This window comes from Arachis stenosperma, chromosome 6 (genome assembly GCF_014773155.1).
Source record: "Arachis stenosperma cultivar V10309 chromosome 6, arast.V10309.gnm1.PFL2, whole genome shotgun sequence".
Lineage (NCBI taxonomy): Eukaryota > Viridiplantae > Streptophyta > Magnoliopsida > Fabales > Fabaceae > Arachis > Arachis stenosperma.
The window spans coordinates 137,353,079-137,425,167 of record NC_080382.1 but is presented as its reverse complement, the minus strand read 5'-3'; the positions used below and the strand labels follow the sequence as shown (position 1 = coordinate 137,425,167).

Genomic DNA, 72,089 nt, shown 5'->3' with positions numbered 1-72,089 from the left:
CAAAACCCCCTCCCTGCAACTCAAACGGCGTCGTTGTGTTTGGCCAATACTCCCCCATTCTTGAATGATTGAAAAGGTTTAGGGTTTGCACCTTCTGGCTATCTGAGAGGACCTGCAACGGTGGGCATGGCGAGTGCAAATTCTGGTGCCTCATGGAGTCGTGAGAGAAGATGCGGTGGGGCTAATGAGAGTTGGGGCAGTGGAATGAGTGCCGATGGAAGCATTCTGGAAGGAGCGTCGAGAAGGATGAAGAAGAAGTTTGTTTCTCCAGTGTGCAATTGCGGATCATACGCCATTTTGTTCGAATCTGGGACTTCAAAAAACCCTAGGAGGCTTTTCTTTGGTTATTCCCACTTTAAGGTAAATTTTTCAGATATCGTTTTTTGTTTGGGTTGCTGTGTTATTTTGGTTTGTTGTTGGAGCTGAACAGTATGCATGTTTGATGTAGAAGAACAGAGGACATTGCAAATACTTTGCCTGGCTAGATGAGTATGTTGCCTCATTTTGTATTGATGAGGTGGTACAAGATGCAGTATCGGACCCAACGAAAAAGATGGAAGAAAGAATTGCAGAGATAGAGAAGAAGATGGATGAGGTCAAAACTGATGAAGTTAACAGTGGTGCTCTTAGCAGATGGAAAGTGTTTGGGTTGATCTTGTTGGGCATTGTAATAGGAAAGGGATGTTGTATTGTAACAGCTGCACAATGTTAATATGCCTTTGACATTGTAAATTTAGTGTTTAGTAATGGGTTCAATGTCTGGATATAGTGAAAGAATTGAATGTGAAAGTGTAATGAACTATGTTTCTGGAATAATAGAGTTTGTTTAGTCAGTTATGAGTATTTTCTGCATTTCCTGATTTGTGTGTAATTGATTGACAGAATCATGGTAAACCAAATTGAAAACATTGTAAAAATGCAACCTCTTCACAAGGGTTCAGCATTGTCATTTCACAAATCCAAGTTACAGCTTGGTAACACAGATGGTACAGCAGACAAACTTAACAAAATAAACCACAAACACTCTGTGAGTCCAAGTAGTTTCCCAAAAAAACATGTCCCTAAACATATGCAGTTTTCAGAATTCTGGTGCAGCAGCCAAAAAAACATAAACAGCAAAGCAAAAACATGTCCCTAAACATTGCAAATTCCTAGTTAACTAAGTCTGCTTTGGTGGCCTGAAATTTGGGGTTGGAATGGACTTCAATAAGTCTGAAGAGGTTCCTCCACTTGATGCAGCAACTGTTTCCTTGGTGATGGCCTCAATATTTTCTGCTGCAGAAAGTGGTTGGTGGCTTGTTTGTGGAGACAGAGGACCTGGTGGCCTAAAGGTCTTCAGCTTGGGCCTGAGTCTGGCACTTGGCTGGGCTGGTGGTGCAGGGTTGTGCTGGGATGGTGGTGCAGGAGTGGGCTGGGCTGTTGGTGCAGGCCTTTTCTGGGCTGGTGGGGCAGGACTAGGCTGGGCTGGTTGTGCAGAAAATACTTGTGCAGGACTTGGCTGGGCTGCTTCACCTTGAGTTTCCTATTCAACAACAACCCAAATAATCCAGTTAGTAGGCAAAAAAACATGAGTTAACATCTTAGACTGCATAGTATACTCTAACATATACCACTGGAGGGGCAGATTGAGAAATTGGAATTTCCTCTTGTGGAGCATGTGGCCTCTTGGGCACCTTTTTCTTTTGCTTCTTTAGCTTAGCCTATTCCAGGAGTACAACAATAAAATAGCATTCATTTCAGCAACAAACATACACAAAACCAATGACATCCAGTAAACCTAAACAACGAAAAGCATAGCAAACACAAATCCAGATGTCTAACCTTAATTTCCTCTAAAGTAGGGTTCGGCCTCTGATGCATGGGTTTGTCCTGAGATTGGCCAGAGGTACCACCCTGAACAATGAGTTAAGAGTTCAGCTATCTTTGGTAGTATTCGATGGCTGCAGAAAGAAAACAAAGTTCTGAAAAAAAATTATTTCATACCTTGATAGTTCTCCTCCGTTTAGGTTGCCAGTTAGGATTTTTAGGTGCTCCCTTACATGTTTTGAAGTAGTGGCCAGCCTCTCCGCATTTGCTACAGGTAACCTGGAAGGTCCTTCTAACCTTGCTGCCATCAGATGGATCTAGAGGGGTAGCTGATTCCTTTCTCCTCTTAACTGGTCTACCAACAGGTCTCACTATTTTTGGTGGATCTGCCTTCAGTTGGTCAGTTGGTTCCCAAAACTCCTCACTGGGTACCGGGTTGATACAGATGTCATATGTCTTCCTTATTGCATCCATAGTGAGAAATGGAGAGACGAAGTCTTCAGCTGCCTTTACCCTCACTCTGGATATGGCTGCAACAGCATGAACACAAGGTACACCTACATTACAGAATTTAGCAATTATAGCAGCTGTCATATATCAATAACATGGCCAAAAACAATTGAAACTGTTTAACATGCTTTCAACTTACCTGTGAGCTGCCATAAGTTACATGTGCATGTTTGATTTTTCAGGTTAACCCCCAGCTTGTGTGTATTCCTGGATACCTCAAACACAACCCTGTCATTGTCACCACACCATTGAGTATTCCACTTGTGACTTTCTGGCTTAATCCACTTGTCCAATTTCATTTGTTGTACTGGAGCCAGCTTTCCTTTATATGCCCCTAGGATCCTCTTGTGTCTAGCCATTTTGTTCATAACTTGGACCCTTAACTCCTCACACAGTGTCAGGATTGGTTTCTCCCTAGCCTCCACTATCACTGCATTCCAAGACTCACACATATTGTTTGTCACAGCAGCGTTCTTAGGGTAGTGACTGAAAAAAGCCCTACACCAGACCTTAGGGTCAAACTTACTCATGTACTCCCAAGCTCCATTACTCACACTTTTCAATCTATCCATAGCAGCCTTGAACTGAACTGGAGTTGTGCTCCTAGCTGCTTCCCAAACACAACCCTTAACTTGTTTGTCCCTAAACCTCTTTTCACAGTTTTTCCACATATGGAGCACACAGTTCCTATGATAAGCATTTGGCATCACCTCTTGGACTGCCCGAACAAGACCCTGCAGTTGAGCATTTCACACATTAAATCTAACAGAAAGGTGAAAAATGCATGATGCTATATAGTAATTATGAAACTTACTTTCTGCTGATCAGACATCAAATGCCATCCAAATAGCATGCTTGACCCGAAATTCTCCTGAAGGCAGGTCAGGAACCATTTCCAATTATCAGTGTTCTCAACCCTGGTTACACCAAATGCGATCACGAAGACATGATTATTTACATCCTGGGTCACTGCAGAAAGCAATTGGCCTCCATAGTAACCCTTCAGAAAACACCCATCCAAACCTATCAGAGGCCTGCACCCATTCTTGAAGCCTTTTTTGCAAGCATCAAAGCTGATATACAATCTTTGAAACAAGTTTGGCCCTTGTGGCTGGGGTAAGGTGTTCATGTGTGCTGTGCTCCCGGGATTGCTTTTGTGTATCTCATTCAGATAGTCCCTAAGCTTCCCAAATTGAGCCCCTTCACTGCCCAACACAGTCTCCCTAGCCTGCTTGATTGCTCGTGTAATCATTTTCCGATTTAGTTGAACGTTATAGTCTTCTTTCATATGCTGCATTGCCTCCTTAGGTGTCAACTTTGGTTGCGTCTTTAGTCTTAGCCCCAATTTCTCAGCTACCCATTTTTTATCTGCAAGGTTGCTGCCATAATCACGGCCACATGTGTGCTGATTGTGGAATGTCTTCACCTCAAAAGACTTGGTTACCGAGTTCTTCGACACAAAAATCAGCCAAGGACAATCGTCCTCAGCACAGGCTGCTCTGACTCTCCCCGGCTCATTTTTTAGGTACATGCAATCCCTTCCATCTTGCACAAAGACATCCTTAAGTGCCCTTTTAAATTGCTCCATAGTTTCAAACTGCATCCCTAGTCTAAACTGCACCTCTCCAAATGTTTTGCCCTCATTAAAATCTGGCCCAGAAGGGCCCCTCTCATCATCAGATGACACTGGAGTCACAAAACCCTCAGACTCATACTCATAAACAATATCATCACCATCAAGGCATTCCTCACCAGCCTGACTTGCAACCCCCTTTTGCCCCACATTTCCCTCACTAGCTGGGCCTTCCATATTACCCAGATCCGGCCCAACACAACCTCTACTACCTGGGCCTTGGCCCAACCATTCCTCTCCACTGCTAGGCCCACTCTCCCTTTCTGTGTTCAGGACATGCTTCATCCTCCTCTTACCCGTGTATCTCCTGGAGGCCCTTCTCTTTGCCATGGTGTTAGGTGAGCAAGACTTCCCAATTTTCTTCTTTTTACTTTCTACCTCAACAGCCTCCTCAGAATTGTCAGTTTCATACCCAGGAGGAGGGGGCTTGTAAAGTTCATCTTCAGCACTCTCGTATGAATCGTAGGAGGAGGAAGAAGATTTTGAAGAATCTGTTACTGACAAATTCCGTTTTGACGGTTTGTCTTGTATTGATTTTAGGGGATTTTATAACCTTTTACCCACATTTATCCATTGAAATAGCATGGTTTTATAACTTCTCCTTTAATTGTGCTTAAGAGTGAAAACATGCTTTTTAGGTCTTAAAATAGCTAAATTTAATTCTCCTTGATTCCATTAGATGCCTTGATATGTTTGCTAAGTGATTTCAGATTTAGAAGGCAAAGATTGGATCAAGGGAATGAAGAAAGAAGCATGAAAAGTTGGAGAACTCATGAAGAAATGAAAGAACCGGAAAACTGTCAAGCCGACCTCTTCGCACTTAAACGACCATAACTTGAGCTACAGAGGTCCAAATGATGCGGTTCCAGTTGGGTTAGAAAGCTAACATCCGGGGCTTCGAAACGATATAAGATTTGTCATAGTTGCTACACGTATGGTGGCGCGCACGCGCATAGTACGCGCACGCGCCGTTGCTGCCACCTAGTCCACTTGAAGCAAAACGTGGCCAGCGATTTTAGAAGCCTTGTGGGCCCAATCCAACTCATTTCTGATGCTATTTAACCCAAGGAGTGAAGAGGGAAACACATGTTAGTTACCAATTAGTTTTAGTTTAGTTCTAGAAGTTAGTTTCTAGAGAGAGAAGCTCTCACTTCTCTCTAGAATTAGGATTAGGATTAGGATTTGTTCTTAGATCTAGGTTTTAATCTTTGCTTTCTTCTACTTCTACCTTTCAATTCTTTGTTGTTAGATTCATCTTCTTCTACTCTTTTGTTGTAATTTCCTTTATGTTGTTCTTACATTTTGTTGTAGATCTAGTATTGTTCCCTCTACATTCTTTCAATTCAATAAGAGGTAATTCATAATAATTGTTCTTCTTTGCTTTTCCATTGTTAATCTCTTGCCTTTGTAGTTAGATCTCTCTTTAATTCTTGCAATTTATGTTGTTTACTTTTATTGCACTCTATGTGTTTGTTAAAATGTCTCTTTTAGTTTTAGTGTAGATTTTGTTCCTCTTGGCCTAGGTAGAGTAATTAGTGACACTTGAGTTATCCAATTCCTTTGTTGATTGATAATTGGAGAGATTGCTAATTGGTTTGGAGTGCACTAAAGCTAGTCTTTCCTTGGGAGTTGGCTAGAACTTGTGGCTCAAGTCAATTCATCCATTTGACTTTCCTTTATTTAGTAAGGGTTAACTAAGTGGTAGCAATGAACAATTCTCATCACAATTGAGAAGGATAACTAGGATAGAACTTCTAGTTCTCATACCTTGCCAAGAGCCTTTTATAGTTGTTAGTTTATTTTCATTGCCATTTATTTTCATGTCTCTTATCCAAAACCCCAAAACAACTCAAACCAATAACAAGACACTTTATTGTAATTCCTAGGGAGAACGACCCGAGGTCCAATACTTCGGTTTATAAATTTAGGGGTTTGTTTTAGTGACAAACAACTTTTTGTATGAAAGGATTAGCGATTGGTTTAGAGACTATACTTGCAACGAGAATTCATTTGTGAAATTCTAAACCGTCAAAAATCCAATCGTCAAAATGGCGCCGTTGCCGGGGAATTGCAATGGTGTTGTGTTATTGGTTATTGTATATATGTGAATATTGTAAATATGTTTGCTTTTTTGCTTCTTTGTTAGTTTTTAGTTTGTTCTCTTTAATTGTTACTATTTTTTTGTTTTTGCCCTCTCTTGCTATCATGAATTCTCATTTTGGCTATGAGTGTGATTACAACTATGTTGTAGGTGATGAGAACTTCAATGAAGAGATGCATCAAGGATGGGACAGTCAAAGGTGGGAGGAGCCATATGCATATGATCAATCTTCATGGCAACAACCTCCACCAATGCACTATGAAGAAGAGCCATATTGTTGATCTCCTTCAGATTATTTCCATAGTGAAGTCGCACATATTGTTGATCTCCTTATCACCATAGAGCACATGCAGCTCATCCTCGAATTCAATAACAGTTGGGTCGTGCCAGTAGATTTCTCTGTATGTCAAGTACCCTAAACCCTTGAAAAGTTCTTCCAAATCCTTCTTGTTTACGAAATCAATATCCATTGGAGGAAACTTCTCTACCTTCCTTTCTAAGTAATGTAGCTTACCATTAGTTCTAACAAGCTTTCCGCCATGGTAAAACACAGGGATCACAAACACAGACATCTGCAACATTTAGAAACAGTTTCACCGTAATGCACAATAATGCCACCATCATTATCATCACTATAACCACTACATACAAATTTAATTACCCGGATTACTGACTACGTTTATCAACCCCTAGCATTATCAAACCCTAACTAAAAACAGTGTTTCTTCTTAACCACTTTATCCATTAATCATACTAATCATCTCGAACGTAAAGCTCCTCACATCACATTCCCCACATAGAAGTGCATGGAAAACAACTACAATCTTAACTAACACAATGTGAAAAATCGAAAATCTGAACTAACTTTTCAATGCCGTCTAACACAGTGAACGTCTATGCCCTACACACGTTCGTCACAGATTTGATTCTCCCACACTTCCGTTCTAGCGTGGTGCAGAGGTTCTGGAGGAAACAAGGTTGGAAGATGGAGTGTTAGGGCTTTTTAGTGAATGAATGAAAATAAGAGGGAGAATACAGTAAATGTACTTCGAAGGAATGGGGGAGTATTGGCCAAACACAACGACGCCGTTTGAGTTGTAGGGAGGGGGTTTTGAGTCCCTGCAACAAATCTTGGTTACACGTGGCACATTCACTTGACACCTCAGCATCCACCTGACACGTCAACCGGGTAACCTGGAAGCAACCGGTCACAGGGGTCGATTCGTTCAATTATGTGGTTGGTCGAGAATCGGGTTGAGATTTCTGGATGATAAAGGTGCGATATGTCCCACTTTAAAATGTTCAGGGGTCGGAAAGGGTATTTACCCTAAATTTTTTTATAACATCACATTTTCGTAACCTAACTTACATAATTTAAAAGGCTACATTCTTGAATAAAAGTTTTTTTTTATTCATATATTGTATTGCTGAAAACTCTTGCACTTTAATAACCTATTTTAAAACGGTGTTCTCTGGTGGCCTGGAATCCCGTGACTAAGGGTGATTAGCAACACCATTAATAGTAAAGTTATCGAATGAATAAATGGTGGTTTTTGTTTTCATATAATGCCAACAATGTCTTAGTAGTCAATAGTGTGTGACACTTTGCTGAGCTGATTGGAACTTGGAAGAGACTATTATAATCTAACCCGTAATAAGTATTTATGTTATGTTAAATGTGTGGTAACTTGTGCTAAGTTACTGTGAGGACAATGTTGTAATTTTATATACAGAAAGCCAGTTTTGTTGTTTGGGGCTTAATTGAGGCAAAAACGAAGAAATGAATTGTCAATGGATACCAGATCCAAATAAAACAAAATTGAACTTATTTTGTGGACACATGATTTTTTTTTGTCAGATAAATTAACTCACCATATTATGAGACATGCTAATATGTCATCTCAATGTTTTACTTAGTTCTTTGAATTGTTAATCACTCCTGTTTACTGATCCAATAATTTTATTGTGCTCCATTACTGAAATTACTGTGTTTAGCTAGCCTGGTCAAAAACTTCATCCCCTATATATATTCAAACGTGACATGTGTCATAACTGGATTGGTTGTATCTGCTTGGCCATTTTAGCCACCAACAAATAAGTGCCACCAAAAGCGACACCATTTTAAAATCACAATTTCTTTTAAAACTTAATTTTATTTTTTGTTTAATGATAGAATTTTATGGATGATTACTAGACAAATAAGAAATCAAAACCACATTTCCGATCAAGTTGATAACATGTATATTGAAACTTGGGTTTAATTTTGATACCCTAATTGTAAAACGTTTTATACAGTCGTACAATAACAATAATTTTTTTAGATAACTATTTACATAATCAATATAAAAGATAGTTATTTTTGTTAATGTGACGCTATGTGATTGGATGCATGTGCAAAACGATTTACAATAACAGTGCATCAAAATTAAATTCTTGAAATTTAAGCTAAAGATAAAAGTAAAATAGAATTGTGCTAGATATAGTAGCAAACTTTGCCCCCATGACTTACATTGCCCCACCACCACCACTACCACCAGATTAAACAATAAAGACACGATTGCATAAACTATTTCATGGTGGTTTAACGTGGAAGCTAACTGGGTATTTTAATTTTTTTGAAAAGTTAGGTATTGCGTGATGATAATAAGAGCAAAAAGGTTAACTCAGAATAAACAAATAATATAATAAATTGAAAAAAAAAAGCTTTATTTGCTAGTCACCTTTAAACTCTCATAGAGCCAGAGGCCTGACCCATAAAGCATGTAATTACGTTACCAACTTTAGTTTTGGGGTCGGTGCTTGTCCCAATCAAACTCCAATACTTGAACATAAGAACTTACACACTAAGAAAACCCATTATTTTTTTAATTAAAATTTTAGTTATTATTGTTATTGCTTCAAACACTTTAGTTGCATCGTGTGTGCGCTATTTGCCTTTCATGCATGCATTATTTCATTATTGATATGCATAAGCCACATCCTTTAATGCTTTTCCAAAAGTAAAATAAAGATTGTTAATCTATCTGCTTGGCTTTGTTGGGTTTGGAATTCAATTTTTTGGACCACATCATCTCATTGGCAGGCTGCTAAATTTTAGAGGCACAACGCTTTCAGAGATTTGTACTCTTTGTATGTTGCTTTACCACGTATGCTTTCACTTTGTGGTCTTTCATTTTTCATGATTCAGGTCTTCATTATCATATAGTTTATAGAGTTTAATTTTAGTACAATATAAAACGTTTTATATAGTTGTGTAATCACATTTATGTTTTTGAATAATTATTTTATACAGTCAATGTAAAAAGTAATTTTTTTTGGTAATATTTCGTCACGTAATTTAATATATGTATAACATTATTTTTATTTTAATAGTGCATCAAAAATTAATTTCATAGTTAATAAGGCTTTTGCCACACAGCATTGGAATAGGTATTGAGATTTAAATTTAAGTTGTTATTTTATTACTTGTTTAGGGTTTAGTCACGTAGTTGATGATAATTTTATCCATTTTATTTCAACTAATCCTAGAGGGACAATAATTATTTAATGTAAATTATCTTAATTTTTTCTTACTATTAAACTTTTAGTAGCAGTTTAGACTAGATGTCAGTGATCAAATCTCCTATTGAATCCAAAGGTGTATATTCAACTCTCATCTTCCTCTTTTTATTATCCTTTTCTTTTAAAAAAAAACTAATATTATTGACCATGATAAATAAAACTTTTAGGATTGAGGGATGCAAAAGTTGAGCTCTCATCATCTAGATACTTCTACACGCACGTATATAAAAATATTAATTTATTTTTTGGTGCAGCAAATAGTAGGAGTGAACGCAGATCGGATTGGATATGATCAAAATTTCGATCCGATCAGCACTAAAATTATTAGATCGGATCCAATATTTGCATATTTTAAGCTTGGATACAATCCGATTCCATATTTAAGAATCGGATATTGGATATATCTGCAAAACACAAAAATATTTTTAAAATTTTATTTTTATTAAAAAGATACCAATAAAATTTATTTTTTCTATTCTTTTAAATATGTTTACTTTTAAAATAATATTAAACATATTTTTTAAATAATAAATTAAAATAATACAACATATATAATAATTATTAGTTAAAATAAAACATAAAAAATATTTACTTTTTTTTATTTTTGTGAATATGCAAATATCTATACAAAATCTGCAATCTAATCTGATTAGTGTGTAGATCAAATCCGATCTGATCTGATAACCTTACAAATCAAATTCATATCCGTAATTTTTTAATCGAATTCAAATAAATACTGCAGATATACGGATTGGATCATCCATAGACAACCTAGCAAACAGAGGAAGGACCGATTTTTTTCCCATTGTCTTCAGTTCCCTTAATTTTGGATTAGATCTTATTAATAGGGGTAGTGACTTTAGATTGCATGGCTTTTAATATGCTATTTAAGTATTTATCATCAAAGTTTTCCAGTGATTAAAGTTGGCGGAAGCACTTCTATGCTACTGGAACTCAATTTGGCCACGCCAATTACTAATAACTTCATAGTTCATTCGTAACATTTCAAATAAATAACGATATCGATGAATAATAATAATAATAATAATAATAATAATAATAATAATAATAATAATAGACAATTGCTGAAGAAATAGATTGGCTGGAAGAAGCTCAAGTGTGATCATTCACCGATAAAAATGAAGAAACTCGTCACATTTTCTTTTTGGCACATTATTATCGTATTAAGATTAATAAATAATAACAATGATAAATAAATAACAAAAAGCAAAAATATTTCATAAATAAAAAATAACAATTGAATTAGTTATTATATATTTGTATTAGTTATATATATTATTTCATATATTTTTTAACAAATTTAATAATTTTAATAATTAAATTTATTATAGTAGAATAATTAAATATTTTAACAATAATAGATATGTATTTTTATATAATAACTAATTAATAACTGCTTTTTTATATTTATATAAAAACCATATAGCTAAATACATAAAAAATAAAAATAGGGATAAAAAATTAAGTATAATTTTTTAGGCGAAAGCTAGTGCACTCCAGATAAAGTAGGAGTGCAGCACTCTTTAAAAATTAACCTACTATCAAAAGTTATCAGGTAAATTTAATTTATTTATTATTGTTATTATTTTTTTTATCATGGGCTGAACAAACAAACCAGTACTAACAAAAAAACTAATTCCTCTGTTACTCTATTATTGTCGATGTGATGTCTTCAAATATTTTCACTGTTTTGTTTGCTGGCAGATGCTTTCACTATCGTTTTAGCTAGCTATAGATTTTGACGTTCTTGAACCCACCCTATTCCACTTCTACCATAAATGACCATCAAAGTCCAAAGTCCGAAAAATTGCTGCCATAGAAAAGGAAGACGCATGTCTGTCGCCACTGCTGGTTAGCTAACTCCAAACGCAAAACGGATTCTGTAGAAGAACTCCGGTTTCCATGAAGGCGCATGATTCTCAGATGACGACGCAGTCAAAGCACAAAATACATGGCAGTTACAACAAGTCCATTATCTTTTATTTCAAATTAACCTCAACGTGTACGTAATAGAATGAAAAATTAAAATACAATTATATTTAAACAATTATTTGTATTATTTTTTTATTAATTTATTCAAAAAATAATTAAATTTTGAAGCTAATTGGTATAAAATATTACAGATATAAAACTAAAAAAAATTTTTATTTGTATAAAAATGAGCCTAATAAATAATTATTCTATTTAATATATAATTAAGAGTATTTCTTTCTTTGCCAACGAATTATAGTTCAAATGACATAATCTCTTTATATTCACCTAAGAATTGGTAAAAAAAAAAATACTTCTTTCCTTTATTAATTTTTTTAAACATTAATTATTTATTTTACATGCGATATAAAAATAAATGAATATAATATTTATTGAGTAGAAGCAATTACACAAAATATTTTGTTGTCATAGTATTTGAACGAAAGAAAAAAAAATGTTATTTTAAGAAAAAATAATAATATATTTTTAATAATATTCTTAATACAAAATAATAAATTTTAAATATTTTTTAAATAATATATATTAACTAAAATAATATAATTATTTCAAATAATATATTATAAATATAGTAAAATAACATATTTCAATAAAAAAAATTGTTAATAAAAACTTATATAAATATTCTTTTTACATGAATTTTTGTTTCGCACAAAATAAAATTATTATATATTTGTTTGCTTTTTACGTTGTATAAATATTTTTTTTAATTAAATTTATATAGTACTAAATCTTTTATGATTCTGTTCATGTTTAATGTTTTAATTTTATTTCACACAAAATAAAATTGTGTATATATATATATAATACAAAATTTTTTATCATTGTATTTGTATTTAATATTATAATTTTATTTCACATAAAACAAAATTTATTTAAATTTTAATATTATATATATATAACACAAATTTTTTTTATCATTATGTTTATATTTAATATTATATTTTATTTCACACAAAATAAAATTTATTTAAATTTTAATATTATATACATAATATATATTTAATATTATTTTTTTTAAGATTCTAATATATCTTTTTTTTGGATTTAGTACATGAATTTTTAACTTATTTTTTATGTATTATTTATTTTAATTCTAAAATCTAATAACTTTTTTTTTCTACAGACATATTGTTTTTGATATTTATATACTAATTTTTTATTTTGAACTTCATCCCAATATCTAAGACTTGCCAAAAAAATCTAAAATTTGTAAAAAAAATAATTAACCTGATTAACAGGTTATCTTTTTAAATTCAGACCATTCAAATAAAATGTAATAAATGAAGAGTTTAGATTTAACGAATTCACAAGATGTGCAGTACTCCATACTTAGTAAGGAGCGTTTAAGGATGAGCCAATTTTTTATCATATATTCTTAAAATAAAATAAAAATACATTATGCGATGAAATACCACACTTTTGCAATTTGCAAATGCTATTCAGCTGAAGGGCAATTCAGTGATTTCAACAGTCTAAAGCTTTCGCTAAGTTCATGTCATGTGCCATGCAATTTTATTTTCTTTTATTTATTTATAATTTTTAAAATTCTATCCCAGTGGCCACCATTGCCACGTATTAATTTTCTTATTTATACCCATCAAGCTGCTTCTCTTACTCCCTTTTCTTCCCCTTCTCTTCCCACCACCCCTTCTTAGCTTCTTTCCCTCTCTCCGGCTATATGGACCCCAAATCTTGTGGCGTTATGTCAGCACCGTCGTTATTAGCCGGCGACTACTGTGACTTCCGCCGTGCTCCCACGGAGCTCGATCTGGAAGTCGAAGAATTCATGAAGACTTGGATGGCGGACGCACCGAACGAGGAACACGCCGACGACAACGACTTGAAACCTTGTATGACGGATCCGTTCATCGGCAGCGGCGGCGGTGACGGTGGCGTTCCCTCCGCCTCCGCCTCCGCCGCTTTCCGAAACCCGGTTAGTGCTCTTTCACTCTCACACACTTCACACTTTAGGAACCGCTCTGGATCTTAGCTCTCTCACAATGGAAAGTACGTTGTATTTGGATCTCATTCTTATGCCACGTCATCAAACGGTTACAGTATTGATGATGTGGCAGTCCTTTGTTTTCTTGTGATTTTGGTTCATGCATCTAGGTTTTCATTTACCTAATCAACCACTCCATAAATCAGTGCATGCCATTTTGACTCTATTAATTCATTTTAACCTATTTGATTAAATTATTATTTAATAATTTTTAATTAATAACTTCGTATAGAAACATCTACATGTGACTTTTGATCGGTGAATATTGTATCATCTAAGTTGAAATATCAGTTGGTGAAAAAAAATGAACACAAGCTTCTCATGTGATACAAGTATACAACAAATAAAGGTAGAGTGGTAATTTCTGACTGCTTTGGACTTTCGACAAAGCTTCACGGCATGCTTCCTTTGAAAAGGTGTTAATACTTAGTACTAAATAGGAACCTTGCAAGTGAAGTAACAAGTTCTTATTGTAACTTATATATGAATGAGAAAAGTATAATGGAATTAATTAATTAATTAATTGGAATATGTTAATAAGAATCAGGTTTAGAAATATAATTTTGTTGATTAATGAATTTTCATTAGAGTACAGATGTTGAACTCAAGGTATAATTGCACGAAAAATAAAAGTGGACAAACTTGGTTAGAAGACAAATAAAAAAAAATATAAATTTTACTCAACTTTCTCTTAAACAAAGAGTAAATTATTCTCTATGATAAATTTAATAGCTATTAAATAAAATAAATTATATTATCAAGATGATTAATATTAATTCTTAATTTAACTTAAATTTTGACAACCAAATTAATTAATTATAGTAAAACTATATGAACTTTATACCTACAAAATTACAAAATTTTTATATCCACTCCATTAACAATTATGAAATTTACCCTTAGTGAATTAATACTTTATCTATTTTTTTGTTATTTTAAATTTATGATTCGGCCTTTTGATTTTTCTTTTCAATTGTTCTTTTTAGTTTTTTTAGTTTTTTTTGTATCATTAGATCTAATTAATATGTGTATGGTTTAAAAAAAAATAAAAAAAATAATAAAACAAGATCTCTTTTGTAACTCTTATCATGTACAAATAAAATTTACTATATTTAATTAGTTTAATTAGTTATCAAAACTTAAGTTAAATTAAGAGTTAATATTAACCATAATGATATAATTCATTTCATTTAATAATTATTAGAAACTTACTCTTTATTTTTAAAAAAATTAGATAAAATTCAAAAAAAAAGTTGAGTGGTGAAATAAAGGACAGGCCACCCCATCAGCAGAAAATTATCAAAGTTGATTTTTTTTAGTGGACAAAGTTATTGATTGTTACTCAGAAAATTGTTCTATTTTTTTTTTCAAAATCACGCCAAATTTATTATAATATTTTATTTTTTCTAATTATGGCTCTCATTTATTTTACTCTAAGTATATAGATTAAGAGTTGATGATATATAGAATTTTATGTAATGAAGTTCAATATATATTTTAATTTGTTCAACAATTAAACATAAACAAATTTTTCATTAAAAAATAAATATGAAAAAATTTTGAACTGATGGTTTCTTTTTTTCACACAAGAGTTGCAAAAATATACTAACTGTTTTTTTTTTTTTTTCAATTTCGTTCTCTTAAAGCCAATTCACCCCTGTAGTTTAACTTTATTAGTTTACATAGAAATTTTTGTGTTCCCTTATTAAGGTTTCATCATTTCATACTGATTAAAATATATTATTAAACAAAAATATTATCGAGATATTAAAAGGTAACTATCAAATTACTTATCATATTTATATATAAATATATATTTTATAAAAATAACTGATTTCGTAACTTATATATATATATAACACTGTTGATCTTTTAATTATCAAAAAATAGTGAAAGATATATTATTAAAGAATATCTGAAAATTAATAAAAAATGGTCCACCGGCCGGAATAGTTTTCATATCAACTAAAATTAATAAGCAGTACTTAATTATTTGTTTGTTTTAATTTTTAAAACAAATATATGTATAATAAAGTTGTTTTAAAGTTGTCAAATTCATGTTTTGATGAGAGAATTTTCATCAAGAATACGAACATAATCATTGTTACTTCCACCGTATCAAAGTGTTATACAGAATTCCTTGAAAATTTTCATCATCCATTTCATAGATCCAATCTAGAGGGAAAAAAGAAGGGGAAGAAATCCAACATAATTTTTTTATCAGATAACCAATTTCATTTTTTGTTATCATAATACGAGTAATATAATAATAGATGTAAACATAATCCTTTCACATGTTATTGATGGTTTTAACTTGAATTTCCACTCTCAAAAAAAAAAAAAAAATCCTAGCTGCTCTTTCTTATCAATTAAGTAAAAAAAAAAAAAGAAAAGCAGCAATTTTTAAATGAATTCTAAAGCTGGTAACAAACAGATAAAAGACATGGAATCTTCCACGTTAGCATAATTAAACTGATTTCTTTATTATTATAAGGTCCTAATTAATAATATTACTGCACATGCCCATAATCTAAGTGGCCCCTTATGTAGGCTTTTTGCTAGTGGCCTGATAACTTTTCATCTTTTATATATAGGTATTAATAATATGCACCTTTTGCATGTCATTAACCAAAATATCTGCGAGTAGTTAAAATATATAGGACTACAAAATTGTTGTGTATGTCCATGAATTCTAAGAGCTTTATTTCTTTCATCAGGTTATTACTTATTTAGGCACTTAACTTAATTAGTTGAATTTAAGAATACATATATATTTGCAGGATGTGGTGGTGACTACATTTTCGACCTGTACTAGTGGAGTGACAGATAATAATAATAACAATATTAATTATAATAATAGTACTCAACAGCAGCAGCAGCAGCTTGTGTGCTCTCAGAACCTCACTCGCAACCATTCAACTATTGATTCTCAATCATCCATTTGTGGTACAGCTACTGGTAATAATAATATTATTATTATAATACTCAAAGTCATGTATATTATATGGTTTTGATTAGTTAGTTATGGGCAGTTGGAAGCCCAGTGTCTGCTAATAAACCAAACGGCGGCAGAGGAAGTGAAGCCAAAGGAGGGACCACGTGCGGTTCCTCATCACATGAGGCGTCCGATGAGGATGATGAGGCAGGTCCATGTGAAGAAAGCACAAACCCTATTGATATGAAGCGCCTCAGAAGGTATCACACTACTTATTATTCTACTCAACCAAAGGAAAATATGAGGTGCAATTTTACATGCTTCTAATTTCAGGAAGGTTTCTAATCGCGAGTCTGCTAGGAGGTCTAGAAGAAGGAAGCAAGCTTATTTGACTGACCTTGAGTCTCAGGTAATTAAACATATAACTTGTTTATAGAAAAGGTAAAAACTCGTTGTTTTTGTTAAAATTGTTAATTGAAAATCGTTACACATATTAAATCATCTCATTATTTTTAACTGACAATTTTATATGAAAATAACTGCATATGAATTTCTACCCTTAAAAATAGAATACCTTATATTCATATATTAGTTGGTTGCTACTTGCTAGGGCATATATGACCCCCACAAATACTGTGTGATTTTAATTTCTAAGGATAGTTTACTTCATTATTTATTAATTATTAAGGTTGACTTTACCACTAAAAATAATTTTAGATTATGATAATTTTGAAATTTGTTTATGTGATCAGGTTGAACAGCTGAGGTTGGAAAATGCAACCCTGTACAAACAGCTTACAGATGCTAGCCAACACTTTCGTGATGCTGATACAAATAACCGAGTTCTTAAATCAGATGTCGAAGCTTTGAGAGCTAAGGTATATATCAGGTTCTTTTCTGTGTGTGGATCATGTTTGTCATAGTTTTGGGTTAATACTCAAATTAATTCTTGAAAAATGAATTTTTTTAAATTTGTTCTTAAAATTTTTTTTTAATTAAATTGATTTTTTAAAAATTATGAATTATTCATTTTTTTCAGTAATTTTATTAACAATTTTTATCAATAATTAATGATATAAAATATATACATAATATTTAATATGTTTAATTAGACAATAATTAAATATATTTATGAAAATTTATTAATTTAGTCTTTTTTTCTAATTACATAAATTATATTTTTAATATGATTTAACGACTAAATAGATAGATTTTCATAAACATATTTAGACATTATATAATTAATTATTGATAAAAATTATTAATAAAATTACGAAAAATAAATATTATTAATTCATAATTTTTAAAGGATCAATTTGATTAAAAAAAATTAAAAATAAATTTAAAAAATATTCTATTTTTAATAGACTAATTTACCTATTAATCCTAATCGTTTATTATGAGGTATAGAGTAAACGCAAAATGATGAATAATTCCTGTATCGTTAGGTTTTAGCGATACCATTATTAATGAACTTTAATTTCGACACGTTGAATGCATGCATATATAAGTGCAGCTCTTTTATTTGCAAATCATTCATTTAATTCAAAATAGAAATGTTAAGTACTTAGTTATTTATACACAAAGATGTTATTTCTATTTTAAAACTAATTATTAAAATTAGTTATTATATATTTTTATATAAATATATATAGTTTAATTTATTTTTAATGTATATATTTTAATATATATTTTTTATTAATAATCGATCTTAATATATATCTAATATAGTTAATTTATATATAGTCTAACAAACTAAGTGATGAAATTTGATTGTCTGGCCAATGAGTTATAGTTCAAATGGCATAATCTCTCCATACTCAATTAAGAAGTTACGGGTTCGAATCTACTATTTTGGTAAAGGAAAAAAAAAAAATTGATTGTTCTGGATCGACTCAACAAATAGCAACTAAGTTGGGTCGACTAGACATATCCTACGATTTTATCGGTTCAGATAAGTCCGGATTTATCTTGGTTAACCAAACAGCAAGATAAATGTCGCCAACTCGGTTCGATTAAGATGAATCCGGGCCAACCTCGGGCATCCCAAACCTATCTTGATCACAAATGATTTTGGGTAGAGAATAATGAACAAATAAAAGAAAGTATTTAACCACAAATAAAGAATTTTGTATGTATAAATTTTAGGTGAAATTAGCGGAGGACATGGTTGCTCGAAGCTCTTTCACTAATCTGAACAACCAGCTAATCCAGAATCAGCGGGGTCAGATGAACAGCAACAATAATTTGCGGCGCGTGGCACATGTTTCGCCAACCATTACTGTCCATGGAAATGACTCCTCATATGGAAGCTGCATCACTAGTGTTGATGGACAAAACTCAGCCCATCTTGGAGGACTTGCCAGAAACTTGGACATAACTAATAATAATAATAATAACAACTATAGTGATTATAATGCAGTCATAAGCGATGCTGTAAGCTCTGTCACTAACTTATGGCCATGATGAGTTTGTGCTTAATAAATGTTTCTAGACAAAAGTATAGATATACTAGAACCGTAGAACCAAGGGGATGGAAACAATATAAAAAGTTGTGTTTGTCCCTCGTTATTTCTAGCTTAAGACCAGAATATTTTACTTTTGTCTATATATATATGAGTTTAATTTTGATGCATATATATCTTTTTCTAATTAGTTTTGTGTTGAGATAATTAATTAGCAAATAGAACTTTAAGAGTTTCGACCAGATATACTCTCTTGTAGTAATGAAACTAGTTACATCCAAATTAATGTTTGCCTTTGTTCAATATAGTTCCTCTTATTTTAGTTTTCTTTGTTGTGGGGTATTTAATTCATCAGCAAAAGAACCTAAAGTGAATACTTTTAGAAAAAATTATATTTTACTTGTAGATGTGAAATGATAGAAAATTATAGTTGACCTTTTTACTCATGCATGATCATTTTGTTTATCTTTTCGGTTCTTTTAAGTATCTTTCTGGTTTCGATACTTGAAATTATGCTCTGATCCTATACATTGTGTTTAGAGAAGTGAGTATTAAGAGTAATTCTATTGATAATTTTAATCTTTTTCCCTTCGATACGAAATACTGAAAAATAAGAATTACTTGAAAGTTCTAAAATTCTCATATTTATTTAAGCAAGGTGAGTATGAATTAGAATCAATGTTGCAGAAATTGTATTTACTCTAAATTTTGGAATTCATCACAAAGTATTAGCTTAGATTTCTTTTTCAAAGAGGGTATTATGATCAGCTATAAACGAAAAAAATGGTTATGCTTTTGTTTTTCTTAAGAAAAAACTGCCATCTTATTTAGGAAAACTATATTGAAATAGTACAAATCACAAGTTGAAACCATGAAATTCAGTGTTATTTGAATAAAATTTATTGTAAAACTGAGATTTTGAAAAAATTATTTTGTATTAATTTTAAAAATTTACTGTCATTTGAATTAATATTAGTTAGAATCATTAATTTTTGGTCTATTAGTTTAAATAATTTACTTATATTTTACCAAATCTTTTAATTTATTTGTTGATTTATTTCTTTTATAATTTATATTTTTATTATTAACTTATGTTTTTTAATAATTATTTTTATCGTCTTTATATAAGTGATGGTGATTTTTTATTATTAATTTGTCCATACTCGATTGGAAGGTCTTCTAATAAGGATTAATAGACCTCTCTCTGTAATACCACATAACTACATAAGAATCAGTCAAACATAGAATAACTAGAAAATAGTGAATGTAATAGGAGAGGTTAGGATGAAGTAAAAGTTGTGTACATGGCTAATGAATTATTGGACCAACTTAATTTACAAACCATTAATCTCTATCATATTCGTAATATTCACTAGGATAAATGGAGAAAAACAATACGAGACTCTTGGTTGACATCCAAACTGACCATATATTTTTATTCCACGAATAATTATGTATTTATGTTTATAGTTTGCAGGCCAACAATACCTTTTTTCCCTCACAATTCTTACCAAAGTTGAAATAAAATCGAGAAGAATAAATCACTAAAAGTATTTTCTAAAAGATACCCTCAAGAAAAGTTTACAAGTATATTATTTGATTTTAATTTTGTATGTAACGTACACTTTTCATTTGAATATTCATGTAAGAAACAAAAATATAAATCCATTCACATGTGGTTATAAACTTTTAACAGTACAGCTCCCGGTATATATGTATATATATATATAACTATAAGTTCCTTGTTTATAAATTCTTAAGGCCCCAGGAAAATGAAATTGTATACATATGATTCCCGATGAAAAGGTGTTTTGAAAAAGAAATAAATGAGCCTCAATTAATAATAGGCCTACCCATATTTAATTGACCATCAGGTCCTCTCTGCTCAACTGAAAATCTAAGGAAATCATCAGGCACAGGAATATTCAACTCAGAACAAACAAGCTGAACAACTTTTCCAGTGACACCACCGAATGACATCTTGTTCAATGTCACAGCAATTGCAAATCTATTTGTAACATCACAAAACCCTGTGGAACCACCCATTCCAGAGTGACCAAACGCTATTGATGAACCATCCTTGGAACTAAACCTCTTAAATCCTAGGCCAAAACCACCACCTGGCAAAGTTAAATTCTCATAATCTCCTTTTCCCAAGAATTCGTCGATAATTTTCGGATTCCTGAAAAGCTGACCAGTAATATTGGTCCTTGGAGTACTATCCATTCTGCTACTACTTATACTACTGCTAATACTATCTCTGCTAATACCTTGGCTTTCATTGTCCTGGAAACTGTCATGGGTAGGGACTTTTTCATATGTAGGGGCGTTACTTGTAGTTAAAGCTACATCTCTCCTCCCCATACAACTGCGCTTTTTATGGGGCTTCTCAGAAGAGAATTTGGGGATGTGGGGGTGGCTTCCAAGTGGTGGCTTGGAAGCAGAAGAATGAGGCGGTGGTATCCTGCCACCATCAGCTAAGGCAGCATAGTAACGTGCAAGTGCCCGGGCAGTTAAATGTCCATTAGCAGCTGGTATGATGGCACGGCGAGCATTCAGTGTATTGAAAAGAGGAGGCAAGGTGGTTACAAGTTGAGCAATTTGCTGTGGCTGGAAGGTAGACGGAAGCTCAGGACGAGAAGTGATAGCAGAGATCTTGCTTAAATCATCAGTATCTACAGTCAGAGCGGCAAGACGTGATTCCACCCCTGAAAATAGCAGCAATGAAGCATGGTTACTTATTACATTTTTTAAGAAATCAAAATTGAACTGATGCAAAATTCAATTTCATCCCTCAGAAAGTAATTTATTCATCAAAACTTGCCTGGGGGAATCCCTACATATAGCTCTCCTTCAATATGGAGGGGGCGAACTATTGCTTCTTCAAGGATCTCCTGAAATTTCTTGCCAGATGCATGCTGTTTTATCCAAGTGAATCATCAGAACATGATAGAAATCCTAATAGTAAAGGGTTTCCACTTGCAATTGGTTTAGCCAGTTTCGGAGGAATAATAACATAAAAATGACTGCAACAATGCCACACAATCCTATTTCATCTAAAACACACGCTGCACGTTGTCATCAAATGTTAAAGAGATATTCTATTAGCACTCCACCTAGTTTCAAGATTCAAACTTTGTTAGGCCTACTGAACCATTATTTTTATATATGGTTTTCAAAGTATCATCATTATGGATAATATTCCATCTCATTTTTTTATCAACAAAACAGTAATCCTTTTTTACCCTCAGTTATTCAGAAAGTTCAATGAAGTTGAAATTAATTAGAGGATGCATTAGAACCAAAACAAAAAGAGGAAAATTCATCTGAAAAGGCAAGCACTCATACCTCAATGATTCCACCACACAACCACCCAAATGACAAATAGTGATAGAACTGCTGCTTGCCTGGTTCTGTCTCAGGCACTGACCTAGAAATCTGATTTAAACATTCATCCCAATCAATCATTAGTAGAGGGTTTTCCCGCGTGATGTCTGCCATAGCATTGTGCAAACCAGAGATATGGTTAAGCACATGATGAACCTGAAACAGAAGATTTAAACTATTAAAATACTAGCTTCAGAGCATCATTCAAGAGAAAATATCGGTATTTGACCTTAATCGCATCTTTCCCGTTTGATCCAAATGCAGGCCAAACATTCGCAACATTCTCTTGAAGGTTCAGTTTTCTGCAAAATAATAAGCATATACTTATTTAAGGTTTAGAAAGCTCTAGACACATACACCCACACCCACCCACACACACATATATAAATTCCTCGTCTGGCATTTGAACATATATCACGTGGCATGTAGAGAAATGAATACCAACTCTTGTAACTCAGCATATAAAGAAGTTATATATATTCCTCTTTTCTGGCATTTGAACATATATCACGCATGTAGCAAAATGAAATACCAACTCTTGTAACTCAGCATATAAAAAAGTAAGTTAAATGATGTGGGGATACTTGTGATATGTTAAACCACATAAATAATGTTGCAACAGATTATGAAGTCTAAATGAATGTATTAAGTAAAAGTTTTTCCTCTCATCTTCATAAAGTAAGGATGTGTTTCTTGGTTCCAAATATGCATAAAAGGTCCTTGATAGGCATGACAAGACATTCCCATTCCAAAAAACCAGCTTACCATACATATGCTCCAAACTACATAGACAACACTAACACGAAGAGTAAACACGAGAACTCATCATATGATAGGCAACACATTGTAGGGTGATCAAGTATATTGTTCCATACCAGAAAGCAAATGAAAGTTAATATGGATGACAGTATAGAATCGAAAAGGTTGGAAGACCATTTCATGGAAAATCCAAGACAGGACTGTACATAAGGAAAATCTATGTTGGGATTAACAATTCAAACAGTGTTCATTTACTAGTCAAAAGCATGTAACTCAGTGCAGTCTAGCTGCTTATCCTCAATATATACCGTGTTATGGGTGAACCCTAATTACCCAAGATACAAGCATGGGAATGCAAACTCTATGGTCATAGCATATAGCATACTTAAACATACCCATTGTCAACCAGCCAATGTACCATTCCTGCTGTTATACCCTTTGTAACAGAGAACACTGGAAAAAGGGTATCAGGCTTAACTGGCCGAGGGTCATATTTGCCAAGCACTCCAGCAGCAGTGTCAATAATGACTTCTCCATCTTTGTAAGCACAGACCTGTAAATACAGTAAAGAATTTCTTGAGTTCTTTGACTCTCAACATCCAAAGCAACAACAGCGACAATGATATAGACATAAATAAATGAGTAAAAATAACATCTCTTAGGTGAACAGAAATAAATGGGAAGATGGCACAATTAGCTCAACAATAATATGTACTATATCAGTAGTGGATGTCTGTGTAAAGAATATTCAACTAAATCCACACACATTGATCTCAATGTATAAATGCTGAAATAGTCTTATTCATCAGTTCGTACTATACATACAGCGAACATTTTATTTTATAAATCAAGAATTTCTAAAACAAAGTTGTTCCAAATGAAAAGAAGGCTGAAGATACATCAACTTAGAGACTTGTCCCTTACATCAACCGATATAGAAAAATCAAAGTATGCAAACATGGTTTGGTGAGAGTCAATTGGACTTAAGTGTGCATAATGCCATGGCTTATTCTATCATGGGATAAGAGTCAACTTTATTTAGTAAAACAGATCAAACTTTTGATTATAGAGTCTTTCATACCAATAACATGTCAAGATTACCCAAGGTTGAAGATATCTACACTATCTATCAATTCATGAAAGAAACTTTCCATATTTTTACTTCTATCCTCAGTCTTACTAGGTAACCAAACTGGGCAAGGATCCAACATTTTGTTCTAAAAAGTACTTACTAATTATTTGATACATGATTCATGACTCTAGCAAAGAACAACTTTCAGCCATAAAGAAAGGAAACAGAAACATGTCAGACCGGACAAATGCAATCTCAATCTTTAGCAAACAACGGTATTAAAAAATAGCAACATATACCTGGATTCCGAGTATTTTATCATTATTTGCCAGCTCAATTAAAAGTTTCCTTAGCTTGGCTTCTACATCAGAGTGCACTGGTGAATCAAAAATCCATCTGTCATTTACTGATGGTCCTCTATTGATGTACCTGTTAAGGGCACCTCAGTTCAGCTACAAATCATACTAGCAAACCGGAGAATATTAATCATTTAAGAATTTTTTACAAGACTCACCCACTCAGTACTGATTCTGCAAATGGCCTCATGATGTCCATATATACTATTTTTACATTCATGGTGGAAGAAAGCCCTGCATCCATGTTAGGTAAGTAAAATAGGTTGCGGAGAACAAATTAGCATTACAGTGACCTAACAATGAGACAAACAGACCTCTTAGAAGATTTAGAACCCTTCCAAATATTACAATATCACCGGGAAATGCATCAACCTGAAAACATTATACACACATACACTCACACACTTAAGTACAATTTTCAAAACAGAAGGGGAAATGAAAGGTTATAGCTGAACTCACAGGATTAAAGCGTTTCATTTCGTTTTGATCAAGTTTCATTTTCTCCTGTATAACTTTCATGTTTTTGGCTCTTTGATCATTAAGAGACTTGACGGTTTTCTTAATAACAGAGAAATACACCAGAATTAGATAGAAGTTAGACAACCAAACACCAGAGAGTTCAATTTAAATTACATTTTCAAGAGCTCAAGGGACACTTACATAGGATTCATTTGCAGGTGTCGTTGAACGGAAAAATATAGTTGTTACCTCCATTGCCTGCTCAGGTATGTCAAGACGCAACTTAAGCCCCATTTCGGCAAAGGCAGACAGAAGAGCCACATGGTCCCCCTGACAAAAATATAATTTAGAAAGATTGACTTGAGCCACCATTTATGGTGAGAATTATTTATGTGTCTCTACTCAACAGTATAAACTTTTGAGAGATGGTCCATGGCATTAATGTACTTAAATAACTTCGCAAATATCCATATAACCATGAAAAAACACAAAAAGCCTACCTCAACAGCTGCCAGAAACATCTTTGCAAGTGCTTGCTTAATCGTGTTTGATAGTTTTTTTGTAAGCCCAAAGTCAAGTAAAATGGGACGATGTGGAGCTTCCTTGCTCACTAGAAAATTTCCTATAAAGGTTCAAGAGAACCAAAATATTGCACGATAACATGGAATAATCAGTACAAGAAGTTCATTTAGCCTTTACTAGAGTTATAAGCCATATGAAAAAAAATTAAAAAGTATTTTAAATGTGTTCATCACAGAAACATGCACATACATAGCAGGAAAATATATACCTGGATGAGGATCACCGTTGAAAAACCCATCAACATATATTTGGTGAGCATAGGCACGAGTAATCTCCTCAACAATCTTTTGTTTATCTACTCCAAAATACTCTAATGCCTGTAGATCGTTCAATCGAATGCCGTCCATGTACTCTAAAACAAGCACTTTCTCTGTAGACTATCATTGGCAGCAGCAAGTTCATATAAATAGGGTAAATTACACAAGAAAATAAAATGATAGAAGATTATAAAGGGAACACATTTCAGTTTGAACACCCAGAAATAAAAATAGCACCAATTGAAATCATTACTATTAGAAGATGCATGAATATGATGAAAACACTTGCTGGAAATTTGCACCAGAAGCAATTTAAAAGGGAAGCCTGGTGCATAAGCATCTCAAATTAAGGTGGATCCAGGGAAGGACTGCAACTGTAATGTACGCAACCTAATTTGATAAATGCATCAATGGCTTATTCCACGCCTTGAAACCTTGACCTTGAGGTCACACAGAGACAACTCAACCGTTGCTCCAAGGCTCTCATGGAGACAGAAAAAAAGGTTTAGTTACTTCCATGGGGGACTTCATATGAAATATCCAAAATCTGTAAATCTGTATTTCCAGGTCTGAAGCTCAATTGTTAATGGCAATATGTAACCATGTTAATGCATTCAAGCTTTAAGAAGATATCATATGAAAAGAATTACTTGTTTAGTTACTTTTTAACCATTTGCATCACCCCCATTACATATAGATACTTCAATTTATAAAGGAAAGATACCTGAATTACATCAGGGATCAAAACATCCACCCGGTTGGCACTCCTATTTCCATCATATTGGTTTCTGCAACCAAGATTTTTAGCCACTGTTCTGGTGTTTTCTGCAACAACACAAATGTCAGCTGGAAATGAACCAAAGGAAATAGTGTAGAGTGTTATCATAACATAAAAACCAAAAACAAACAAGGGAAGAAATTTTAATGGAGGCTGCAATTATGGCTGGTTTATATATTTGAATATGCTACTCGTTTTTCAAAGTATTCATCAAATGGTTGCAGGGATATGTATACATAAAACTAATGTAATTATGGTCCAATTAGTACAAGTAATAAATAGAAAATGTTAAACTACCCTCTTAAGACTCCTCCTCAACTTTGATTATACATGTTGATCTAGAAATTGTGAAAATACAGTCCATTCTGTTGGCATCAGTAAGTGTATTGGTAATGATAGCAGCAACATTACAATATGGTGACTAGTGATAGTGTAGCCTTTAAATCTGTACTCAAGCACATGTAAATTAGCTTCTGGCATTTCATCCTCTCATGAAATACTGGATTTCAGGCATTGATTGCCTCACTCGATTGTTAAGTATGTGGAAATTCCCACCGTTGCCCAACAGCAACTAGAGAAAATTCTCACTATTCCAATGTTTAACTTGATCTTGCTGCCACATCTTTCCTCTTGTTCCAAAAATCAAGTTTCCACTTCCACCACAGGAAACACAATGACTAAAGGGTTGGCACTTGGTTCTCATCGTACGAGAAATCATGCCCAATCTATAGCACAATGATCCTTTGTCATATAATGTTGATTATCTCTCTATAAGTTCCTTGTCCACTATCCTGCATTGCTGGAAAAGTGACTCAGCATAGCAGCAGGACAGTCATTATCCTGGAGAGCTTGATTTGAATATTGGATGACCACAATGACACGTCATTGAAATGATGCTTAACAGAAATTACTCAGCAAGCAATTCACGCACCAAGAACAAAACCTTGTCCAATAAGAATGCAGTAAAGTAATTTTCAAGCACAAATTTATATCCAGCAAGTCAAAGTTTAGAAAAGTTCTTAACATACCAGCTTCATGATTAAAGTCAAGTTCTTTAGGTGCTTCTTTGCACCATTCATCAATCATAGGATTAAAGTTGTACTGTGGCTCAGCCCATGCTATCCAGTCGACAATTGACTTCGCATTTTTCAAATCCTGAAAAGAAATGGCAGGTCCAGAAATCATTTGAAAGCCTCTATGTGACATTTTACATCTATACGCTAAAGCATAAAAGGAAACCTCCAATATGACTCTCTTTACTCCATCATGTTGAACTTTAACAACCACTTCCTGACCACTGAGCAGGGTTGCACGGTGGACTTGCGCTATCTGCATAAAATGAATGACTTAGATTAGACAAGACTATCACACTCACAGAGAATTGTTCATCAACAATCATTATATATTAGATTATATAATAATCCTTTACTAACAAAATCTCATTCGGCTTACCGATGCTGTTGCCAATGGTTCATTGACAAAATTAGCAAATAGCTCATCCATTGATTTCCCCAACTCTTTCTGTATTGTGCCATAGACCTTACAAATATAATTATAAACTATGAGAAGTCTATAGAGATAACGACTCAAGGGGGAAAAAAAAAGATTAAGTACCATTTTAGATTAGAAGATGACAACTCTTAATCTCTCGTTCATGGATTGTGAGGTCCAGGCTGACAGTTAATTTTCATGGGGGGAAATGTGAATTTCATTGTTTAAGAGTCCTAAAAAGTGAACTTGTATAGCAAGAGAATTGATAAATGAATATTGTTTTGAACACCTTAATGGATGGAAATGGTTTCCAACACCCCAAAGTATAAGGGAAGTTTTTTTTTCTCCTAAAGCTTCGTTTTAATGATTAGTTCATAACAAAATAACTTTTTGAAAAGATAAATCTTATAGAAACCTCTTCCAATGGGCGAGGAGGAAGAGAGTCCTGTAACTGCTTCAAAAGGCGTATATAAGCTGCAGGAAGAACATCTGCTCGTGTTGACATATATTGGCCAAGTTTCACCCACAAGCCTTCCATCTCTATTATCAAACTTAAAACTCGCTTAGCATTACGCTCATGAGCCTTCTCCCACAAAACAGATTGTTTAGATTTGCTTGTCCATTTCTCTCGCTGTTGTACGGACTGCATAGACGAAAAAGAACAATTAATTAAGTTACATATACTTATTTATTTATATTTATATATATAAAATACAGTCTGAGTAATGAAAGAAAGTTCACCTTATAATCTAGGTATATTACTAAGGCCATTGTAAATACTCTAACACGTCTCTTGTATATGCTTCCCCACCCCATTCTCGCAGCTGGGCTTGAACATGAACTCAAAAGTTAATTTTAAGTCCAAAAACACAAAATACTGGTGGAAAAATATCATAAAATAAGCACTTCCAAAATCAGGAATTTAGAGAGTAAGATAATAACACAAATTAGAAAAGCAATGCGAAATCCCGAACGAAGAATGAGTGGAAAAAGAGTTACAGTTTAATTTATGGCATTATTACAAGCCTATGGTTATACAGGTATATGTTTTAGACATAGGAAGGGGGGAAGTGGGGAACAGGCCCTAATTAATTTCAGGACAGCATTGTACTGTACAGTCAGAGTAATTAGGCAATGATTAGAAGTAAGGAAGGAATCAATAGGCACAAATAGATGGAGGGGAAGCTAGTTAGACAGTTAAGAGCTGTCGAGGGAGAGCTGGAGGGCTCTCAAAATAAAACTCCCTATTCTGAAACATTGACACGGTATGGCATATGAAGTACTACAAGTTGATTATTGAGGAAAGAATTCAAGAAAAGTACAAGAGGAGCATGTAAAGTTGTGCAACACTGGTTACCAGTAATCATACCGAAAAAGAACATTGCTGAATTTAGATTATCTCAGTATAAACATATACACATAACTCTAGCAGAAAAGTCCACATGTAACAGTAAATCCCAAAATATTGAATTCCCACCAAACAGCCTACAATATGGCAATACAAATTTAACATAATTAAAATCTCAAGAGACAAGATCCCAGCAATCACGTGCATTCGAAGCATATGCTGAATGATCTTATTTTTGCAACACCAAAGCAGGATGAACCAACACCAACAAAACATAAGCATAATATGTTATCAAGTTGGAGGTTGATGAGATTAATTTACACTGTTTTTCTTTAAAAGGATTGGAAAGAAAATGAAACATCAAAAAGGGAAAATGGTCATAGTAAAAAAAGGTAAACACAGCTACTGCGATAAGTAAAACATATATAATGCCACAAGTGACAACTTAACAGAACAGTGAAGCAGAGCAGTGCAAACTCATTCTCGCAGTTCCACATTCTCTGAACAATGAAGTCCATGAAACCCCATAAAAAGGCCATATTAATTGTAGGTAGTAACATAACTTCTTAAACGGTAGCTAACTAAACTTCGCCGAATCATAATCCACATGTAGCAACAGCAGGAGCAATATAAATCGCAAACAGTAATCACAGTTGATTTTTCCAGCTACTGCCCTTAGTATAAAAATGTACAAATTTCCATTAAACACTCAACACCTCTATTGAACAATTAACTCCAAGGCTGTTCTTGTTACAAGACGATCATTTCCCAAACCCAAAATCTCAGCTTCCATCATAAAATTTTATAACCACCTTCGGCAACAAGCAATTTATAACCTCGCACCACAAATTACAGAAACATCTTGTGAAAGTGAAAATAAAATGATGATACCAAATATGCATTAATCTCTGAAATACAACGTAACACCGACACTTTACGCGTGAATTATGTAAAACTATAATGAGTAACGCAGCCGTTCGAATTGAATATCATAATTCCCATCAAATTGAGTATGAAAACAAAAACTCCAATTCAAAGAGGGAAAAAAAAGAGTCCATAGGACGAAATCATTAGCAGCTACCATGAATCGAAGAAAATCTCACCAGTGAACACGGAAACGCGAAGAAACAGTGTAAGGAGAGAGACTTGACAGATTATGGCTGGGGAAGGGAAGAAACCAGAGAAGAGGGACCTGAAGCTGAGAAAAGGTAACTGCTTGAACGAGAAGTGGTACGAAAAGGAAAAAGCAACAGAAATTCACTTTTTAATTTTGATATTAGATTTATAGTAGTATTTTTTAATAATGTGTAAAATACTATGTTTTTTTTTTTCAGAGGAAGATTACAAATTTGATTATGTGATTTGTGAAGGGTTCTTTTTTTATTTTTAAAACATAAAAGTTGACTCTTCGATTTGAAAACTTTAATCTTTTAAAATTTTTAAAATACAAAATTGATCTCTCAATTTTTGAACTTTTATTTTTAAAATTTTTAAAATATAAAAATATCTTTCGATTTATGAATTTTTACAAAATCGACCTTTTAATTTGTGAACTTTCGAAATTTAAATTCGACTCTTCTTAAATCAGATTATTAGTTTTTTTTCCTTCCCAATTTAGTGGCTCCGATTTATATTTTGGAATTAAAAAAAATTGACTCCACATTAATTAGAAACATACAAATTCATAACTACAAACAATACCTTCAAAAAATCCATATCTAAAAACAATGAGCTATAAAAATTACATATTAATTAAATACATAAATTTATATTTTACTAAATAAAATAAGAGAGAAATATATATATATATATATATATATATATATATATATTATTTTGTATATGTCTCTCCTGTAATTTTAATAATAAATGTAATCGATAATAAATAACTAATAAATATTTTTTGCTTTTTGCTTTATTTATTTTATTTTTTATTTGTTTCTTATTGGATTGAATTATATTTAATTTTCTTTTTATTGGTAATATCAATTCAAATATATATTAAGCTCACCTCACCTAATGAGAGAAAGTTTTATTGTTGTTATATATATAATCATGACATACTTTTAATAATATTAATGACTTTAAAAAGTTGACATCAATAATATATTTTGAAAGGCTACGTAAAATTAAGTCTTAGGGTGATGTGACCAACATTAAATTAAATTAAGAATACAAAGAATTAGGCTACTAGGGGTGGAGAAGGTGAGACTTTTATTTGAAGTGGGATATAGCACCTTCTATAGTTCTATTTGACCCTTTCCATTTGTTGAAAGTTGAATGTGGAAACTTAGAAACTTGAATGTAGAATTGAGAATTCAAGGACACATAAGCGCGTTTGAGCAACCATTATAAACGTGTCCTGTTATGCACCATGCCCTTTTCTCCTTCCGGTTGTTAAGACTTTCCATTACTTATTTATTACGTTGTTAGTTGATACCCGCGTAGTGCACAAGTTGGATGGAATGGATATCTATACCGTTACAAATGCCATTGTATCCCGTAGAGGTGACAAAGCGGATTAATCTGTCTCGTCTATTAAAATGATATAAAATGAAAGAAAAGTTCAGTAATTTTATTGTATTTTGACCCGTATATAATCAGCAGAAAAAGGTAAGTTATTGAATGAAATTTTACACCAATCTCACACCATCAAATTATTATTGATGACTAGTTGATGACTATCAATCACAAATATTGCTGCCGTCTAGCATTGCTCTAAAATAAATTTGTTATTTTGTCTTGTCAAAGGATACATTAGCAAGATGGTAAATTGGCCCATCTTCTCTTTCTACTTTTTTAAATAGTTTATATTAATACAATAATAAATATACACCAACAGTAATAATTAAAAACGGATTCAACAATCAATATAGTCCTGCATTCAATATCAAAACAGTATATCAGAAGACAAGCAAAATCAAAAACAGCAAAAAATTAGAAACAAATAGACAACCATAATTCAAAAAATTAGGGACAATCATCACCTATAATGGAATCAAAAGCTCTTCAACAGAACCGGTATAATAACGACGAATTGGTTTGGTAAAATATTAATAATTGTTGCAATATAAATATCCACCAATTAAACATTCATAATTTATTCTTTTAATCAGAACTATTTAGGTGGTTCAAATTTTTAACGATAAACACTACAAATTTTTTTAAGTTGAACGGAACACTAATGAAATTAAAAAAAAAATGTTTACGTGTATAAATAGAACATAACATGAGACAGAACAAGGAAAAAAACATTAAAAGTCACATAAACTTTTATTTGTGTAAATAATATATGTCAATGAAAGAGTGAATATAATATTAAAAAATGTGTGTATTATCTCAGCTATACAAAAAAAATATATTAAAGAATATTAATACTATAATTTTTTATTTATATTGTTTAATTTTATATATATATATATTTTTTTATTTTACATGTTATAAGCACAATGCTTATATCAAAATTTAAGAAGACACAGATAATAAATTTATATTATGTCAAAATTCTCTCATATTCAATTTAATGCTTTTAATATATTTGGAGACAACTACTTATCATGGATATTAGCATAATTGTCAGAAACGAACTGGTGATCAAACCGATCAAGTTACTGGGTCACTGATTCAATCGGTGGATCACTGGTTGAACCGGTTGACTCGGTACTATGTAAATAAAAAATAAAAATAGCAAAAAATTTAGAATTATAATTTAAAATACATATTTTTACTAATATTTTAAGAATATCAAACTATTCTAAAATAATATGGACCAGAAACAATAAATATTTTGTTATTTTTACCCTATCATAAATATTTTTATTTTGTTTTTATATTAAAAAAATTATTATTTTTAAATTTTAATAATTTATTAATTAATTTATATCTATTATATTATTATATACAACAAGTATTTATTAAAAAATAATACTAATAGATATTATATAATTATAAAAAATAATTTTATAATTATTTTTAAATAAAAATATAATTAATTTTAAAATAAGTGAATTTATAATTAAATTTAAAATAAATTAGATATTGGTAAATTATTTGATATATATATTTGCAGCAGTATATATATATTTGATATATATATTTGCAAGATGTGAGGGGTTCGAACCCCATTTCTAACATTTTGTTAAAATTTAACTCTTAACTGATTCGGTTGGATCAAGTTTTATTGAGTTCGACCAGTTTTTATCGGTTTGCATTGAGTTTGACCGGTTCACACCGGTTTTCTATCTCATGTGGTCTAAAGATCGGATCGGATAGGAACAAAATTTGGTTGAACCGATCGGTCCGGTCTGGTTTTAATAATATTGGATATTAGATGTCAAAATCCATCTTGATCAATGAATCTTGAAGATACTACCAAAGCTAATAATAAAACATCCCAAAAAGGATAAAACTAAAGCCGTGATCTTTTTTCGGTTCATTTGTGAATTAACTGAGGTTCACTTAATGCTGCTGTTAAGTATTGACCAAATTTTTTATTCCTTAAGAAATTTAGGTTCATTTGGTTTCGTTTTGTTTGAATTTGCTGAACTTGTTCGTATATAGTTGTTTAGTTAGTTTTTGTTCAAATATGAACTAATTTGGTTCATTTGTGAATTACTGAGGTTCACCTGATGCTACTGCTAAGTATTGACCACATTTTTTATTTCTTAAGAAATTTCAATTCATTTCTTAGTTTAATTTAGGTCATTGGTATTGTTTCAATTGAATTTCTTCTCCCCATCTTTTGCTTCGGCTTCTGCTTCTTTTTTCATCTTTTTTTTTTCTTCATCTTCTCTTTCTTATTTCGTTTTCTCAAAATTCTTTCTGATTTATTATTTTCAGAGGAATAAAACTAAGAAGAAGAAAAACGAAGAAGAAGGAGGAGGAACACAAAGAAGAATGAAGAGGAATGCGAAGAAGGAGAAGGAGAAACGCAAAGAAGTAAAAGAAAAAAGAGAAGAAAAACGCGGAAACGTTTACGTAGTTGGAGCGTTTATTCATGCTCCACCAATAAAACTGATTTTTGTTGGGTTTGGACAAACTTGATTGAATTTGGTTGAAAAAAAATTTAAATGTGTAATAGCTCTCTTTTTTTTTTTTTTTCTACCGTGTTTTCTAGTGCGGCAGACCAAAGGCTAATTCGTTGTGGATCAAAACTCTATTTAAGAGTTTGTTGTTGACAAATAAATTAGCCAACACTTATTTAAATAGATTAATAAGCTAATCACTAGACTAACTCAACTTAGTTATAAACATACACAATTTAATAAACAATAACTCCACAAGATTTTTTTGTCGTATACAATACGCACAGCCATTCATACATGCAACACTTTTGGACACTATACATACTACACTAGAAGTTTTTTTTTGGGGGGGGGGGGTTGAGTAGAAGTTCTTTTTCTACTAAGAAAGTAAGAAAAGTTAATAGTCAAAATCGTTTTTGAAAGATACTTCGATCTTTATTTTGGTTCTCGAAAAATAAAATTAATCGAAATCGTCCCCGAAAGATATACGACTTGGTCACATTAGTTCTTCTGTCAGTTAGATGATGACGTGTCATGTTAAGTGCCACATGGCACATGATGACGTGGTGGGTTGATGCCACGTGTCACAAGATGATTGGTTGACGTGTCACTTGACATGTAAAAAATTTATTTATAATCAAAATAGTCATTGAAAGTTAAGAGGTAAGCCATTTTCATCCCTAAAATTTTAAAAATTAATTAAATTAGTCCTTATATAAATTTTTTTTATTTTTCTTGATAATATTAAATTTGAAATTTTTTTGATACTACTAATTTTAATAGAAATGTAATTGACAAACAAAATATACATTTCAATTTTGAGTATATATATATATATATATATATATATATATATATATATATATATATTCCAGCAAAATGTGATAGTGTAAGAAAAATGTTTTAGAATAGAAAAGAATAAGAGAGATTTTGAGAAGAATTAAAGGAGAGAGATAATTTTATTGAAAAAAATTTTAAGAAGAAAAGATACAATTATTAATTTTTTGTTTGTCAATTATATTTCTATTAAAATTAGTAGTATAAAAAAATATTTCAAATTTAATATTATAAAAAAATAAAAAATTATATAGGGACTAATTTGATTAATTTTTAAAATTTTAGGAATGAAAATGACTTACGTCTGAACTTTCAAAGACTATTTTGATTATAAATAACTTTTTTACATGTCAAGTGACATGTGACACTGATCTGACACGTCAACCAATCATTTTGTGATACGTGGCATCAATCCACCACGTCATCATTTAACTGACGGAAGGACTAATGTGACCAAATCATGTATCTTTTGAGGATAATTTTGAATAATTTTATCTTTCAAAGACTAAAATAAAGATGGAATATCTTTTAAAGACGATTTTGACTATTAACTCAGAGTAAGAATTGGTGTAGCTCTTTAGAAAACAAACATATTTGCCATTACTATACATGCCACTACAACGTGCCACATTGTCAGAACTCTTCTGAAAGACCCAACTTGTCACTTGTGAGACTGTGATTGGACTGGGCTCATTGTAGTTGAGCTGGGCTCATTGGGATTGGGCTTTTGGCCCAATGGATACCTTGGTACAAACCAAAAAAAGAGAGAATTATTTGTGTAAACTCAATAAATTCAAGCTTTTTAACCCCCGTCCAAAAAAGAAAAGCTTTTTAAATTATGGAGAAATAAAACACAAAAATGTTCAAGTTCTCATGGGCCACCACAGTTTTCAATTTCAATTTCAATTTGAAGTTATCAGCGCCACTTCCATTTCCACACTCCGCTTCGCCACTGCCATTTCAGGCAGGCACTCCGCCATGAAAAGGACTCCAACCTTTCATGGTTCTCGCGATTAGGGCACACTGAAGTAGACGAGGAACAAGAAGAAGGATCTTGAGTTCTGGAAACCGTGAAAGTCCTCCTCTTCTACCATGGATTCTGGTTCTCCTCGCAATCGCATTGATCAGGTCCTCCCCAAATTTCACTCCCAACCCTTAACAACGCCGTTCATACTCATTTTTGTTCTTTCTTCACATTTCACTCTGAAAAGAACGAAAAATAACTACTAGAATCTGATTTGTTTTGTTTCTTGCATATCACCGAAAATCTCTCATTTTCCTTTGGTAATTAGCGAAAACAGTTTTTGTTTCCCTTATGCCTAGTTTGTTTCTTGAGCATGACTTACGATGGTTATTGCTTTTTTTTTTTATTGGTTTGGTTTGAATTTAGAGAATCTATGGATTGTTCTGTTTCTCACTGGTATTGGTGACTGAGTTTTTGCATGATACAGTTTTATCCTTCGAAGAAAAGGAAAGCGGCTGCGGTGTCGCCTGCTTCTATGCCTGGGAGATCTGAGAAAGGTGCAAAGCATCATGGGGTTGATGGGTCTCCTAGTGCCAAAGGAACTTTGGACAGTTACTTGGTTTCTTCACAAGATGATTGCCATGCTGCCAGGCTGTCCAATGTGGCCACCCCGGTTGGGGAGTCTTTGGTTAGGCAGCATTCGGTTAAGAGAAATTTAGCTTTAGATGTTAGTAGTTGTATTGATTATGAGCACAGTAAGCTGCCTGTTTTGTCGGCCCAAGGGAATGAGCTGGCACAAGCTTTGCCTTCAGGACTAATGGATGAATCATCGAAGGTGAGTTCCATGGTGGTTGGAGACCCTGGCCAGGAAAAAGGATGGAGTGGTATGGGAATGGGTGTGCCAAACTCGGATGCGAAGCGATTTGCGGCAGAGTTTCTGTCCTTGTATTGCAGGTACATTCCTTTATAATTTTGACCAATTAGATCATGTTGGCTCTGTCATGATTGGTAGGGTCATCTGTTTGCACTTTGCTGTGGATATGTGCAAGCATGGGTTTTGTTGTTGTAGGTTTTTCTACTACCTCTATTTTATTTATTTATTTTAAACTATCAATTCCTGCTTCTTATATAATTTGAACTATGCTGCTTGCAGTGGAGTAGACCAGATTCGTTTGTCGTCGGAAATGAAAGAAGATGCTCATACCAGACATTGTTCTCTTACATTAGTAGATAAAAATATTAGTTTGGCGGAGAAGTGTGAGGACCCCACTAGTGAGCCACATTTTGGTAGTGAAAACATCTCTAGTGATGATATTCCTAAAGAAATCTGTTCTGGTGTTGTTGGTAGTGACCCGAGCCTTCGAAAATGTACCCATACACCTACTTCAAGTATGAATCCTGCTGAATTTAATACACCAGGATCCTTGGTTGTCAAAGCATGTGTCGAGGAGACTCCAAAGTCAACACGTGGAAGCTCAAGTTTTTCACCTGGCTCAGCTTTTTGGAATGAAGCGATTCAAGTTGCTGATGGTTTCTGTGTTCCTGTGACTCATGATTCTTCTATTGTTATGCACAAGATTAATGTGGTGGATGAGCAACATGAAATGGAGAATTCATCTAATTTACAAAGTCATGATGGAAAGCTGAGGGAAGTAATGGATCAATGCAAGAGCAGATTTTGGAAGGGGGAAGCGGGGATGCACACCAAAGGTTCCAAGAAAGAAGTCTCTGTTCTTCCTGTGAAGCATTTTGATTTTTCATTAGAGGATAATATTTTGGGTGAAAGTACCCTGCAAGATTGTGGTGTTGGTAATCTGACTAATGTTACTTGTGAGGGTGGTAGACAGTATGAGTGTGGTTCTGTAACAGACCATAGATATCAAAAGATTGATGAAGGGAAGGAGAAGCCTTTAGTAGATGCAGGATGCAAAAGAATGAATTTTTCAAGTCAGGATAATATTAGTATGACATTTAATTCACCCCTCAATGAGGTTGCGATGGCAGTTAATACACATAAATCTGATGAAGCTTGTACTCCGTCGAGTAGTCTGTCGTTTAAGAATCATTTAGAGCTAAACAGCTGGCTTCCACCTGAAATATGCAGTATATATAGAAAGAAAGGAATCTCAAAGCTTTATGAATGGCAGGTTAGTTGCCTTTTATATGAAGTTGCTCCTTAAGTATTATAACAATTTGCTACACATTATTTTTTCTATAAAACTGATTTTATGCTCTTCTATCCAAATGTATTGCACTACTGGGTACTGGCTGCTATTTGTTTTACTTTTTTTTCCCATTTCTTTCTTTCTATTAATGTATCTTAACTTTTGTTCAAGTTGTTGGCTTAGTGTTTAGTGGGTTCTGATTTTACACCAAAAGTATCCACCCTTTCTAAGCTTGCTCTATCCACCCTGTCTAAGCTGCTCGAACGATGTGCAAATTTCCCGTTAGTCATATTGTTTGGTTATTATTGTGACATAATTTATGATATATGTGGTTAATGGATGTTTTCTTTTGATAGGAATTAATGATGTTCAAATTTGTAACTAGTCGTGCCTCTTTTTTGGTACCAGGGGAAAATACTTGGTACTTGTTATCTGTGAAATAAACATAATTTGGTATATATATTTATGTAATTAACCAGGTGTAAAAACAGTGTAAATTTAGTTGGATATGAGAACTTCTTGAAATATGGCTGTGTTTAACATTATGATCTGATCTTAAAAATTATTTACTTCAAAAACCTTTTGTTCTGGCATATATAAGTTTATTGGAACTTTCTATTTATCTTTCTATCTATTAGGTTGACTGTCTTCGGGTGGATGGTGTCCTTCAGAGAAGAAATCTTGTATATTGTGCTTCTACAAGGTACTCTCTTATGCAACTGGATATTTCTGTAAAATGTGTCTGGAAGGAACAGATAATTTGGGTAGTATTGGAAAACAATTATATCAGGACAGAGAGCATGCAAAAGTATCTATAGTGAGTGCTTGTTTGTGTGTATGTACTTGTGCCAGCACACAGGCTCAATAAGGGGAAATACCCAAGTAGTTACTTAATCAGCCATAACTAGGGTATACAACCATGCAGAATTAACACAGTTGCACTTCCTCAATGTGGGATCTTACAGCACCCTGTTATATTTATGCCCTATTCATTTATGTAAAGGGTTTAATGATAATGTGCCATGGGTCACGAATTTGAGGAACGTGTTTGCATTTGTTTCGTCTTCCACCTTCAGGATTTCATTAGATAGAATGCTATTCTTGAGTTTGGTCAGAAATACTAAGATCACTTACAGCCTTATACTTTTGTAATGACATCTGGAAAAAGAAGCATATTTAATCAATAAATGTTTTATTTCATATTATATTACTTTTCTTGTGTTGAATGTCTAACTGAATCAATATATTATTTTATACTTCTGTGTATATCATTGCTCAAGATCTATATCGTTTCTTCTATACCTGCATCATGTTATTTATCATCTTTTACACTGTTGAAATTCCTGTCTATCTATATTTTCCTTTATAAATTTGATTTGTATGTTTTGTTTTCTCTATATCCTTCTCATTTTACCTTTATATGTCTTCCTTTCGAGGAAAACATGTATGAAATGATTTTCTTGTTGCCACAGTGCTGGTAAGAGTATCGTTGCTGAGATTTTAATGCTGCGGAGGGTGATATCTACTGATAAAATGGCAATACTTGTTCTTCCATATGTGTCAATCTGTGCTGAAAAGGTGCACTTTTTGTTCTCTTCTGTTTAATTTTTTAATTTTTCATTTATTTATATTTTTAAAAATACGATTCAGGTTGTGGATGTGCTTATGAACTTCCATATTTCAACAGCTCAAAATTTACACTTAGATGTCAATTTGGTTCACAGGCAGAACACCTTGAACGTCTTCTTGAGCCACTTGGTAAATATGTTCGTAGTTATTTTGGGAACCAAGGTGGTGGAACACTTCCTAAAGACACTTCTGTGGCTGTTTGCACGATAGAGAAGGCAAACTCCTTAATCAATAGATTATTGGAAGAGGGCCGTTTATCAGAGATGGGAATTATTGTGATAGATGAGTTGCATATGGTATTGTCACTCATTAACTTTTTAGTTACACGTTTAGGAGATGGGAATTCTATTACATGCAAAATGGTACACTTAGACAGTTCTCATAGTGTTTTGTTGCTTATGTCTTTTAACAGGTTGGTGATGCAAATAGAGGTTATCTTCTGGAACTCATGCTGACAAAACTTCGTTATGCGGCAGGAGAAGGTATTTCAAAATCAAGTGAAGGAGAAAGTTCAGGTGGAAGCAGCGACAAGTCTGATCCTGCTCAAGGTCTGCAAATTGTTGGAATGAGTGCAACAATGCCAAATGTTGCAGCAGTTGCTGACTGGCTTCAAGTATGGAGTGTTTCAAACATTATTTATTTCCATACATAACAAATGCTTCATTAACAAACATAAGAATAGCATGTATTATTTTTTTTTCCATTTATAACCTAAAATAAGTCCAAAAAGTAGCAATTATTGGACTTCAATCTGTTCAGACATGATCTGCATAACATACATATTGGTATTTATCTTTCAGAAAACTTTGATCCCACCTGACTGTGTTAGGAACCTAGACAATACTAGAGTGCATGGATATAATGAATAAAGGTGGAAATAAATAGAGAATTAGGGAGTTGTTGCCCTGCTGGGGGGAAGATCAGGAGGTGGTGAACTGGGGATTTGCACTGGATTATCTTCCTAAGCATTTTGACGACGATCTTCTTCCTATGTTGATATCACACTAAATTAATATTCTGGTTGTGAAGTAATTCATTTAGGGCATGTTTGGTCTGCGCAAACATTTTCCATTCCATTTTCTAATGTTCTCTGGTTTTAGGTTTGTTTGAAATGAAAAAGTAAAAATAGAAAATAGGATTTTATTGGTTTTCACTTTCTTCCCCACCAAAATGCACTGCTGATGAACATTGACATGAAATTGAAGAAACTCAGCATCAGCAAGGCAAATCCTAAGAGGAATCTATCTTGCAGTTCATGATTTTTAATTCAAAAGACGATATGAAACTTCAGGGAATTCTTTGAATCATAATTTGTAGACTCTATCTGAGGTACAAGTATTACTGTGCTAGATAATTTGGTTTCCAAAATGATAAATGAAGCTTTCAACATTGTCATATTACTATAAGCACCTTTTCTTCTGGTGATTATCTTTTAATTTGATTGTTGCAAATTTTACCTCAAGGCAGCACTATACCAGACAGAGTTCCGGCCAGTTCCTTTAGAAGAATATATAAAAGTTGGTAATTCCATATATGACAAGAGTATGGAACTTTCTAGAACAATCTCAATGGCAGCTGATCTTGGTGGTAAAGATCCAGATCATGTTGTTGAGCTTTGTAATGAGGTGGGTACTTTAGAGTCTTAACTGCAATGTATACACTCTGTAGTGAACCCTGAATAATTATCAACAATTAATATGCTTTCAGGTTGTTCAAGAGGGACAATCAGTCTTAATATTTTGCTCTAGTCGAAAGGGTTGTGAATCGACAGCAAGGCATGTTGGAAAGTTCCTTAAAAGCTTTATTGCTAATATTCAGGAGAATGACTGTGAGTTTGCTGATATTACTTCTGCTATCGACTCGTTGAGAAAGTGTCCTGCTGGGTTGGATCCCGTATTAGAGGAAACCCTTCCTTCGGGTGTTGCATTTCACCATGCTGGCCTCACGGTAATTCTTTTATTTCTTCTTTGTTTATAGCTTCTGCTAACATTGTTAGTGCAAACTCAATTTAGTAGAATTCCTCATTTGACCTGAACTCTACGTATGGTATATAGAATGAATTTGTGGCAGAATATTTCACCTATTTCTCAAGTCCTAGAGCATTTTCACTGTTCTCAGGTTGAGGAAAGAGAGATAATTGAAACCTGTTACCGAAAAGGACTTTTACGTGTTTTAACTGCCACATCAACCTTAGCGGCTGGGGTTAATCTGCCAGCTAGGAGGGTTATTTTCCGCCAGCCTAGAATTGGTCGTGATTTTATAGATGGGACGAGGTACAAACAGATGGCTGGTCGTGCTGGTCGTACTGGAATTGATACAAAAGGAGAAAGTGTATGCCCTTTTCTGTTACACTTTCAACTATTATATGGGTAGTGTTTGTGTTTTGTTTTTAGGCTGATTGATATATTGTACTTTTATGTATTTTGACTCATTATCATCTTTATTTATTTCTTCTCTTGTTGTACTTAACATATTCAATAATTCCATATGCATATTGTTTGCTTCTACTTGGTTATGCTTTTCACATACATGTTATAGTTTAATTAATTATAATTTATATGTATGTGGGCATATTCATGTTACATTGATTGCACTGTTTTGTTATACTTAATTGATTAGTTGAATGTGTAAAATGATTTTGATCTTCATAGGTACTTATCTGCAAACCAGAAGAAGTAAAAAGAGTTATGGGGCTTCTTAATGAAAGCTGTCCACCATTACATTCCTGTTTATCTGAAGATGTGAATGGGATGACTCATGCAATCTTAGAAGTTGTGGCTGGTGGAATAGTTCAAACAGCTAGTGATGTTCATCGCTACGTTAGATGTACTCTTTTGAACTCCACAAAACCATTCCAAGATGTGGTAAAGTCTGCACAAGAATCCCTCCGCTGGTTGTGCCAAAGAAAGTTTCTTGAATGGAATGAAGACACTAAACTTTACAGTACAACACCTCTTGGACGTGCATCATTTGGCAGCTCTCTCTCTCCAGAAGAATCACTTGTAAATGTTTCTGTTTACTTTTATTTTCACTGTTCTGTTTGTTCTCTTTGGTTCTTCTTATTCTGGGGATGGCTTAATATTTAGGTGGATAATTTGGGGAAGTGGATAATTTGGGGAAGTTTTAAAAGTTATGTTTATCATTGGCATTAACCTGTTATGTATGGTTGATCTTAGATTGTGCTCGCTGACCTTTCAAGGGCTAGGGAAGGATTTGTCCTCGCATCTGACCTGCACTTAGTTTACTTGGTCACTCCAATCAATGTTGATGTTGAGCCAGATTGGGAATTGTACTATGAGCGATTTGTGAAATTGTCTCCACTTGACCAGGTTGGTTTCTTCTAGAAAATACAGCCATGACATAGTTCATGATGTAACTTCCCATGTTGCTTTTCAGAAAGACTTTTGGAGCTGCTTGGATTTCATCAGATATTCAATATAACCTATCTTTGCAGAAGAAATAAATTTATAGTACGGAAAGTGTCCAAACTATATAAATGAACAATGAAATGGTAAAATTGGAAGTCAGAGCTCTATGTCAGTGTTATTCTAGTACTAGTATGCTGTGCAAAGTGTACTGTTTGAATTGTCTTTAAATGTCAAGGGAGATCAATTTGGAGTAACTTTATGTTTGTAGTTTTGACATAACTGTTCTATGGAAGCTTTAGCATATTTGTAACACCTGTTGATTATCATTGATTTTTTTAATTTTTATTTCATTATTTATTTTACTTTTTGCAGTCAGTTGGTAATCGAGTAGGTGTGACGGAACCATTCTTGATGCGTATGGCACATGGGGCACCTATACGTTCTTATAACAAGTCAAGCGACAGTACAAGAGGGATAAACAATAAACGAGGAAATCAACTCGGGATCTCTGATGCAACTGCACTCTCAGATGATCAAACACTTCGTGTCTGTAGACGATTCTATGTAGCTCTTATTTTGTCGCTGCTAGTTCAGGTGCTTTTTCCTGTTGTGTGGATTAAAATATCACTATTTGTATTTTTTTTCTTTGTTTTTCCAAAGATGGATGCCATTAGGAAAAAAAGATAGAAAAGTAAGAAGGAATCCTTCTCAGTTAGAACAAGAACTCAAGGTGTTAACACAGTACCCTTTTGCATGTCCAATTATGGAAAATTCCTGAAAGTAACAGAGTGGAGAGGATCAAAGAGAAGCCATGAATGTAAATTAGATCCTAAAGGAAGTCAAGGGGTAACGGAAAAAGCAAAGCATTGCTGTTAAGCGAAAGTAAACAATATTTAAAGGATAGTGTCATAAAATTTTGTTCTGCTTACTGTTGTAGTTCTAACAATATTTCAACTTTTGTTTTAACAATTGCTTTAACAATACTTTTCCTCTTTATTTAATCTATAATATTTTTCTAGTGATTAAATCATTCTTTGAATGAATGTGCTTTTTTAAAGGAAACTCCTGTGGGCGAGGTTTGTGAAGCATATAAAGTTGCCAGAGGAATGGTTCAAGCCTTGCAAGAGAATGCTGGAAGGTTTGCATCTATGGTTTCTGCATTCTGTGAGAGGCTTGGCTGGCATGATCTTGAAGGCTTAGTTGCTAAATTTCAGAATCGTGTGTCATTTGGAGTCAGAGCAGAGATTGTAGAGCTTACTGCCATTCCCTATGTTAAAGTAGGTGCAGTCGAATGCTATCACTCTGGCATATTCCATCAAATAGTTTATGTCTTGTTCTTAGTATAGGCTTGTGATAGAGCTCATTGCTTTGCCTTGTTTACCATTCAATTTGTAGGGTTCTCGAGCTAGAGCACTCTATAAAGCAGGTTTACGAACACCTCTTGCAATTGCTGAAGCTTCGGTACCAGAAATAGTTAAGGCGCTTTTTGAATCTTCATCATGGGCAACAGAAGGTCATCTTCAAAAATTTTTATTAGTGAATTTATTTATTTATTTATTTGTTTTTATGTTTAAAAGATTGAGATAACCTTTTTGGTGCTTTATTACATGAAAAATCACATATGATTAAAATGGCATTAAAATAATTGGATTAACATCTTATATGGACCTCTTGTTTGTCGATATTTCTTGATAACATTTTCAATTGAGTCTGTTAGCACTGCGCTATATTTTTTTATTTCTTTGAGTTTATCTTCAATTCTTGTTATAGTTTCTACTTGACTTTAATTTATTGCTTCAATTCATTCCATAAATCTTTGATGTCTGTGGAGACAATCTAGACTCTATTTTGACGAGATTTAATTTTGTTTATTTTGGAAGGCTCTGCGAAACGGAGTTTACAATTTGGTGTGGCGAAGAAGATCAAGAATGGTGCTCGAAAGATTGTTCTTGATAAAGCTGATGAGGCAAGGGTTGCTGCTTTCTCAGCATATAAGTCACTTGGATATGATGTCCCACAGTTTGCTCCTCCCATATTTACTGCTGCTTCTGATTCTACCAAGAAAGAAGCTGGAAGTAACTCTGGAAGTGACACAGCTCACACTAGTCATAGTTTTGTTGATGCAGTCCACAATGATAGTTCTAATGAAGTTGCTTTAGCAAGACAGAGACAAGATTCTGAAAATGATGCTCTAGTTTATCTGAAAGGAAAACCAATCAGTGAGGTTCCATTTAATTTGTCTACTGAAAATTCTGAAGCTCCAGTTATTGGATCTATAAGGAATGAGCCCAATGCTGCTTTTGACCCTACCAAGAATGTAGATCTGCCCACTCTCTCTGATCAGTTACAGAATCCAACTGATACCACCGTCATACATGATGGGTGCCTAGCTCGTGGTTCAGAGGACCAACATCATAGTAGAATTTTAGCAAGTGGAAATATGGAAAGTTCCACCCAGAGAGGTCCCATTAATGCAGGTAGTAGTCCTGGTGGGATTGATTCATTTCTGGATCTATGGGAAACTTTGCCAGAGTTCTACTTTGATATCCACTATATCAAACGATTGGAACTGCACTCTCCTGCTCCTTTTGAAATACATGGCATAGCCATCTGTTGGGAATGCTCTCCTGTATACTACATTAACCTTCCCAGGGATATTTTGTTGTCTACGGGTAAAAGCGATGACAGTTTATCCTTGAGTGCATGCAGTCACAAGCTGAAAGTTTCATCTTCTAATTCTAAGCATGATTTGGAGATTGCCAAGGATAGATGGAGCAGGATTAGTAAAATATTAGGAAAAAGAGATGTCAAAAAGTTCACTTGGAATTTGAAGATTCAAATTCAGGTTTTAAAAAAGCCTGCAGTTTCACTTCAGAGGTTTGGTTGCTCTTACAATCTCGGAAATAATGAAGACTTTGAAATTGTAGATAGTTCATATGTATTGCTACCACGTGTCCTCATTAAAGATGTAATTGACATGTGTATTGTGACTTGGATACTGTGGCCTGATGAAGAGAGGAGCTCAAATCCAAACCTGGAGAAGGTAATGTAAATATTCAAATTGCATGGATACTTGTACATATGTGACTATGTTTTGTGTTATTGTAGGAGATATTAGGTCGTTTAGAGTTAAGTATTTATGTTGATGTTTTAGGAGGTAAAGAAGAGGTTATCCTCTGAGGATGCTGCAGCTGCTAATCAGAGTGGCAGGTGGAAGAATCAGATGCGAAGAGCTGCACATAATGGTTGCTGCCGACGGGTTGCCCAAACAAGAGCATTATGTTCTGTTCTTTGGAAATTACTTGTTTCTGAAGAACTTGTTGAAGTGCTTATGAGAATAGAAATCCCTTTGGTAAGATTTTAAGTAATTTTTTAATTTTAATAATACAGTTTGAGATACGAGAGAATTCAAAGAGGAGAGAAAGTTCAGAAATGTGTACTCTGTATTATGATTGAGCTTAGCACTGATCTGTGTTTATATACAATGTGGGATAGGATTCTGCATAAGCTAGTCCAAAGGGCAGAATAGTGCTTTCATACTTAAGTTAGATATGGAAGCTGTAATTAACTTATAGCTGTCCTATCCTAGCTGGCTCTACTGTTCTAACTAGCCAACACTTCTCTAGACTTCATTAACTTTATTACTTAATGAAGTGTGTTTTTATTCTGATGTGTGTTGACACTAAAATTAGCAACTTGTTTATTGTAGGATGTATGCATTACAATAAATTATAAATTCATGCATTGCACATTTGATGCATCAAAAAAATTGTAAACTATATCGAACAAGTGCTGGATTCATTTAGGGGTTAGGACCTTTCTTGGACATATGCATAGACATGTAAAACTTTCTCATGTAAAGACATCTTGGTCCTTTCTCATGTTGGAAATTTTGTTTTGGTTATATATATTGATATTGAAAATATGAATTCCTTCAGCAAGCAAGACAAAAGATTTTATATAGCTTGTTGATTTTGGATATTTGTATAACTCAAATGTTCATTTATTGGTGTTGTTCTGTCAACGGTGTAGTAAATTTATTCCAATTTGGGTTTTCTGGAAATGCTAACTATGCAATGAACTTATGAACAATTATCAACATGTTAACCAATCTATTCCATTGAAGTCTGAGATTAACTGTATATGAAATTCACTAAATGACAAATATTTTAATTTCTTAATTGTATAGTTAAAATTTTTGTGTGGTTCTACATGCTGACTCTGATGGATTTTCTCCTTATATTTGGTGAAATATCATATAGAAAGATTAGCATTAGACTTGCATATCCTTGCAATGTATCATATAAGGTGATTTAGCTGCTAAATACTAAACCATGAATTAATCTCGTTTTTAATTTGCTTGAAAGCTTAAAGAAAAGCCATAAAAGTAAAAAAGGTGATGAAATAGTTGATATTAGCTTTTATTTGGAATGTATAAAGGTATGTTATTTTCAGGCCATTTTGATTATTTGAAGTTTGGCAGCAAGATGCTTTTACAAACATTCAATGCAGTGATAAGAAGGATGTTATTTAGAATTTGCTTTATTTTTTCTCCATAAATTTTCTCAATATAAATATTATAAATAATATGTACTGTCACAATTATAAACTAAGACTATGAACAATTATACCAAGTTACCTTGATGTTTGTTTTTATGGTTTTATGTTCTCAGTTGTTTTATATGTTTACATGCACTGAGTAATGCTACATGGATGCTGCTTTAGGTAAATGTTCTTGCTGACATGGAACTATGGGGAATTGGTGTCGACTTGGAGAGATGCATTCAGGCTCGTAAATTGTTGGTGAAAAGGCTGAAGTATCTTGAAAAGGAAGCTTATAAGCTGGCTGGGATTACATTTTCATTGAACATGCCAGCAGACATTGCAAAGGTGCTCTTTGAACACTTGATGCTGCCTATTCCTGATGGCCGAAATAAGGGGAAAAAACATGCAAGTACTGGAAAGCAATGCTTGGATGCATTAAGGTATTCAGCAAGTTTTTCTTTTTCCTTTTAATTGTTATTAAAAGCAATCTTCCAATAACTTCTAATGCTTTGCTGTTGCTTTTGTTAGTACTTAGTAGGTAGTTTATATAATAAATAAGAATTTAATTTTGATGCATTGTCAATGTAAAGTAATTTTACACGTGCATCCAATTACGTAGCACCATATCAGTAAAAATAATTACCTTTCACATTGACTGCATGAATGGTTATCCAAAAGGATAAATGTGATTGCATGACTGTGTAAAATGCTTTACACTGTCAGTGCATTAAAATTAAACTCAATAAATAAATAGAAGAGCAACAAATGCCTTTCCTTGGGTTTGCGAATTTATGTCTATGCCTCCAGTTTCTTATTTAATGATTTTCTTTCCTCTTTTGATTTTCAACCTTACAAAAGGACGTATGAGCTAAGTACTATCGGGCGGACTGTATCTAAATATTAAATAACTAGAGATGAGAAAGATCAAGAGAAATAATACGTGAAAATCTTTAAAATGTTTCAGATTTTGATGGTTTGACTTAAGTGGGATGGAAGGATGTTATACCGCACAAACATATTTATAGTAGGTTTGGTATGTAGAAGACAAGTTTGATCCATTTAGGTGATTTGGTTATGTTGATATGTTGGTAGCATTTGCTTTTATCATTGAAAATAAATGTTGTGTCTGGAGAATTCTCCATGTGTCTGGATGAAAATTAAGGAGCGGTATTTTCTTTTATTTTTTTAAAAAATCTTATGAAAGATGAACGTTTAGGGAGTCTGTATCTTTTAAAGTAGACACGGTGTGATCAGATGTAATGCATAAGTAAAGAAAATATGTCAATCTTTAACTTGATTTTTCTTAAGGCCCTTATATTTTTACTGAAATTTCAAATAAATTGCTGTAGTTTTAAATTTGTATTCAGGTTCCTACCTTAAATAAAAACAATTCAATTGAGTACCCACAGGGTATTGTTACCAACACTTGAATTAAATAAAATATTCCGTGAAAAGTCATTGATTTTTCATTACCTTCTTCATTCTTGTTCGTACCACCCACCATGTTTCTGCATTCATCATCATCCTCAAACACTCAAACTAGTCATTTATGAAGAAAGTGAAATAGAAGAGCACCTAAATAGAAAGAAGAAAAGCTCCAGAAGCAAACATGGTTTTTTATGATGCTTTACTATGAGGAAAACAAATCTAGACCTTTCTTCAAGGATAGATTGGTTGGTAATTCCCCAGGGCAAAACAACCTTTCTAGAGAGACCTTTTGATCTAGAGAAAATTAAACAGGCTGTTTGGAGCATGGATAAGGATAATGCACTTGGACTTGATGGTTTCACTCTGTTTTTTCCAAGCGTGTTGGATTGTTATCAAGCATGATCTTTTGAGGTGTTTGAGGAATTTCACAGGAATGGAAATATTAGGAAGAGCATGAATTCCACTTTTGTCACCTTCATTCCTAAGAAGGATAGGTTGATTAGAGTCAAGGACTATCGACCTGTTAGCCTCTTAACCAGCATGTACAAGATCATTAGAAAGGTTTTCCACCCACTTGAGTGAAATGCTCGGAGATGCTATTTTGGACAACCAAAGTGCTTGGCTAGGATGTTGATTTTAATTCGGTGGTGGATGATGAGGAGAAGATCAAAAGAATGTATTCTTTTTAAGTTAGACTTTGAGAAAGCTTCTGACAAGGTTAGCTGGAGCTTCTTGGATAAAGTTCTGCAACAGAAAGGCATTTCTGGATGTCTTACAAGAGATTGTCAATGGCTAGCCAAAGTGATAGTTTTTTGGTGAAAGGGACCTGAGACATGGTGATTGCCTATCCCTCTTTTTGTTCACCTAGTAGTAGATACTCTTGGTCTGCTGATTTTTAGAGCAGAGGCAAGAGGGTTAATAAAAGGTGACAAAGTGGGTTCCGAAGGGGCTGTGATTGTTAGTGTTGCAAGTGTGAGAAGTGTTGAAATTAGTCCCACATCAAAGAAAGCATGGAAGAGTGAGGAGTTTATAAGATGAGAGACCCATTAACTTGACACCTTAAGGTTTTGAGTTGGATGTGGTGTCTTCTCATCTTATGTTCTCTCGCTTGATTCCTCCCCGAAGTCTCCCCGGTGGTCGAGAGCTCTCCACGGTTGGCCCAACAGTGATATCCCATTGAGTTTGAACATTTCTAATCTCAGTTTTAGGAATATTATGATGAACCTCCCATATTATTTCCATGAGTTGATTATTTGATTTGTATGTTATTTGATTTATAGTATACCCTATTACATTTACCATGCTGTAGAGACCAGAATTTTTTATTATATGTAGGAGGCTAAATATATAAGTGTTATTTGCACAATCTTTTTGGTACATGGTACACCTTCCAATTTTGGACAATAAATGAACTATAGCCACTATCTCAAAAATAAATGTGTACACTTTAAGGTGTACAAAAATGTTGTAAATATATTCCCCAATATATATGTATTTTGATTTAAAATTTCTTTGTATTTCATATTTGCACATTATTCTAGAAAATATGATTATTTTTCAGGCATGTACATCCCATTGTTCCAATCATTAAAGAGCATCGAACAATGGCAAAGCTCTTGAACACTACACTTGGATCAATTTGTTCTCTAGCTAGGCTATCGGTAAGCACACAGAAGTATACATTACATGGGCATTGGCTTCAGACATCTACAGCAACTGGTCGACTTTCAATGGAGGAACCTAATCTTCAGGTATATGTTCTTAATCTGCAAGTTTCCTCTTCTTTTTTTTTTTCCCTTTGTTGTTTGCTATATTTAATATTATGGACTGTCTTTATGAACGATGCAGTGTGTTGAACATACAGTAGACTTCAAAATGGAAGAGGATAAAAGCGAAGGAGATGCTGATGAAAATCATTACAGCATTAATGCTCGTGATTTCTTTATTCCTACTCAGGTCTTTAACTTTACCTTGGGTTATGTTTTATTTGCGTTTTGTGTATCTGTGTGTGCCTATTGGGATAAGGCTTTGTTGTTGTCGTTGTTGTGTATGTGTGTGTGATAGGACCTGGGTCTTTATTGAATGCAAGATTAGTTAGTAAATTTCAAGACAAGTGTAGTTTTTCTTTCTATGCTGTGCCCAGTTCTTATGAGTGTTATTAGTGTAGAATGGTTTCCCCAATCTCTGTCATGCCAACCAGCATCGTTAAAAATTAAAATGTGTTTCGATGTTGTACACCTACAATAAGTTCCCTACTGAAATTTGATTCACATTTATAGCAGGACAAACCTCCTTTTTAGTACGACGCTTAACCCCCCGGCAGGGCGGGGGGTTCTCTTCCTATCATCCAAAACTCCCAATGTATATCCGTTGCAGTCTGCTATTCTTCAACAAACCTTATTTGGAACATTTTAAAGTTTAGGAAAGTGTATTTGTGTGATATACTTGAGCGATTGTGTTGTGTTCTTATTTGTTTATTTTGTTTGTTGCAGGACAACTGGTTACTGTTAACAGCAGACTATTCTCAAATAGAATTGAGGGTGATGGCACACTTCTCTAAAGACTCTTCTCTCATTGAGCTTCTCAGTAAGCCTGATGGTGATGCCTTTACAATGATAGCGGCAAGGTGGATTGGGTGTGCAGAGGATTCTGTCAGCTCCAATGAGAGAGATCAGACTAAAAAGATGGTTTATGGAATTCTTTATGGAATGGGTGCCAATAGCCTTGCTGATCACCTTGATTGCACTTCTGATGAAGCTGCAGAAAAGATTAGTTATTTCAAAAGCTCTTTTCCTGGTGTTTCTTCTTGGCTCAATGAAGTTGTTTCATCTTGTCGTCTCAAAGGGTGAGGAGACTTTTTCCCACTTTTGTATATCCTAAATGACATATCCCTTCTGCAATGCTATAATGACTAAGATGAGGTAAGCAATAAGCTTAGGACACCAATTGGTTCAAACAATTATTGATTATGCTTGCGATTAATTTCTGAAAGGTTAAGATGTTTTGTGAATGTTCATGAATAGTTTTATATTTAGGGTGGTTTGGTAAAGTTTATTAGAAATGTGCTTGTGCTTTCCAAAAAAGAATATATATTTTAAAGATAGCTTGTGCTTTTTAAAGTTAAAAATCTAATATAATCTTATATATTAATGAATATCCAGATTTATTCTTACTATTTATTACATTTATGTCTATTAAAGTTATTTTAATTTAAAAGTAAGTTCACTAAATACTATTGTTGTAACTCATGCTTATTGAATGAAAACCACTAATTTTGTTTTATCTAAGAACTTTTAGTTAGCTATATTTGAAAAGCCAAGAAAGATGAGCAACTTTTGAAAGTACAAGTTTTACCAAAGCCTCCCTTAATATGCTTTAGTAAACTGCCTTTTAGGGTTAAAGTGTGAATAGTACTTTACTCCATCATACCTAGAGGTGGAATTCTAGTTTTATATGGAAGAATAGGGATTAACAATGAATTCTTAATCCTTGATCATATAAACTCTGATAACATATGACATTGTTTTCCAAAAATTTTAGTCTCATGAAATGGTGTCTTATCTAACCACACTTTTATTTGTATTTCTTTGTAGACATAAATTATAGTTTTAGGTATTAGAAAATAGAAACAATTTAATTATTTTAAATGATTTACTGATTTCTATATCTAACCATAGAGCAAACTAAGCATATTTATGCTAGTATTTTATCGTATAGCTAGCTTTATTTTTCATCAGGAAAAAAAACATAGGATAAACTGCATTCTTTCTAAGCCTGTTACTGTTGGGCTATAACTTTGTGGTTTGCTTCTTCATGCACTATCCAGATATGTCGAGACTCTTAAGGGAAGAAAACGATTTTTGTCTAAAATAAAATTTGGCAACAGTACAGAAAAATCAAAAGCTCAAAGGCAAGCTGTGAATTCCATTTGTCAGGTATAGTTTAAATTTTCAATCCTGGATCCAGAGTCAGATTATGTTTTTTTCAGAGCTCAATGATCTTTGTGTTAATATTTTTTCCCCTGTTCCTCAAGGGATCTGCTGCAGACATAATCAAGATTGCAATGCTAAGAATTTACTCCGTGATTGTCGACGGTGTTGATAGTTCGGATTCTAGTTCTTCTATGGCAACCAAGTTTCGCATGCTCAGAGATCGTTGCCGAATTTCATTACAGGTTTATTATTATTATTATTATTATTATTATTATTATTATTATTATTTCTCTTGTTTACCCCATTGTGTTTGCTTATTTCAATCTTTATTGATTTACAACTAGGTGCATGATGAGTTGGTGCTGGAAGTTGATCCTTCGGTGATAAGGGAAGCTGCCGCGCTGTTAAAGACAAGCATGGAGAATGCAGTCTCACTTCTTGGTATGTGTTTATGCTTTTCTCTTCTTTACTTGGGTAGACGAAAGTTTCTGTTATCATATTGTGAAAATCAAATTCATTCTTTACGATTATCCGTGCGCTGGTGCAGTTCCTCTTCGTGCGAAAGTCCAAGTTGGGAGAACATGGGGATCTTTGGAGGCATTTGCACCGGACAGATAAATTCAAGATAATGCCGAAAATCACATCACTGAATAGTCCATGATGTCAGAAGTATTCAATTATATTGAGCGGCACCTTCATTGTTAAATTTTCAGGGAGGTCTGGAATGGAGGGGGGAATCATCACCCGACCATGGTAGCCAAACAAAAGGCTTATTAATTCTGATGAGGTTTTACTTCTATGTTGCAGATTAAGAGCGAGAAATACTGGCAAGATTTCATATTTCTCATTTCGAAGATAGCAAACGGGTTCGATGCATCACAAGTGGCGATGCTGCAATTATTCATTAAATAATTTTTCATGTATAGGATGGGAAAAACAAAAAATTTTGTAGAAATCTGTACATAATAGAACGCTCTTGTAAGAAAGAAAATTGACAATGTGGTCACTCCCCTGTTGTATCCTTATAAGAAAAAATGGCTACAGTTTCATCTCAACAAACAATGGTAAAACTCTCATCCAGCATAATGTCAAGTGAAAATAAATTGACAGGATTAACTCTGATAACTGATCAGTCAATTAAGCAATCCATCATCTAACAAAGAGCACAAACGTCATGGAAGAATTTAAGAAATCCTGTGTTGACTTTCATTCAACTTTTCATGTTTGTTATAACTTTTTCCGAAGACTCGTGCTGCTGCCTGATGCACTTTGGTCGCATTAACTAAAATAGGCAGTGGCATCTTTATAGAATTTAATTTGCTAGTTTACTCTTTAACGTGATTTGCCTAAAAAAAGATAGTGTACACTATACAACCACTGCAATCCCAAATCAAAATACAAGATTTTCATGCGAATGAAAAGTCTTCGATATATATATATATATAGTACATCACAATTCATCATAAGCAAATACAGAATTAATAAAACAGTAAAATGAACCGGAGCAGAATGTTACTATCACTTCCTCCATTCTTAATTAATTGTCCATTTTTTTCCTCTGTACCTAGACATTGATTTTGCAATGTACAGAGAAAGTGAAGTGTTCAACAAACTAAGAAAAGAAAAGAATTAGAAGTAGAACAGTTCTTTCAGTTCAATTATGAAACTAAGTAGTTATTAAACGACTTCACAAATAGTATCCATGAGTTTCTTTTTACTTTGGAACCCAAACAACATGGTCCTCAGGAAGAAAGTGACAAATTGGAAGAGTTCCAGGCTCAACTTTCAGAACTTGGAAGGCCAAGTGCTTTGGGTTCCATCCCAATGTGTCAGTATGGCACACGGCTATTGCTTTAACTCTGCTCCCGTCAGCACCCTCCAAAGGCACATAATAAGTTTCAATGGTCTCTGTTTCATGACAATAAAATACCGCGTAAGGGTAATTCTGTAAATGGCACACAACTCCCTCCTTTTCTCCAAGTTTCTTCACTCCTTTGGTAACCGTATACTTTTGTAAAACGCTTTCTTTGCTCACTTCGGTAGAAACCGCCGCAACATTTTTCCCAATCTTGGAAACGCAGAAATCAACCATGGACTCCAAAGAATTCACGCATTGCTTTTCCTCTCCAGAGATCGCAGGCTTTTCGCAACTGACTATTGTATTTATCATGCTTTTGGCATCGTCCGAATCTGGTTTGATGGATAATTTCTTGAATATTTCCTTCGCCTTGGTTGACGCGAAGGGAATGGAATCTGCGAGTCGGCGAGGAATGAAGGATGGTAGATTGGAAGGTTTGGTGAAGTGCAGGTTCATCTGTGATCCATGATGCAAGGTCTCTTCTAAGAAGAAAAGCGCGACGTTGGGATCGTGATGTAACTGTGTCTCTGTAGCTGCATATACATAGTCAAATGGAGAGTACCCTACGCCGACGTGTACTGGCTTTCCTCTTTTCCCAGCTCCCACGGAGACTCCTCCGTTTCCTCCGCCAACGTTGACGTCGGTGCCATCTCCTTCGTAATCCACTGAGGTGAATTTCTCATTCAGCAAACCTTTCAAATTTGGTCAATGTCAGCTCAAGTATTTTTTTAAGCTTAATTGCAGATTTTGTTCGTGTGAAATTAATACTAAGATAATAATTTAATTTTTAATTATTAACTTATAGTTTTTCAAGTCTTGTATGTGGTTAGATATTTTTGTTAAGATATTTATTTACAGAAATTTTAATACTCGATATTTATACCTACGTTACATCACTAAAATAGTAACCTGATATTTTTAACAAAAGGCAACTTGAACTCAATGATTAACAATTTGAATTATTTTTTTGATTTGTTGAATTTATGTTATATAACATGATTTTAACTTATCTAATGGGACAAATTGTTGTATAATACGAGTTGCCTACTAGAGGTAGTAGCATTTCATGTTTTCATCTCAAAATCTCAGCCTATGTAACAAATGTACTACAATGACATTTTAAGATATAAACTTCTAGGAAAAGAAAATGAAGTAATATAGTAAAGTAGTGTTGTTTTTTTTTTAATCTTTTTATCTGTCATTCCCAATTAATTGATGACGATTTTGTTGATAAAGATTTAAAATTAGCAATTAAAAGTGATGATATTCAGCATAAGAAAAATGAACAAGGCACCATCCGAATTCTGAAGTACAATATGACCTGTAGGGTGTAGCAGACTGGTGATTGCCTTTGGCATTGGAGTTTCTGGGAGCAAGGACTTCCAATAAATTTGAGGAGACAATTCAGCATTATTAGTTGCCACTAGTGAAGCCATGAGAAATGTAATAATGGGAAAGAGATGAAATCCCATGATATTGGAGAGCTAATTTATCAAGTAGTTATCAAAGTTGAGAAGATCGAAGGTGTGGAGAACAATGTGTGTTGCAGCATTTGTATATATAGTGAAATGGATTCTCAATTGGGTTGCTTGAAACGTAACAAATGACCACTAATTTTATCAACTAACTCATACACGTAACTTCTATTCATTCAACTGCCCCTGTCTCCGCCAATTTTGTTGCAATGCTATTATGAGACACAATTATTGCTTCTATTTCAAAGCTGAAATACATGTCTAGTTTGGTAGAGTATATGGCTAAAACAAACTAGGAATGTTTATTTATAATCATGTTTTTTTCAAATAATTATTGAAATGATTTAAGTTCGCCACCGCCAGCCAGGCAAGTAGAAAAAAGGGACTAAAATAAAATAAAAAGATTGTCTAATGATAAATATATTGGGCATTTATTGACAATTATTCGTTAAAACCTCTCAAAGAAAATTTATTCAAGTTCATCTTTTAGTAAGATTGGAGAACACAAATTAGTTCTTTTAGGATCTACTTGTCCTATTTTTCTTCTTGTTTTAATAGGAGGCAACCCTGGAACAGCATATTGGAATGAACCCGGGGAAGGCATTGGACATTGAAGGTTTTTGGGTGCTTGTGGTATGAAACTAAGAAGAATTATGTCACATGTACATTAAAATCAATTACCAAAATCAGCCACCAGTATAAAATACATATTAAAATATAGATACACATTGAAAATAAATTAAACCGTACATATATTTATATATAAATATATTAATGGCTAATTTTAGTGACTAATTTTTATGTATAAATAACATTTTTAAACTAAGATTTTGTTGCTACAGCATTAATGAATCTTTTGTACGATATTACTGTTATATATTGAGGTTATTCATGGTATTTGAATACATGACAATATGATAAGAAAGTAGTGTAACATATTTCGCGAAATATTTCAGCCAAATTTCCTTCATATACTTTTAATCTTTATTTTGTATTATTCTAACTATATTTTATACGACTAACTGATGTAATAATTAATTTTTAATATATATATATATATATATATATATATATATATATATTCCTAATAACGTGTATAATGGTAAATTGTTCAAATTTTGCATATTTGTGTAAATACCATATTTTTTATTCAAAAAATAAAAGAATTCTGAGTTTTTTCAATATCATAAAATAAAAAAATTGGATGGTCTTATGTTTAAAAAAAAAAAAGGAAAAAAAGAGAGAGAGGAAAAAAAGTTTCCAAAAAATAGTAGTGCTGCTAAAGTAATCTGTAACTCACATATTGGGCCTCACTTACAACTTACAAGTCAAACTAAACTTGGTTGTTCCTGACCCAAAAAAAAAAAAACTTGCTTGTCAGGCCATAACTATAAAAAATAACAAAAACAAAAGTTAGTTATAGAAATTCTTCCAAAAGATTAATTCAAATCACCACCCTCTCCTAATCAAGAATTACAAAGTGAACAGTAGTTATTAAGATAGGCCTTTTAGATTTGAGACTATGTGAGTTCTTCGCTCGGACTTTACAGATTGTGTTAAGGCAAGTTGAAAAAAGAAAATTTTTCTGCTAAACTCTTTTAACACTCTTAAGGTGGATCTTCTAAAGTGGAATAAAGACACATTTGGCAACATTTTTCAAGCAAAGCGTAGAATTCTAAATAGAATTGTCGGCATTCAAAGAAACTACTCTTATGGTAACAACCTTTTCTTGAAAGAGCTGGAACATAACCTCAACAAGGAACTGAATGATATCCTTGACAAAGAAGATACTTTCTGGATGCAAAAATCAAGATAGAAGTGGATAGCTGAAGGAGATAGGAACACCAGATACTATCACACTAAGACTATTATTCGAAAAGGAAAAAATAAAATCTGAAAACTGATAAATGAAGACGGAAACTGGATTGAAGATGAGGAAAAGCTAAAGACACACATCATTGACCACTTCCAAAATCTCTACCAAGAGCATGTAAGTATTATACCTATAGAAAGTTTACATATAAACAGTACTGATTTTAGTGTTTCGGATTGCAGGCCTTAATAGCTATACCTACAGATTTGGACATAAAGAATGAGATCAACAACATAGGATCCTTCAAAGCACCTGAAAGCGATGGTTTCCCAACCTTCATCTACAAGATCAACTGAGAGGTGATGAAAGGGAAAGTTGGCGAGTTTATAAGGAACTGTTGGAGGGACCCTAGTCTTATTGGTTTACTCATAGCTCTGGTTCTAAAACTCAATAGCCTTGAACTTATCAAGCAATTCAGACCTATAGCTCTATGCAAGGTAAGCTATAAAGTGATTACCAAGATTTTGGTGGAAAGGGTCAAGTTGCACCTCAATGAGAGAATAGTTATTCACCAGTCTAGCTTTATCCCTGGAAGGAGAATTCAAGATTGATGGTTATTAGTGGTTAAGAGAAGGGGGGTTAAATTTTTTGGCCTTCTTTTAACTTTGCTGGTAATTATGCTTTCTGTAGAGAGAATACAGGAGATAATTTGATTTTGTCTCCTTACACGATAGGAGCCAGAACAGAGTTGCTTGTAAGAATTGTTATGGTGAAACGTTGCTTAGTAGAGAAATCAGGAGATACTTTATTTTTGTCTCCTATGTTGCAGAACCAGTAATAAAGAAGAGAGTAGAGAATGACACACATATGTATCCTGATTCGGTTATCCAGTGCAATGTAGCCTACATCCAGTCTCCATCACAACAATGATGGAATTTCACTATCTTTTCAACAGATTACAAACACCAATTCTTCCTAGGATTTACTCCAATCCTATTTGGGACATGTCTAGATTCTAACCCAACCTGAACTTGACTAGGACTTACCCTAAATTTTAACTGCAAAGTGCTAACCCAACTTGCAAGAAAATTCACTCAGGATCATGACACAATAGAAACACTTACAAAGGATTTCTGAAATAACTTAGGCTTTTTCTCCAAGTCTAGCTCACTGCCTTTTTTCACTCATTGGCTTTGTCTTATAAACCTCACCATGTTTGTATTTTACCAATGAAACTCAGACAGACTAAATTGAGAAAAAGAATTACAAAATAAAAACCAAGAAAGAGAAGAACATGAACAACTCAGTGAGCTATGAGGATCGAAACTAGTGCTCTTTCTCTCTTGCTCAATCCTTGGCCGTTCACCCCTATTATAGAGGAGTGAAACTTCCAGGGTTTGAACCATCATCAGCACTTGGTTTGTCTTCTTCTCCAACATTCAGAATCATCAGCGGCATTCTTAGAGGTAAGAAAGAACAGAAGCAGTAACATGCGACCATACATTTCTCTCTCAACCTTTTCCTTCAAGAATCTTGAATTTGGGCTGTTGATCTTTGCTTTGGCCCCAAGTTTGTTTCTTGGCCGTTGATGAACCACTGAACACCTTTGACTTCACTATCTTTATAGTTTCTTGAACAGTGCTTGGGACATAGTTTCTTGAACAGTTCTTGGGACTCCGAGGATTTCTTCACGATTTCTTGGTGAAGCACAACTAAGGAATTCACCTTTTTGTGATCCTTTGTAGGTTGAGATCGTCCTCTGTTTGTAGCCCTTTTACTTTCTCTTCTTGCTTGAAAAATAGAAGCTAGCTTTGTTCTTGTTTTTGCCCTAACTCTAGATATTTTCCTTTTTCTTTCTCCTTGGTGCAGAGTATGATGTGATGTGAAAGAAGGAGAAGAGAGAGAAGAGAGAGTTTTGGTTCGGTGGATGTGAAGTGAAAGGATTCAACTAAATTGAATTTTGAATACCTAGTTAGTGAAGTGTGAGTTTTGATTATGGATCACCGAATTGGGCTTGGTTTGGGTTAACTTGTTTTTCTTCCTTTCTCATAGTTCAGGCGTTCAAACTTTGGATTTTGGAATAAATGGTTTGATAAAGCTGAGCTTGGTATTCGGCCAGAGAGTGTGTGTGTGCGTGCGTGTGTGTGTAAGCTTGTTTTTCATGCTTAATGGGCCATTTCATTCTTCTTGGGTCAATTTGATCAAATCACTTTTCTGCACACTAAGCAAAATATATCAAACAAACAATTTAACAATAACCTAATCATGTTTAGTCATCATCTTAATCATAGTTTAGTTTACTAAACTCAACAATTTTTTTCTTGATGACAAATATTATTAAATTGAATTGAAAGGAAATGAAAGAAGTTTTAGAGACTTCCCTTTGATGTTTTCTTTGTCATGAAGCTCTCCCTTTCCTTTGATCTTCAAGCTCCCCCTGAATGTTTGCATTTTATAACCTGATACCAACAAGCTATTCACAGAAAATATGTCAAACATTCAATGATTTACAAGACTTTTATCCAAACTATCATCAACCAACGTTGAAATAAGCATAAATCAGAGCTAATCCAAATATATCAATAAGTATCAAGTTGTAGATTTAAAATACAAGAACAAATCAAACAAATCAAATTAGCAGCTTCATCAATCAACTCTCAAGTTCCAAACAATTTTATCACAAGTTCAAAATAGAGACAACCTTTTTTAACAGAGGCGGCCATTTTTATTTTATTTTTCTTTCTCTCCCTTTTGTTATCAAGGAGGGATGAACCTGCATAAAGATCAGTCTAACAAGCAAACCCGAATAACAAACTGAGCAAACATGTTAATAACAGAGTTAATAGTCTAGTTCTATTACAGTTGTCCCAAAATAGACAGTATCCAAAATAGTTTTTAGAAAACAGCAAAATAGTGTGCCATTGAAAGAGAGTTCAGAAATAAGAAATAACAACTAAATAATAAACTTCCAGAAGAAGCAGGAGATATATACTAAGCATCAGAGTACTCATCCTCAGTTCCCAAGTTTTCTTCCTCTTGCTTAGACAATACTTGATCCTCATCCAATGAATCAAGGTACTTTAAAAGTACTTCAACTCTATTTTGAGACTTTTGCAATGATTTCTCATTTTGAAGTGCAAGTCTCCGAGATTGTTGGCTAGAATTTACCATTTGTTTAGTCATGTTAACAAATTCTTGAAGTACATCTTTAACAATTTCATTAATCAGGTATTTGTGTGAGCTGAAAGTACTTGCAACCGAATGAGGAGGGAGGCTTTCATCTTCAGTTTCTTCCATGACATGATCCTTAGTGGCCTTAGAGCTTTTTCCTTTTGTTTGCTTCACTGCACCACGACCCTTAAATGATGAAATTTTATTTTTCTCGAGTTCATTGATTATATCAACAGAAAAATGCTCAAAAAACGCAGGTTAAAAATATTCTATATGGGAGTGAGATATTTTTATCACTTTTTACACAGTCAAGCATGTGACGCATCATGAGATATGCAAAGGAGATTGGAGTAAGATTGAGGACAGTATAAAGGACCAAGATGTCACAGATGGTGACTCTTTGGTAGGATCCACTTTGAGGCAGGATTATGTGGGTTATTAGGCGGTGAAGTTGAGCTCTTACAGGACCTAATGTTCTGTGAGTAGGGATCATTTTGTCTATGAATGAAAAACTTTCACATATGTTGGCCAGTGCTTCCTTCTGTGATATGCCAAGATTATCATCCCATTTTCCAGATACATAGGCATTTACTCCAGTATCATAATAATCGAGGGCATCAGTAAGGAATTTTTTGTTTAAAATAATTTGATGGTCCTTAATATATGAATGAATATCTCCATCATAATACAACATATTAGCATAAAATTTTCTGACCAAGTCGGAATAAACAATTTTTCTGATTTTAAAAATAATTTTTCAATTTAAAAATTAAAAATTTTCTTTGAAATCCAGACCCTTATCTGCCAGAGCATCCATATCAGCAACATAAGATGAACAAAGAGGACATTTTGAGATTACAGATTTATGAAGCTCAAAGTCCATGCATGAAGAGAATCGAAGAAGGTCATAATGTGAATGGAACGGTTTCCAAAATGAGATTTGTAATCAATAGATTCCAAATTAGAGGGTTCTTTCACAGATAGAAGAGAATCTCTTTTAGTACCTTTGGTTAGTCGACTTGATGGAGTAGAATGTCCAGGAGGATGAGAGGATGAGCGAAGAAGAGGAGATGGCGGGTGTTCCTCGTCAGTCATGGGCTTTTTTTCTCTTTATCGCTTTAGCCCTTGAAGAACTAGTCTTCTGTGGTGTAGATGATGGTCTAGGATAAGTAGTTTTGGTTCTTGCCATAGAAGCGGGTGGTTGAGAGGAGTGTGAGTGGATATGAATGTGAGAGTAAGATTGAGGCCTGGAAAGAGGAGGGTTACGAGGAGGATGAAGAGTTCCTACTCCTCTACACATTGCCACTTTCTTTCTCATCATGAAGGAAATAAAGGATGGAAAATGGAAAGAGAATATGGAAGTAGTGGAGTAATGGGAAGATGAGAAGTTTTCTTGATTGAAAATTGCCTTAAATGCACAAAACTTTCTAGAAAACTCAAACCAATTTAATAAAACAGAATTCAAGAAATTTTGAATTTTAAAATCAATGCATGCAGTTTGGAAGTGACTAATCAAAAGGATATTGAAAAGTAACTGCCGGATTTGACTTAAAATAAAATACTCATCTTTTTATGTTTATGATCAAAACAAGCAAGAGACCTACTTCATAAAGCAAAGTAATTTTCTTTTGGTCCTAGTGGTGGTGTTAAGGAAACTGATCCGTCACCTTATAACTCGGTCTTTATTGTGCATTATGAGTTATAACTCGGCGTTAATTATCATTCATTCTTTGCTTGTAACTAACACCTTCATTACCGACTTAATGACCATCATTTCAATCTTAATGACCAAACGGTCATAACATGAATATCATTTATCATTCTATGCCTATAAAAGGAATCTTCTATATCTAATCTCAGGGGGTAACATGATAAGTTCTATATCATGTCTTACATTCTATATTCATAGAATTATTACACACAACACGTGATAATTTTTATTTCATGTCTTACATTCTATATTCATAGAATTATTCTTATACCTCTTAAACACTTACTGACTTGAGCGTCGGAGTGTCTTTTGTAGGTACCCACCCCCTTGTTCTCTCCTTACCGACGTATAACTCATCCCAACGAGAAGCTTGAAGACATTCATCGACGGACGAGCTATACACCAGCCAAACTCAGCAAGAACAATTGGCGCCGTCTGCGGGGACGAGTAAAATAATTCCCACTCCCCTTAGGTTCATAAAATTCAAATTTTTGAACCAATCTTAACAATCTTTTTTTAAGATTTTATTTAATACCTCTTATCAAAATATAATCTATCGTAACTTTTCATAAAGTATGTACTTTATACATTCAAATTGTTTTATTTTTACGTATCATAATATTTCACATATCATAATCGATCAATAAACCAATCCGAGAACAAACTCGACTTTCAATCAATCCGAGAACAAACTCGATTTTCAATCAATTTGAGCACAAACTCATTTATCAATTTTGCTTACTTTTTCAAAGTTCTCTATTTACACAAGTAAAATTATATATTTTATTCAAAATACTTTTGCATTTATATTTATGTAACTAATATTTACTGATTTATTAGTTATATTCAAATCTCAATATATGTTCTATACAATAATTGCATATAAACAACCATGTCAATTGCATTTTTATTTCATTATGTATTATATTTTTATTGTTTAATGATTTCATTTATACAATTAAATGACGATAATGATGAGTTCAAATCTTAAAATTGAATTCCATCAAATATTAAATGTATATAACTGCTACACTATTCATTTTATGCTATTAAATTTTATTTTACTATTTGTTTAATGCAGAAAGTTATTAAACAAAAAATAGTTACAAACATGCAAATTTGTTACTTTTGCACAAGGAATATACCTCATAGCTAAACAAAATTTATTATATTATTATATTACTGTTATCTTATTGCTTTATTATCAAATTAAAGTATGTCCTATAAAACAAAATTCAGATATTCACATTTGACATGTATGACATTCATATATGTCATATTCTTCTCTATAACTATCAACTTTCAAGGTATATTTTTCTACTTTGAACTCTTTTACTTTTACAATATATATTATTCAATATACATTGCGATTTTGTATATATTCATTTTCTCAATTATCTTATTCATGTCAGACCTTCGCTATAAATTATAAATATTCAAATAACTAATTGCTTTGAGCGAGAAATTCATCAATAAGCTGTTGTGGGCCGGAAAAATTCCCAAGACAATTAACCATTATATCCTCGGATTATACAATCGATTCCGTCAATAGATATCCATCTCTGAACTTTTCAGTTCACATACAATCAAATGCTAAAATTGTTCTTAAGCGAAAAAGTATCCCCCACGCAACAATCTTGATTGAATGACTCTTATCACTCAATTATTTTTTGAATAAGTGCCGATATAATAACCCGACTAAGCTTGGGGGCTCACTATATCATTATTCAGTTATCTTTTAACCGAGTTATAAATTATTTTATTGTCTAAGCTTAGCCTGGATCATATGATCGGCAGACAAAGCTTGGGGGCTATGATTCGTCACCTTATAACTCGGTCTTTATTGTGCATTATGAGTTATAACTCGGCGTTAATTATCATTCATTCTTTGTTTGTAACTGACACCTTCATTACCGACTTAATGACCATCATTTCAATCTTAATGACCAAACGGTCGTAACATGAATATCATTCATCAATTCTATGCCTATAAAAGGAATCTTCTATATCTAATCTCAGGGGGTAACATGATAAGTTCTATATCATGTCTTACATTCTATATTCATAGAATTATTACACACAACACGTGATAATTTCTATTTCATGTCTTACATTCTATATTCATAGAATTATTCTTATACCTCTTAAACACTTACTGACTTGAGCGTCAGAGTGTCTTTTGCAGGTACCCACCCTCCTTGTTCTCTCCTTACCGACGTATAACTCATCCCAACGAGAAGCTTGAAGACATTTATCGACGAACGAGCTATACACCGGCCAAACTCAGCAAGAACAATTGGTGCCGTCTGTGGGGACGAGTAAAATAATTCCCACTCCCCTTAGGTTCATAAAATTCAAATTTTTAAACCAATCTTAACAATCTTTTTTTAAGATTTTATTTAATACCTCTTATCAAAATATAATCTATCGTAACTTTTCATAAAGTATGTACTTTATACATTCAAATTATTTTATTTTTACGTATCATAATATTTCACATATCATAATCGATCAATAAACCAATCCGAGAACAAACTCGACTTTCAATCAATCCGAGAACAAACTCGATTTTCAATCAATTTGAGCACAAACTCATTTATCAATTTTGCTTACTTTTTCAAAGTTCTCTATTTACACAAGTAAAATTATATATTTTATTCAACATAATTTTGCATTTATATTTTGTGTAACTAATATTTACTGATTTATTAGTTATATTCAAATCTCAATATATGTTCTATACAATAATTGCATATAAACAACCATGTCAATTGCATTTTTATTTCATTATGTATTATATTTTTATTGTTTAATGATTTCATTTATACAATTAAATGACGATAATGATGAGTTCAAATCTTAAAATTGGATTCCATCAAATATTAAATGTATATAACTGCTACACTATTCATTTTATGCTATTAAATTTTATTTTACTATTTGTTTAATGCAGAAAGTTATTAAACAAAAAATAGTTACAAACATGCAAATTTGTTACTTTTGCACGAGAAATATACCTCATAGCTAAACAAAATTTATTATATTATTATATGACTGTTATCTTATTGCTTTATTATCAAATTAAAGCATGTCCTATAAACCAAAATTCAGATATTCACATTTGACATGTATGACATTCATATATGTCATATTCTTCTCTATAACTATCAACTTTCAAGGTATATTTTTCTACTTTGAACTCTTTTACTTTTACAATATATATTATTCAATATACGTTACGATTTTGTATATATTCATTTTCTCAATTTAACTTATTCATGTCAGACCTTCGCTATAAATTATAAATATTCAAATAACTAATTGCTTTGAGCGAGAAATTCATCAATAAGCTGTTGTGGGCCGGAAAAATTCCCAAGACAATTAACCATTATATCCTCGGATTATACAATCGATTCCGTCAATAGATATCCATATCTGAACTTTTCAGTTCACATACAATCAAATGCTAAAATTGTTCTTAAGCGGAAAAGTATCCCCCACGCAACAATCTTGATTGAATGACTCTTATCACTCAATTATTTTTTGAATAAGTGCCGATATAATAACCCGACTAAGCTTGGGGGCTCACTATATCATTATTCAGTTATCTTTTAACCGAGTTATAAATTATTTTATTGTCTAAGCTTAGCCTGGATCATATGATCGGCAGACAAAGCTTGGGGGCTATGATCCGTCACCTTATAACTCGGTCTTTATTGTGCATTATGAGTTATAACTCGGCGTTAATTATCATTCATTCTTTGCTTGTAACTGACACCTTCATTACCGACTTAATGACCATCATTTCAATCTTAATGACCAAATGGTCGTAACATGAATATCATTCATCAATTCTATGCCTATAAAAGGAATCTTCTATATCTAATCTCAGGGGGTAACATGATAAGTTCTATATCATGTCTTACATTCTATATTCATAGAATTATTACACACAACACATGATAATTTCTATTTCATGTCTTACATTCTATATTTATAGAATTATTCTTATACCTCTTAAACACTTACTGACTTGAGCATTGGAGTGTCTTTTGCAGGTACCCACCCTCCTTGTTCTCTCCTTACCGACGTATAACTCATCCCAACGAGAAGCTTGAAGACATTCATCAACGGACGAGCTATACATCGGCCAAACTCAGCAAGAACAGAAACATACAAGGCTGCCTTGGATTTGGTTCACGTTCAGATTCATAGTTATTCTTAACTCATTGTCTGAACTTCATAAAATCTAGAGAAAGTCAGCATCTGCCCAGTTTTATCTTCTTGCGAAATAAGAGACAAAAGCAACCAGAAAATTTGTTAATAATTTTTGGTTCAAGAATTCAGAATTAACAATCCCTTAAGCAATTCTCAATTTATAGAATCTATCTTCACATAGAGGTTTAGTAAAAATAGTTGCCAATTGATCCTCAAATTTTACAAATTAAATATCAATTGTATCCTTTTACAAATATTCTCTTATTGAATGAAATCTAACTTCAATGTGCTTAGTTTTTAAGTGCAAAATAGGATTTTTACAGATATTTATGGCACTCAAATTATCACAAAACAGAGGGATACTATTGATTTACAATTTGTAATCATCAAGTTGTGTTTTAAACCATATTCATTGAGAACAATAGGAAGAAGTTGAGATATATTCGGTCTCAGCCGTTGATAAAGCAACAGTAGCTTGCTTCTTGCTTGACCTTACATTCAGGAATTGTCCAAGAAAGTAACACATTCCAGAAGTACTTCTCCTATCAACATGATCCCCAACAAATTTTGCATCACAATACCCAACTATACAGAATTCGTCAGTTTTAGAATACCAAAGACCAAAATCAGCTGTGCCTTTGATGTATCTAATGATCCTTTTCACAGGTGAAAGATGTAATTCTCTTGGGTGAGATTGAAATCTAGAACACACACCCACACTTTGAACAATGTCCAGTCTAGAGGATGTTAGAAACATGAGAGATCCTATCATTCCTCTATACCTTGTTTCATCAACATCTTTTCCATTATCATCCTTTTCAAGTTTAGAATTTGGATGCATCGGAGTACTCATTGGTTTGGAATTTTCTAAACCAAATTTCTTTACTAACTCCTTGGCATATTTACCTTGGTGTACAAAAATTCCACTAGGAGTTTGTGTAACACCCTAATATTCAAATCCTTATGCTCGAGTCATAAGTCAATGATACTACGGTGGTACAAGTCTCAGGTGGATTTTTAATATATAAATATAGGTAATTTCGGAAAGAGTATTAATCGAGAAGCCTGAAAAGAGTATAAATAAAATCGCGAAGACGTATCACTCACGTTTCGACAACTAAAAGATAAACCGTGAAGCCGAAAGCGATATACGGACAAGGCATAAAGGAGATTAAGAGATAGATAACAGATAGATATATATATAACATAAGTAAATAGCCACTAGTCGCGACCCGCGAAGTTTAGGCTGGCTACAGTATGAAAGTAGTTGACAACAGTATATCCTAATCTCTCCCAAAGGAAACATGAGAGCCTATATAGGCAAGTTCAAAAGAGTTCAATACATAATATAATCTTTTCAAAACAAAGGTGGAGAGATTCTAAGCAAAACACAAGGTAGAGAAAATAAGTATCTTCGCCGTCTCTCAGACAACCCACAACTCACTTCTAAGCATCTGGACTTGTATCTGAAAAACAAGAGATATATACGGAATGAGAACCCCGGGTCCATGGGTTCCCAGTATGGTAAAAGTGCCAAATAAATACAATGCACTGCAATAAAAACTCACTAAGCATCCTAAACTTCTTCACCAATTATCCATCCTAGGTTCTCGCTAATCCATGAATAGGCAACTGTCATAAGGGAGTGCTAAATCTAATTCATGTTTCACATGTTTTCCAACTCGCTGACTCTTCCACGAATCAGACTCAGAATCATAAGCAAAACCATTACCAGTTGTTCTACCTCAGTAATTCTATATCAATACATCATACCATCACCTAGAGCTAGTGAAACCACATCACTGCGTCTACCCAGGGAGCTCAAATTATCTCATTCAATGATCATCATCATCACAATCACATCATCAATTCATCTCATCAAGAACAGTCCTCAACATCCACTGACACCAGCATGAGGGGCCTCTCAGTTGTACAAACACAAGTAATACAGGCAAGTAATACACAAATAAGGTACAAGTAGAACAAGTAGCACATAATCAGGTAACATAACATATATGATGTAGAAATCCAAAACAAATAGGTAAACCCAAACAATTCAAACATATGCAAATGATGTATGCCTGTCCTATGACTGATTATATCATCTGTCGGTTATATAGCCAACCCGACATGTCCTGGTAGCTAACCATTGGACAGAAACACCCCTTGCAGAGCAACTAGGTTTGAGCTACAACCCCCTTGTTACTACCCGCTCAACCCAAAGCCAGTGAAATAACCACTACTGCGGCTACTACTCAGGCGGGTGTTTAAAAGCTCAACCTGGAGCGAGTGGATTCACCACTACTGTCGCTACTACCCAAGCGTCACAATCTCTAACCTGGAGCAAGTGGGACAAACCACAACCCTTGCTACTGCCCAGGATCTCAAAACATACATTCGTTCAGTTTAAAAGCAATCATCATTGTTATCAAATCTCAAACATTAACCTGGAGCAAGCGGGATGAACCACCACCCTTACTACTACCCAGGTATCACAAATACATTCATTCAAAACTTTATAATTAAACTCATTTATCATAAACATCCTTTCTCATCTCATACCCAGAGCAAGTGGACAACGCCACTGCCTACTACCCGGGGTCACACATCACATTTCAACATTTTCCATTATTATCCATTTAACACATTCATTCATTAATCATATATGCATTTATACTCATCCATAATCAATAATGGCTTTGCCATAACCCGGCAATAACTCAGCCATCTGGCTCATGGTTCAATCAAGAACTAGCCATTTATCAATAAATATAGCCCTTCGGCTCATGGCATACACGATACTTCCACCGTCATCCTCCAAATCTCATATAATCATCTTTGATCATCATTGATCATAACTTTTCCCCTTGCTTCATTCGCAAGTTACCACATCTCCTAGCTCCTTTCTCATTACTAGGCATATCATAATGATTTAATACATAAGGGGTGAGATCGGAGACTTAGAAGTATGAGATTTGGCTTTTAAAACTCAAAAATAAACTTTGGCATAAAAACAGGGCCACGCGTACGCGTCCTCCACGCGCACGCGTGGATGGCCACAATGTTCATCGACGCGTATGCGTCGCCCACGCGTACGCGTGGGTGAAAAAACAGCAAAGGGACGTGCCCGTGTCAGCCACGCGTACGTGTGGGTGCGTTTGTGCCCCACGCACAAAATTGGCACAACTCCGGCACAACCCTCGGGATAAATGGCTCGGCATTGGGTGCAGCGCATCAACGCGCACACCACGCGCCCGCGTGGATGGTGCCTTCTTGAAAAGCGACGCGTACGCGTCAAGCACGCCTACGTGTGGGGGGCATTCTGCTAAAAAATTTTTCTAAGTTAAAAGCTGCAGAATTCACAGATTAAACCCCCAATCTTTCAACAGACATAACTTCCTCGTTTTAAATCATTTTTCGCCTGTTCTTCGAACGGCATGGACACCCCAGATCCAATTTTATTTCTAAATGAGTTTGGCACAAAACGGGGGTCCGGAGTCCAAGTTATGTTCCGTCAAAGTATGCCCAAAAATCATATTTTCATACAAAACTACAAAGTGCCATTTTCAAAACAAGCCATTTTCAACCCTTTTCAAAATCAACCAAAGCATGCCAATTTCGACCCTTTTTGAAATCAATCAAAATATACCAAAATCAACATCAAGCCTCCTCAACTCATGCATTAACACCTTACCACAATTCACAAAACCGCCATATAACCATTTTTACCCATTTCAAACAAATGGCTAAATTACAAACACATTAACATGTCATACATCCTTCCTCATCCCAATTTTCAACAATACTATTTCCAATCAATCATCATTATACATAATCAATATCATACTCACTATCACATGATTTCACCCACAAATCAACCTTAATCATTCCTCAAGCATATATCACAACATACATATCTCTCATGCATCATCATACCATCAAGGCATCAATAATAATAATCACATATATGACCACATAATATATCTCAACCAAAACCAAACATACCTCATCTATATAATTTCACCCAAAATTACCAAATTCCACACTTCAACTCCTCAAACCTTATTATTCAATAACCAACCCAATCATTCATATATTCATTATCTGAAATTCATCTAATCACTTGTGTAATCATACAATGCACACATCAACTTACCTTCCTTACCTCTTTCCGGCCTCCGGCCTAAGATTCACGGCCTCCGGCCTAATTCCACAATTTAAATTCATAAACCACAAATCAATACTCATTACCCAATACATCAAATTCTCAATACACCAAGTATACAAGGTCACACAATTCTCAACCCAATCATTAATTCACATTACATACCAACTATGTATATTAGCACCAACCATTTACACAATCCAAACTTAATCCTAGGGGCATCTAGCCTAGGAATTCTCATCATACTGCACGGTACTTAAATGAAACTTAA

At 33.6% G+C, this 72,089-nt stretch overlaps 5 protein-coding genes across 9 annotated transcripts; 2 read left to right on the top strand and 3 right to left on the bottom strand.

The window, feature by feature from the left end:
* Positions 1–13,258: 13,258 nt before the first annotated feature.
* LOC130936481 (basic leucine zipper 9-like) lies at positions 13,259–19,318 on the top strand. 2 transcript variants are annotated; one of them, XM_057866554.1, is made up of 6 exons: positions 13,259–13,557; positions 16,407–16,572; positions 16,659–16,821; positions 16,895–16,970; positions 17,314–17,439; positions 18,710–19,318. In XM_057866554.1, exons 1-6 carry the CDS (start codon positions 13,303–13,305, stop codon positions 19,025–19,027), a joined length of 1,104 nt encoding a protein of 367 aa, XP_057722537.1. In that variant the 5' UTR covers positions 13,259–13,302; the 3' UTR covers positions 19,028–19,318. The 2 variants fall into 2 exon arrangements, with proteins under 2 accessions (XP_057722537.1, XP_057722536.1); XM_057866553.1 differs by having other exon boundaries at positions 16,407–16,584; positions 18,710–19,315.
* A 1,353-nt stretch (positions 19,319–20,671) lies between these two features.
* LOC130936817 (uncharacterized) lies at positions 20,672–30,855 on the bottom strand. Of its 4 annotated transcripts, XM_057866974.1 has the most exons (20): positions 30,619–30,778; positions 29,966–30,351; positions 28,909–28,991; positions 28,583–28,810; positions 28,129–28,215; positions 27,916–28,005; positions 27,705–27,831; positions 26,623–26,723; positions 25,850–26,018; positions 25,560–25,681; positions 25,261–25,389; positions 25,060–25,158; positions 24,915–24,972; positions 24,759–24,834; positions 24,544–24,673; positions 23,568–23,725; positions 22,643–22,715; positions 22,375–22,569; positions 21,851–21,944; positions 20,672–21,734 (listed from the first exon to the last, which is right to left on the bottom strand). In XM_057866974.1, the coding sequence occupies exons 2-20, from the start codon at positions 29,994–29,996 to the stop codon at positions 20,860–20,862; spliced, it is 2,925 nt and encodes a 974-aa protein (XP_057722957.1). In that variant the 5' UTR covers positions 29,997–30,351; positions 30,619–30,778; the 3' UTR covers positions 20,672–20,859. The 4 variants fall into 4 exon arrangements, with proteins under 4 accessions (XP_057722957.1, XP_057722958.1, XP_057722959.1 ...); XM_057866975.1 differs by lacking the exon at positions 29,966–30,351 and having other exon boundaries at positions 30,619–30,855; XM_057866976.1 differs by lacking the exon at positions 29,966–30,351 and having other exon boundaries at positions 28,909–28,996; positions 30,619–30,771.
* A 5,422-nt stretch (positions 30,856–36,277) lies between these two features.
* Positions 36,278–54,532, top strand: LOC130936671 (helicase and polymerase-containing protein TEBICHI). Its single transcript, XM_057866785.1, has 25 exons — positions 36,278–36,504; positions 36,828–37,294; positions 37,494–38,487; positions 39,144–39,208; positions 39,978–40,083; positions 40,230–40,430; positions 40,547–40,747; positions 41,598–41,759; positions 41,842–42,081; positions 42,253–42,465; positions 42,786–43,136; positions 43,311–43,463; positions 43,875–44,096; positions 44,561–44,779; positions 44,898–45,015; positions 45,383–46,545; positions 46,657–46,854; positions 48,228–48,487; positions 51,037–51,226; positions 51,324–51,431; positions 51,968–52,320; positions 53,302–53,410; positions 53,509–53,649; positions 53,752–53,848; positions 53,955–54,532. The coding sequence occupies exons 1-25, from the start codon at positions 36,469–36,471 to the stop codon at positions 54,023–54,025; spliced, it is 6,438 nt and encodes a 2,145-aa protein (XP_057722768.1). The 5' UTR covers positions 36,278–36,468; the 3' UTR covers positions 54,026–54,532.
* Positions 54,533–54,769: 237 nt separating this feature from the next.
* Positions 54,770–56,737, bottom strand: LOC130935811 (BURP domain protein RD22-like). The gene is made up of 2 exons (XM_057865714.1): positions 56,587–56,737; positions 54,770–55,957 (listed from the first exon to the last, which is right to left on the bottom strand). Exons 1-2 carry the CDS (start codon positions 56,735–56,737, stop codon positions 55,122–55,124), a joined length of 987 nt encoding a protein of 328 aa, XP_057721697.1. The 3' UTR covers positions 54,770–55,121.
* An 11,325-nt stretch (positions 56,738–68,062) lies between these two features.
* LOC130934755 (secreted RxLR effector protein 161-like) lies at positions 68,063–68,494 on the bottom strand. The gene has a single exon (XM_057864293.1). It carries the CDS (start codon positions 68,492–68,494, stop codon positions 68,063–68,065), a length of 432 nt encoding a protein of 143 aa, XP_057720276.1.
* Positions 68,495–72,089: the final 3,595 nt, after the last annotated feature.

Excerpts from the sequence above, each read along its gene's own strand:
- LOC130936817 (XM_057866974.1), bottom strand. The coding sequence starts at position 29,996 with ATGAGTTTGCACTGCTCTGCTTCACTGTTCT. Across the intron at positions 25,682-25,849 it reads CAACGGTGATCCTCATCCAG|GAAATTTTCTAGTGAGCAAG; the intron begins GTATATATTTTC and ends GAACCTTTATAG. Across the intron at positions 21,945-22,374 it reads TGTGTGGTGGAATCATTGAG|CATGCATCTGGCAAGAAATT; the intron begins GTATGAGTGCTT and ends TGGATAAAACAG.
- LOC130935811 (XM_057865714.1), bottom strand. The coding sequence starts at position 56,737 with ATGGGATTTCATCTCTTTCCCATTATTACATTTCTCATGGCTTCACTA. Across the intron at positions 55,958-56,586 it reads CAGTCTGCTACACCCTACAG|GTTTGCTGAATGAGAAATTC; the intron begins GTCATATTGTAC and ends CAAATTTGAAAG.
- LOC130936671 (XM_057866785.1), top strand. The coding sequence starts at position 36,469 with ATGGATTCTGGTTCTCCTCGCAATCGCATTGATCAG. Across the intron at positions 38,488-39,143 it reads CAAAGCTTTATGAATGGCAG|GTTGACTGTCTTCGGGTGGA; the intron begins GTTAGTTGCCTT and ends TCTATCTATTAG. Across the intron at positions 46,546-46,656 it reads CAAATCCAAACCTGGAGAAG|GAGGTAAAGAAGAGGTTATC; the intron begins GTAATGTAAATA and ends TTGATGTTTTAG.
- LOC130934755 (XM_057864293.1), bottom strand. The coding sequence starts at position 68,494 with ATGCATCCAAATTCTAAACTTGAAAAGGATGATAATGGAAAAGATGTT.
- LOC130936481 (XM_057866553.1), top strand. The coding sequence starts at position 13,303 with ATGGACCCCAAATCTTGTGGCGTTATGTCAGCACCGTCGTTATTAGCC. Across the intron at positions 13,558-16,406 it reads CCGCCGCTTTCCGAAACCCG|GATGTGGTGGTGACTACATT; the intron begins GTTAGTGCTCTT and ends ATATATTTGCAG. Across the intron at positions 17,440-18,709 it reads TCGAAGCTTTGAGAGCTAAG|GTGAAATTAGCGGAGGACAT; the intron begins GTATATATCAGG and ends TATAAATTTTAG.